The sequence below is a fragment of the Poecilia reticulata genome, chromosome 12 (assembly GCF_904066995.2).
Source record: "Poecilia reticulata chromosome 12, P_reticulata-male-v2, whole genome shotgun sequence".
In the NCBI taxonomy this organism is placed as follows: domain Eukaryota; kingdom Metazoa; phylum Chordata; class Actinopteri; order Cyprinodontiformes; family Poeciliidae; genus Poecilia; species Poecilia reticulata.
In genome coordinates, this window is record NC_088841.1 from 18,193,347 (window position 1) to 18,265,435 (window position 72,089).

At 38.0% G+C, this 72,089-nt stretch overlaps 2 protein-coding genes across 14 annotated transcripts in view; both read left to right on the top strand.

The window, feature by feature from the left end:
• Nucleotides 1-12,953, top strand: part of rimbp2a (RIMS binding protein 2a) — a 67,516-nt gene extending 54,563 nt beyond the window's left edge. For 8 of the 13 annotated variants that reach the window (XM_017307873.2, XM_081613186.1, XM_017307874.2 and 5 more), the window contains 10 exons: nt 47-202; nt 449-595; nt 2,174-2,276; nt 3,530-3,658; nt 5,954-6,123; nt 6,310-6,478; nt 7,039-7,139; nt 7,334-7,405; nt 8,240-8,404; nt 12,104-12,953. In XM_017307873.2, coding sequence (XP_017163362.1) covers nt 47-202; nt 449-595; nt 2,174-2,276; nt 3,530-3,658; nt 5,954-6,123; nt 6,310-6,478; nt 7,039-7,139; nt 7,334-7,405; nt 8,240-8,404; nt 12,104-12,337 — 1,446 coding nt within the window. In that variant the 3' untranslated portion in view covers nt 12,338-12,953. Of the gene's footprint in view, nt 1-46; nt 203-448; nt 596-2,173; nt 2,277-3,529; nt 3,659-5,953; nt 6,124-6,309; nt 6,479-7,038; nt 7,140-7,333; nt 7,406-8,239; nt 8,405-12,103 lie in introns of those variants that run through there. The other 5 variants (XM_017307875.2, XM_017307879.2, XM_017307877.2 and 2 more) reach the window with 5 other exon arrangements.
• Nucleotides 12,954-19,314: 6,361 nt separating this feature from the next.
• On the top strand, nt 19,315-54,408 carry LOC103473594 (transmembrane protein 132D). Its single transcript, XM_008423936.3, has 10 exons — nt 19,315-24,756; nt 26,464-27,370; nt 33,625-33,771; nt 37,395-37,566; nt 41,698-41,841; nt 43,424-43,632; nt 47,202-47,382; nt 47,533-47,646; nt 47,721-47,912; nt 51,781-54,408. Exons 1-10 carry the CDS (start codon nt 24,693-24,695, stop codon nt 53,233-53,235), a joined length of 3,585 nt encoding a protein of 1,194 aa, XP_008422158.2. The 5' UTR covers nt 19,315-24,692; the 3' UTR covers nt 53,236-54,408.
• Nucleotides 54,409-72,089: the final 17,681 nt, after the last annotated feature.

The window sequence follows — 72,089 nt, forward strand, 5'->3', positions numbered from 1 at the left end:
GTTTTTTTTTTTTTACTCACTTTCTTTTTTTCTTCTTTGTTTTTAGGGAGACAGACGGATGGGGAGATTTGGAGAGCAGGGTCATTCATTTCACCAGCATCCCTCTGATGAGGAAGAGGAAGATGAGGAGGGATTTGCACGAGGACGTCGGAGAGGACCCTCGGTTGACGAGTTTCTCAGAGGCTCTGAGTTGGGGAGGCCGGTAAGAACCCACAGAAGGTAGAACCCACCCCTTCTACGAACACAAATGTTTTGTTTTGTTTTGTTTTCTTTTCTTTTCTTTTCGTGGGAAACGTCCTAAATGTGTCAGGATGTGTGTCGTGTGTGCATGTACATCCGAGTGGCTGCATGTCTGCACTCCTCCGCCCATGTCTCTGTGCGTGCTTAGGTACGTCTGTGGACTTAAACAACTGCGTCTGTGTGTTTGTGTCTTTGTGACAACCACAAGCCTCACTATAGTCACAATGAAGATTATCACAGCGAGAGCAGCCGGGGCTCTGACCTGTCTGACATCATGGAGGAGGATGAGGAGGAGCTGTTCTCTGAGATGCAGCTGGAAGAGGGACGACGACGCAACTCGCACAACACGCCCAAGGTGCAGTTCTTTGCACTCACTGCAATCCTAGAGTCAAGCATCCTTGTTCATTATAATGTAGTGAACTGCACAGGCACAGATACTTTAAACGACTGCTGCCTCGGCTTGCATTTTACTTTGTGTTGTTGGTGCGTGTGCTTAAGATGTGTATATGAAGACAAACTTTGAGCCCACTGAACATGTATGCACCAGATGGTTTGTTTTCAAATTGATCTGGGTGGCTCTGTGTGAAAACCTTTTGCAGGAACTTTAAATTTTTCCCTTTGCATTCGGATTAGTAAGGATTGCAAAGAAAACCAACAAGTGAACAGCGGAGACCAAAGAATAAAGCATGTCTAAAAAAAGCACCTTAACTGCAGCACCTTCCATCTTAAAGTCATTCAAGGTGAAGGTAAACTTTCCCCTTAGGCCATTTAATTGATTCAACTGTAGAAATGGGTAAGTTAATTTGCAGTTCCTTTTGCAGCAATTACTTGACTAAGAAAGAACAACACACATTGACCTTACTTGGAATGTTTTATAATATGAAAAAGAAATAACAATTACTATAGAATAACATTTTGTACATTTATAATTAATAATTTTGAAATATCAGTAAATTATAAACATATTTAAAATGAATAAATATTTTTCGGAGGGTGCCACAGCGGTGTATTAAGCTTAGTAGTGTGAACTGAATTTGTAATCATTCCTGGAATTTTGAATCAAGCAGCTGTGCAACATCAGAAGGAGAGAATATTGGTAGTGTAGTCTGTCATTTAGGAAAACTAAGGGAGTTTAAGGACTCTGAGTTCAGTTAACAAAGATAGAGAGAAAGTGATAGTCTGAGGTTTTTGAGTTTCCCCTGCCACACAGAAACCGACTTGCACTCTGACAGTCCGTTCACTCAACTGCTTCAACAACTAACTTTAATAATCCCCTCTATCCTCAGTCCACGTGTTTTATCTTGCTCTTGCAACCTTTGTCAACCAAGGAAATGACACACAGTTGTAGAATCTTATTTTAGATAACTGTTTAGCTGCATGAATTATTTCCCTCATCAGCATTGAGCTCACAGGAAATATAACTGGAGCAGCATAGTCAAAGTTTGTCTGTCCAGGCAGAAAACAGCTTTCTCAAATCACCATGGGAACTTTGAGAGGCCCAAACTCACGAACCACATGCCATGCTCACTAATGTCTTTGCATAATGTTTTATATGTGTGCCAAATCAAAGTTCAGGGCTACTGTTATACCAGTATCGGCTTCCAGTCATTTTTTATTTGACTCGTGATATTCCTCACCTGCTTGTGTGTGTTTGAATGTAAGTCTATGTGTCTTTGTTCCAGTGCCTGTCTGTGAGTTGTGCATGGCTTTGTTGGTATATAATGTGTTCAAATCTGTCATTTAAAACACACACACACGCACACGCACACACACACACACACACACACACACACACACATATATATATATATATATATATATATATATATATATATATATATATATATATATATATCAAATTGGCTCACATTCATGTGAGCTGATCATGAATCTCTGATATCTGTAAATTCTGCTTTGTGCCTGTATATTTCAGACTAACAGTCCTGGTGGAGGCCGCCATGACCGGGACAATGGCAGGCGAATTCAACATGGTGGATCACATCCTAAGAGGCGACCTCTAATGGTCCCATCCATTGGTTAGTATTGAAATACGGCAAGAAAGAAAGACAGTTGTAGTCAGTTTTTTGTGTGTGTGTGGGACATGAAAATGTATTTAATTCTGATTTACTGAAACGTCCTCAGGCTTTGCTCTGTCTCCAGATCATTTCTGTGTCCATGACCCATCTTCACTTGCTTACCTTCTGCAGAGCTTGTTCTTTTTGTGATGCGACTTTACTGCTCTGTTCTGTCACTGCACAGAGTTGTAGGTTTTTCACTGATAAGGAAAATATTTTAGATTTCCAAACAATATCTTGGAAAAGTGACGTGAACAAGTAAATTAAAATGTTCCTCTTTGACATGTTACAAGTACAAATTTCGGTGTATTTTTACAGGGCTTTTCACAATAGACCAGCACAAAGTCATGCATTTGCAAAATGGAACTAAAATGAAAGTAAAACATGTTTTTCTTAATTTCACCCCGTCTTGTTTTATTGATCCCAATATTGTATTGTAAATAATCTCAACTCATAAAAAAAATGTGTTCAGTACTATACTGATTTCTGACCACACATTTTGTTCGGTTTTAGTCTTATTTTGACAAGAGTACCTTCCACATGTTTGCTGTACACCCTCCATATTTTTCATCAAAGTAAGAACAGTACTTCTTGTTGCTTTCTGGAGAAATAGATTTTTCCTTTAAAATCCTTTCCACCAAGTACCAAATTGTGGAGTGCACAACTAATAACTGTCCAGTGAAATGATTGTTCCACCTGAGCTTTAAATCTCAGCAGTTCCTCCAGGATTTCCTTCTTACTTCCGTGGTTAATGCTCTGCTTGTTTTTTTTATAGCCTAACCCTGCTTTAAACTTTTTCATACCTTTATCTCTGATCTTTCTGATGTGTATCTTCATAATGCTGTTTGCTCTGCAACAGAACAGAAATGTTGCCTTTATAATGAAATTAAATTAAACACAAGTACACCTCTACCTTATTTAGGGATACCATATTAAATTTGGCTGAGATTTAACCTGGTATCCCTAAATAACATTTAAAAAATTAAAACCATATTTTCTTTCCTTACTCTGCTCTGCTTTGTGTTGGTCTATTCCAATAAATACTCTAAAGGTGAAATGTGACAAAGGGGTATTAGATGTTCTGCACAAGGCTGTATTTGCTAATTTGTATTTCTTCCAACTTTTAGCGGCAAAGCTGCTGATAACATTTTAGTAGGAGAAAAAGTTTGTAATTGCTTTATAACCACATCGTCTTCAACTGGTATTTCTCATAGAAGTAACCTCTGAGAATAACAATGAGGGAATCCCCTCCCCCACCAACGAAGATGTTAACTATGGCAGAGTAGCTCGACACAAGGCGTGGTCATCCCGCAGGCACACGGGCGGCATCAGGTGTCCCCATGGTATGTGCCTGCAGACCTGTTTCTACCTCCAAAGCATGGCAGCAAAGATGGCCACCAGCACTCTGCAAATAATGAGACGTAGCTGTGGACACTTGCAACTGCCTGTTTGTTTGTCTTAAGGGATTATGGTTATAAAAATGCTTTACATTAGAACCGCATGACTGCACTGCAATGGAATGGAGTGGTGGACACACCAGCAGGACCAAAGGTCTGCAATAGGAGTTTCCACAACTGCAATGATAAATGATTGATTGACTGATTGATTGTTTAGGGAATGTCATGCACACCCTTCCCTTTCTGATACAATCACATCCTGTACACTTGCAATTTGGACCAATCATTCATGTTTATTTGAACTTCCATTGATAATAAAATGGAACATTAACTTGAAATATCACTTTTATTTTTTTTAGTACAAAAATCTGTCACTATTAAGTGAAGAAAATATCAACAAAAAAGATGTGAAGGAATTTCAACTGAAGTCATGTTGAAAGCCATTGTAAAAAAAAAAAGGTTTTAAAGGCTCGGTTCTCTTTGTGTTATCTTTAGTGGCTGGCAATTGACAGATATAAACTGACTATATTGATAAAGTCAGACAATGTGTGGGGCAACCATTTTGTGTTTATTTTTACAAGATAGAGAGGAGAAGCAACCTGTGAACTTGGTTTTGAATATTTAATGCTGGCACCAGATCATATTTGCATTCTTAAACAGTTCTTAAACAGAACTGCAAATACATTTTGTACATTAACATAGTGCTAGTTGAAAGATTTTTGTTGTTGTCGTTTCTTAGTTTATAATTTGTAATGTAGCACAATGCTTAAAGGAATTTTATGTTAAGTTAATGACAATGTTTTGAAAATGCTATGATTTTTTTTCTGTCTAAATCATTTGGTTCTAGTCCAAAAGCATTAAAAAATGAGAAAGTATCCTATGTAAATAAATCTTAAAATCAGTATGAAAATGGACAAGCAGCTATTGTAAATCTGCTGCAATTGGGATGATGTAATATTGTTTTTCTACACAAACTGCGTCATTCTATATTAGAAAGTTAGCAAGTAATAAATAGATGGATGTTCAAAATCAAAATGTAGAGAATTGCAGATTTATATTTTGATTTAAGATCATGTCTAGTTTTTTTTGTGGAAGATTATAGCTTTTCTATATTGCATAAAAAACTGCACCTGCCTCTCTAATCAACACTTTGGTGGAAGAATGGGAAAGCAAAAGAGCCAAGGGTGTCAATAGTATGATCTCCAAACAAAATTAAAAAAAATAAAAATCCACATGAGCAAGTCCTTTGTATCTTGCAGATATTTAAGCTTAAGCAACAATACACACCATGTCATATTCAGTTTAAAATATAAATATCAAGAAAATAGAGAAATGAAAAAGACATTTTCCTGAATATTGATTTCAAAAGAGGCAAACAGAATAAATTAAAAAGAAAAAGCACACTACTGAAATACACCACATCAAATTGAGAATAATATTCTGGTCAATGATTCATAAAAAGACTTCTTTGATAAATAAAATACAAAATCTACCATTTAAATACAGTCTTCCTTTCCACAGTACTAATGCTCTTATTAGCTCAATACTTTTAAAACCAAGTTGTACTTCCAGCTTCTACACTATTTAAGTTAGCATTCATCACCACATTTCACATAATTGCTTTGCTACCTATTTATGTTGATTCATTTAAAAATGCATGTCAAAGTCTTGTGTCTTGCCGTCTCATTTCCACAAATCACATAATATGTTTCATCTGTTTTGCTGCACACTCGATTCCTAGCACACTGAAAGCTGAAAAAAAACAAGACCTATTCTAAACCACAAGCAGTTTTCACGTGTTGTTTGTTTTTGTGAACGCATGTGTGTGTTTGTGCCACAAGAATTTTAATAAATAGTCACAGCTATTTTCCTGCATGTTTACAGGCACAAATATGGCAAGATAAGAGAGAATAAATCTATCATGCAGTGCACGATCTAATGATTAAGAATGATAAGGATGCAGTATTTACTCATCAGTTTCTGTGTACTGGGGCATGGCTTAGATATACCATAAACATGCTCATCTTAACGAATTAAATACGGATAGTAAATCGATTATTACATGTAACCTGTTGCTCAGAAATCTGCTCCATTTGTGGCCAAATCTCACAAACACTCCTTGCACTTGTCTGTATCTATATTTTGGTCACTTTTTTTTTTTTTTTTTTTTTTTAAGTTTGGCTGTGTAAAGATGTTTTTTTTTTTTTTTGACTTGTGCCTTTTTTTTTGTTTGTGTTTAAGACGGCTGCAGGAATCGGGACCGACGCTCTCCAACGTACTATGACGAGTCAGAGCCTGAGGAACCTTTTCGGATATTTGTGGCGCTCTTTGACTACGATCCTCTGTCTATGTCCCCCAACCCAGATGCTGCAGATGAGGAGCTACCATTCAAAGAAGGGCAGATAATTAAGGTGGGGATGTTCACTGCTAGATTGCATTTAGCACCCTGCTTTCCAACTGTCATAATAAAAGCATTTAAAGTGAAGTTCTAATAGCTCACTGTTGTACTCTGTCACAAATTACTCAATGTGCCCCGAACGCACACAAACTGTTCAATGAGGCTTTGAACATTCCTGTTTCCCTCCTGTATCCATCAGGTTTATGGTGATAAGGACACGGATGGGTTTTACAGAGGAGCAATAAAGGGCAGGATGGGGCTTCTCCCCTGTAACATGGTGTCCGAGATACGAGCGGACGATGAGGAGACCATGGATCAGCTCATCAAGCAGGGCTTTCTGCCTCTCAGCACCCCAGTCGACAAAATAGGTACTGCAGAAGCACGCTTACTCTGAGTACAGAGAAAATGCGTACTTTGAAAAGTTGAAAAGACATTTGCTGGTATTGGTGTGCACAAAAAAAATCTAGTTAAGTCATAGAACAAATGTTAGAAACAAAAACACTGCAGAAACTGCAGTATTTCAGCAACAACAAAATAGAGTACGTTATTTTATAAGAATTGTTATAAAATATTTTTAAAACGTGAACACAAGTGGTTTGCAAACGTTTTGTTGTAAATTTCTTTCCGTTTATTTTATTATTTTAGTGTTAAGCTATTGCTTTTGTAAAAAAAAAAAAAATTGGTTATTTATTTATTTTCCCACAGATATTTATTCATTTCAGACTTATGGTTATTTAGATCTTTATTTATTTCTATTACTTAACATGTTTTCTTTAACTTCTTAATTCTTACATTATCATATTTATCAATATATGTATCACATAAGAATGCGTTCTGTTGTGCCTCTGTGGGGAAGAGTTAAAAGGTTTAATGCAATCCGCAGGATGACATTATTGTTTTCTGAGTTGTTCCATGTTGCCGCCTGCAGAGCAGAACAGACGAGGTCTCCGCCGAGATCAGGCCTCCCGGAGGATGGTGGCGCTCTACGACTACGACCCCAGAGAGAGCTCCCCTAACGTTGACGTTGAGGTAAAGCCATAAGTGTTAACCACAACCGTTATTATCTACATTAATGTTTTTATCTTTTTAAAACGGTTTAGGAGGCAAATCCGGGGTTTGACCTAAATCAAATATATTTAAGTTAAATTATAATGTTCACTAACTGATAAAAATGGTTTTGCACATTATGCAAAATTTCCTGTTTTGTATCTGTCTCCTGATAGGCTGAGCTGACCTTCTGTGCTGGTGACATCATTGCTGTTTTTGGAGACATTGATGAAGATGGGTTTTACTATGTGAGTGCCACTTAGCCATGCTGAAGCCACTTAGTGATCAGTTGATCTGATTGATCTTTGGGGCATGGTGCGTTAGTTTACTGGAATTAGCCGTTAGAAAACGGCTGTGTGGTCAAAAATGGATGGGCTCGGTAACCCACATGTCATCATCACCACGTTATGGACTCATTTCCAGAGTCTTGGAATGGAAATCTTTTTTTAAACTAATTTATTATGTAAGCAGATTTTTTTTTACGCTTTGTGGCTTTATTGTCTGAGCTAATTCCTCTAAATTACATAATTCATGACAGCTGAATAAGTGCAGCTTCTTCAGGTAGATCTCATCTTGTACAAATTATCTGAGGATTTTTGTCAATCAATATTGTTTGAAATCTTAAACTAGATTTCTTGACATGTTTGTGATAGAAGTATTTGCTTGGAAAAGTCTAACATAAATCAAGACTAAAAATTGGGTGCTTACCAGTGAAGTTTAAGTAATAAACATATAATTATCAACACATTTTCAGATAGCACCTGATCAAGAAAATACAATATACGACTCTTAGGTTGATCAATTATAGCAAAAACTGGATTTAAAAAATCTAAAGTCTAATTTCTATTGAGACATTTAAGAAAATTGCTATGATTAAGTTTTTGATAGACTTTACACTCTTAGAAAAGAGATTTGCTAAATGACCAACAACCTTTTAAATGTTTAACAAATGTATGAGAAATACTCTTTCTCTTCAGTGAAGCCCAACGCTTTTGTCTGATAATCTGGATGTTTTTCAGAGGCTCCTCTAACTTCTCTCTCTTGATTCTCTTCTTTTCTGTTCTCACCGTCTTCGCCCCTAGGGTGAGCTCAATGGCCATCGTGGCTTGGTGCCCTCTAACTTCTTGGAAGAAGTGCCTGATGACGTGGAGGTCTATCTGACCGACACCCCGTCCCACTACCCCCAGGAAGAACCCGCCAACCGGCCCCCTGCTAACTCCGCCGCAGCCGTGTCAGAGGGAAAACGGGTACATCATCATCGCCGCTCTCAGCGCTAGGCCCTGTGTTCATCCATCCTCCGTCCCCTCTCCTCTTGATTTCCGTCTCTTGCTTCCTCCACCTGCAGTCTGTGTGCTGTTCATTGTGTGTGTTTGTCCATGTGGTGACAGTGGTGACTCTTTACAGACTAACAACTTCCCTACTCCCTTCACCCTTTGGAAAGGGAGCAAAATCCAGTGTTAACGCCTTTCTTAATCTCAGAGAAAGGAAGAAGCAAAGCCTGTGGACAGAGGGAGGATAGACCGTGGGAACCCTGCGGGTGGCTCATGCATGTAGGACTGGTTGAGGAGGACATGTAAAAAAGAAAGAAAAAAAAAAAGGCTCAACTCATTCCTTACACAAAAAATTTGGTAACTCTTTGCACTAAAACACAAAGTCAAATTGTGGTTATTGTGTACGATTCTATTTAAAAGTGCTTAGCAACACATTGCTACCCAGTTTAAATTATTTAAGATTATTTAAGAGAAGTTTAAAAGGAAAGAAAAAGCATGTTTTTTCAAACTTGATACATTTTCTAACTTTCTTGGCTCAGCTTGTGTATTTCCTCAAAGAGGCTTTGTTTCTCTTACCCACACATCAGATCTATTTTTCAGCCCTGTTGACGGTGGATATGCCATGTTTGCTCTGAGCTCAAGAGAACCGCAGCACTGGGACATCCATTCTGTATTGTTACGATGAAACAATAAAAGGAAAGGACAAAAAAAAAAGATTGGATATTAAAACCATTCTTGTTTGCGCTCTGTGTTCATGTGTGTTGGTGTTGTTGTTGCTTTCAGTTGTCATAGTGATGTGGGTTTTTTCTCGATAGTGACAACGCTGCCACATCTGATTTCTTTCTATATATTTTATTTATTTATTTTTTCCTCACCCGCTTGGCAAAACAAAACAAACAAATAGAGGGAGATTGTTCATTTCACACCATAAATGGCTCTGTCTGCCCTTGTACAGTAAGTTGGCAACTGGAGATGTCAGATTCGCAGCTCTAATGCAAACAGCTTGTGGGCGCAGCGAAGGCTTTATTTGGCGCTACGTCCTGTTGTGACTCAATCAAAATCTGTCTCTTCACTTGGTTTGATTCTCCAAGTTATTGCTGTTGTTCTGTCAAATCCTCTGGGAATATTCAAACTTTATTGTGCAAAAAAAAAAATCAAAACATAAAAAGAAAACAGTTAGAAATGGCAGTTATTGCATTAGAGAGGAAGCTTGGCATCTACAGTTGTGTCCCTGGGTGTTGTAACGTAAATGGTTGTCCCCCGATGGCCGACTAATGGTGGAGTTCCCTGCTTCTGTGGTGTGATGATGTTGTTTAACATTTCCTGGCTTCCTGCTGCGTCTATTCTATGTACCACAAACAAAAACTAACAAACTAACAACGACAACAACAAAGTTGAGCAAACCCAAAACAGATCGAATCTGTTCAGGTCGGTCTTGGAATGAAAAGTCCGAGGCAGAGTCCAAGCCAAGATGTTTATACTTTGAACATGCTGAGAGGTGACTTGAAAGACGTTGGAGATGTAAGAAAACCCTTTAACATCTCTCAGCTAAAAGTGAGCAGTGGGGCAAGCTGTTCTCAGACTCTGCTGGATTGCCACAAGAAGCATCTCACTGAATTTGTTTCAGCCACAGGGAAGTACCGCCACGTTAAAGGAGAGTAGGGCGTCCACATTTTTCCCTCAATTAGATCACACATATTACACATAGTTTTTTAATGTTTACTAGTAAATAAGTCTTTCTCCTACAAGGTTCTATAAGGCTAAACAGAGAAGATGATCACCTCATCAAGCAAGGAGTGTAAAATGAAACGACACCAAGTTGGCCTTAGAGAAAGAACTGCTGCTTAACGGTCTGCAGAGGATTGTAAGGACATTTGTAAAGTTTTTGAAGCTATCTTACGTTTACCCTTTCATGCATAGTGGTCACTACAGTGGACAGCTATCTAAAAGCCATTTCCTTGTGCTTCTTGTGGATTTTTAAGTTATAAATGCACACAGACCACTGAAGTGGACACTAATGCATCATAAAATACACTATCAAGTACTGGCCATCAGCTGCAAATGCAAGAAATAATTTTTGTTAAATCCAATATGGCCGACTGACAAAAAAGCATGCCGACCGACCCGGTCCCTCCTTCTACTGTAGACGACTCTTACGGGTAAAAAAAACTATTGTGACATCTGATAACCCCTAAATAACAAATTGATCACCTAAAATAAAAATAAAAAAATTAAAAAAAAAAAAAAATATATATATATATATATATATATATATATATATATATATATATATATATATATATATATATATATATATATATATGTTCCTTGTATATATATATATATATATATATATATATATATATATATATATATATATTTTTTTTTGCAACTGGCAAGTTTGCCAACTTTTCCTGGGGGTTGACGTGTACATTAGGAAAGACTGAAAAAGTGTTTGCTGGGAAGGATTATTATAAGTTTCCCGTCCATCGCATAACAACCCAAAGACACACAAATGATACACACACTCATTCCAAGGGCGATTTACAGACGCCAATTAACGTAACAGTCATGTTTTCCATCTGTGGGAGGAAGGTGGAGAACTCAGTGATTTGAATCACTCTGGACACATGGTATGGATAGATGTTAACAGGGTCCAAAACCTGAGCCAAGGTGTCTGTTCATACTGCATTTGGTCTCTTGAAAACCAAATATGACATATCACCACAAACGCCAATGGTCAAACATGGTGATAGAAGGGTGACTGATTGAGTCTGTTTTCAGTCGCTGGACCTCGGCACCTTGCAGTCAATGAAGCAAGCACTTACTCACGTATACCTGGTGTACGTGATTTTAAAATTTTAAAGAAAAGTCTGGCCTAGCTTTCTGACCAATTCAATAAATTAGAATTTTTTTTTTTTAAATGGTGAAACAGAATATACATTTCTTACACAGACTTATGTTTTCAAGTCTTTACTTTGGTTAATTGTGAAGATTTTCTGTTTAAGTGAAAATATTAGATATGACCAATAAAACAAAATGTAATTAGAAATTTGGGCTTTAAGAAAATTATGATCAATAGCTGCTAAAAGATTATTATTTTCAAAAGATACTTTTAATAGGACAACAAACCTCATTGAAACACATATTCTAACTTATCAGTTATGACTATATTTACATACTTAACTAGAATTAAAAGTATTGTTCCACAACCCAATGCCTCCTTTGTGTGCATTTATTTTGAAAATTTTGCATTTCATAGTCATTTAACTAATTTGTGACAATATTTTTTATGCACATGAGCAGTAGTGGTGCAAAAGCACTTTAGCAAATCAAACAATTTAAGCTCTGCACATTCTTGAGAAAATTAATTAAAATTTCAAGATGCTCTTTGTTACCAACCAATGGTTTCTTTTTTTTGTTCTGTTTCATTATTTTCACTTAGTGTTTTTATTTCAAGATCCCCTACAATGCTAGATTGTTAGAAATTTTGTTATGATTGGAAACTTCCAATCAAATTTCAAAAAGCAGACAATCCCTTTGTGTGTTTTTTTTTTACAACTTTTCATAGCCTTAATTAAAAAAAAAACCTAAAAAAAGCCCCATAAATAGTTGCTTCATTTGTAATATGCTGCCCCCCATGCCTCCAAACCTCCCCGTCACTTATCTCCTCAGGTCACTGCAGAAAACACAGACACGGCCAACAACATTACAACCCCTGTCCGGGCGCCGTCCCCAATCGTTCGCCCCCTCCTTCCAGGAACCATGAGACCGCTCAGCCCTCTGAGGGGTCATCATGTTCCGCTGGACCCCAGGGACCCTCAAGACCTGGCAAACAAGAAGAAGAAAGGAATACTCTCCAAAGGAAAGAAACTGCTAAAGAGACTGTCTCCTGTGAAGCAACAATAATGACAATATTTAACAGCATAAAAATCCTATACGTGTATCTGCGGGGCTCTGTACATAGCATCCATACAATCAACTGTGATGTGGCAGGACATTACAGAGTGGGCATGTGACTCGCCTCCTTGACTGCGTGAGCCTAGCAAGTGATACAAACACGTTCAGTACTGGATATAAAACACATTAATTTTGTACAGTGGAGTGCCAAAATCAAGAGTGAAGTGACTTTCAAAAACAAACGCATATTACTGTGATATTACTGTATTTCCGATTAAGGGATGCTTCATCTAAAATGAAAAACTAGGATTTTCATGACATGCATTTCTACTGTTTTCTTTACTTTTAACCCCCCATGGTACCGTTGTGCCCTCAAGTAGAAAAAAAATCTTGAATGGTTCAATACTTTAAAAACGAGGGGCATTGTTAAGGAATCGATGACAGTGCTTTAATTTGCCATTTTCCAACCATTTTCATCAGTTTTTAAAAGGAAAGAGTTTCACTATTTTTGCCCCACAAGACAAGAAAAAGGCATAACAGGCATAACATAATGCCTGTTAAAGTCCAGCGTTGCCCACATTCAAAATATTCTTAAATGATTTCAATTATTATTTTAAAAAAAAACAACAAAATATATATATATATATATATACACACATACATACATACAACTAGGAGCATAATGTGTACCATAGAGGGTGAATCAAGCCAAACTCTAAATTTTCACCAGGACAGAACATCTGTTCCTTTAGAGGAAATCTTTATTACACTATACTGTTATTATGCGTTCTGTGGAGCAATGCTGACTGCAAAATGTAATCTTTTTTTAGTGCAATATTTTAGAGATGTGGTAGCATATATTGGGAGAGGAGACACTTTTATTTGAACGGAGCTTGCATTCAGAAGAAAGCCTGTTCAAACAATGAAGGAGACAGCGGATTGGCATCAGGGCATTAAACGCCGGGCGAGTGCAGCCGTCTCAGTGGCCTTTTTGAAACACAACACGAGGACGACGTTCCTTGTTTTATTACAGACTTACGACAGGTTTTTGTTTCACGACTGATCGCCTGTGCTTTGTCACTTCTAGGATAAATAAATTACAGGAGGTTTTTTTTGTCTTTGCTGTCAACCTGTCATGAAACGCCTAGTTCAATAGAAAATTCTGTGTCTATCTTCTTATTGCACAAAGTGGATGTTTTCTCCGATTGGATAAAGACATAGTTCGTGTGCCTGTGGACGTGTGATACATTTTGTGTTTTGCACTTTTACTTTGACCTTTTTTTATTTCTATAGTAATATTCTGCTACTCTCTTTGAATGCACTGTTGTTGATACTGCACAGATATACAGTGAGTGGGACACAGAAACCACGTAAAAAATTATAAATGAACAAAAAAAAAATTAATTCAAGGCATGCATTGCCCTTTGATTTCATCATCATGTCTGAAGAAATATTGACTCATTTACTCTGACTTTTGTATGAGTTAGTTGTTTTACTTGCACTTAACGTACGTTGAAGAGTATACCACACCAAATTACATGTAAGGAAGCTTATAAATGCAATTACTTAGAAATCTGGTACAAAATAACCAGAGATCATTCCTGTGATGTCTGTTCATAAAAAAATGCAGGCCAAAAAACATTTGCAGGCGTACAATGACCTCGAAATTTATAGGCACCCTTGATAAAGATATGTAAAAAGCAAAAAAAAAAAAAACAATAAATGTATTGCATTATTATAGTTTCACACAGACGTTTTCACTGCTCAGAGGTGTGAGATTTTGAGATTTATTTTTTCCACCTCACTGTGCATGTTGGAAATAGAAAAGTATATCCTCGGTTGGAGTTTTTTTTTATTTTATTTTTTTAATCAAAGTCACAGTTGTTATCAACTTTTTTAATTATCACTCTGATTGTAGATAAGGCCAACTTCAGGCACTTTTCTGAAGCCATTTATTTAATGATTTAAATGCATGTCTCCTGAATTGAGTATTTTTTTCTCTTCCCCACTTTGAAGAGTTGCTAATAGAAAGAAATTGAAAATATGACAGAGCTTTCTTAATAAATGTCATAATCATACCCCAGAAATAAATATGAACTCTTGAAATATCCATTTGAAGTTAACTTTCTGATGAAGTGAACAAATAATGCACCAGCAATGAAAGATTATTATTTTATTTTTTTCACTATAAAACAAACATTAAAAACCTTGGTGCCAAAACACATCGAGGGCGCTGTATGAATTCATAACATTTGAGCCCAACATTTAATTTCCTTCTCAGATCACATTTTTAAATTCAAATCCAATAACATCTGATAATCTGACAGCCATGTAAATTAGCATAGATTTGCAGCAACACCAAATCCTGGTTTTTTGTTACTTTTAATGGAAAGACAGCTTAATACAAAACACAGATTAAACCATTGTCCTACCTCAGTTTATGATTTTTATCGAGACATTATGCATTTATTTGTCGAAAATTTAGTGAAAAATTTTCTGTTTTTTGTTTTTTTTTATAATATGGATTGACAGACAGATGAAAAGTGGTTCTCAAAAACTGAACTCCTGATTAAAAAAGGATTGAGTCACATCTATAATTGAAGAAAACTTTACCAACTCCCAGTTGTATTTGTTTTGTATTTGTGGTTGCACTTGAAAGAGCTTATTGTTTTCATCAGGGTTCTGCTTCCCATTCTTTCTCCACATTGTTACTGGAATGCATCGACCACAGAAAGAATTTGACTGGTGGCAAATTTCCATTTTTCTGTTTCTCTTTGTACAGTTTCAAGTCTAATCTGTCAGAAATGCTCAAACAAGACGGTCATAAAAACCAAAATATTCACCTGTGAATGGGTGTAGTGTCTCCAAACGCTGTAGCTCTTTTGTACTTTGATCCATTTGTAGATCATTTCTAAATGTTTTTACTTGATTTTTTTTTCAACAGCCTTTTATTTTTAAATTGCACTGAAAGTTCCTCTCTGTGTAAAAGACTCCAAGCATTCTCCATGGTGTCCTTTGAAATAAAATGTATCAGTCCACCGTACGTGCTTGCTTTGTGAAAAAAGAGAAATCGTTAAAAATGGTATTTATGATAATTATGTCTGAGTGTACATGTGAGAAAATACATCTTTTATAACCAAATTAAATTTGATATTTTTCAAAAAAAAAAAACTTTGTTCATGTCATTTTTATTCAAATATACGGCAATAGAATAATAAATAGCAGTCCTCCTTCTGAGAAACAGTTATTTCCTAATTATTCATCCCCTTGCAAATTTATTTTAATTTAATAATTCAATTTTAGTTCAGTTTACTTAAATGGCCCCAGTGCATTACACTCGGCTTATTTTTCAAATTAGTTCAAAAAAGTTTTCTGTCTAACTAAGAAAACCCAGCGACTTGCAGCATTCACTCCTCCTGAATGAGGATGTGGCGGTAGGCAGCACTGTGTCATCGCGTTGTGTGGTGGATTCACAGCAATCCTTCACACCAAAACACTTAGATTATGTTCAATTATGCCTCAATCTGAAGTTTGGCAGTCGCCTGTGCTTCAAAAGAGCAACAAAGAGCATAAAAGAGGAAAAAAAGAAGAGACAGTGTAACGATTGATGCAAGTCACTTGAACTCTCCCCCTTATTCACCTCTCCTTCTACGGCTCCTACTCGACTCTGTGTCGAGTTCTCACAGCTGCCCTGAGAGAGCGACACAAAACAGCAACACAAATATTTGAGGGAACTCAAAGCAGTGACCAGAGAGGCTGTGAGCGTGGAGAGGGAGAGAAACAAGAAGTTAGTTTACTGTTGTGGATGTGAAAACCCATAATATAGCAAAAGCATAATTTTGCAAGTTAATTAAAAACTTCACCATCTAAACCTCTCCACATCATGACACTATTCAGTAAACATATGTTTGGTTTATTTTGACTGATAAGCAAACAATGTTTTAAAACACCAAAGAATTGAATGGAAGCAAATAATGCATGTCCATCAGATTAGCAATTTGTTGGAAGGAATGATGGACTGGGGCTGCACAGTGGCGCAGTTGGTAGAGCTGTTGCCTTGCAGCAAGAAGGTTCTGGGTTCAATTCCCAGCCCCAGTCTTTCTGCATGGAGTTTGCATGTTCTCCTTGTGCATGAGTGGGTTTTCTCCAGGTACTCTGGTTTCCTCCCAGTCCAAAAACATGACTGTATCTTGTTTTTGACAGAGGTTGATGCCAGACAATCTTGCATTGACTGACTGCAGGACAGAGGCTGATATGGGTCAGGCGCTACAACGGGACATGAAGGGCAAAGTAGCGGTGAAACATGAAGCTTGGCTGAGAACATCATGACAAAAAACAACAACAATAAAGCTAATTCAGAAGTATTTTACTCAATCCAATTATGCATCTAAACTGAGGACCATATCGTTTATTTACCTACATTTATTCCAAGAAAACAGTAACGGAGAAAAAATTGAGTTTTGTGTTGATTTCCTGCATTGACGAGTTTGTCTGTGATTAGAGCTATTTGAAACTGAAATTATTTTGACAGCTGACCCTGAAGATGAGCATTCTTACAAACACATTTTTGGTGATTTGCTCTTCAGGGAAAGAAACAAAATGCTCCCTTTGATTAGCTGATAATGAACACAGGCGGTCGCACTCTTCAGCACAGCAATTTATTCATCCTTTTCACTGATGAAGGACTTGATGGACTGTTTTTAAAAAAAAATTAAACTAAAATAACTTTTTTAAGTTCTTCCAGTCTGTTCCCTTTATGTCTGTTGCACAAATGAACATGTTTTCGTTGTCTTTAAAGGTTTATTTCAGTTTATTGCATAGACATCTTAAATAATAGTGTCTTAATTGTCTGATCACAGCTCTCTCTTCTGCAGGACCTTGAACATAAACCACTGAACTAGTAATAGTATAGTAAGGTAGGACAATCTAAAAACATTTCTAATATAGAAATATGGGCTTTAACCCTACGGTAGACTGTCTGCTGACAGATTTAATGGGATTCAGCCATGCTAGCTCCAAAACCTACACAGGATAAAGAATGAATATAACTGTAATAGTGGCAAATGGCCACCAGGAGGAGCCATTACGAGGATGTGTAAGGTAAACTTCTACTACACGTATAGAGTCGGAGCTCTATGAAGAAGGGAATGTGTCATGAATTAAACACTTCAAATTAACAAACTAGTATTTATATTAAAAAGACGGTCATTTTCTCTTAAAACTTAAAATGCAAACATGCGGATTTCATACATGTGGATGTGGAAAATTAGCAGTGACTCAAAATGAAAAAATGCTTGAATATTCATCTTCCCTGGGAATCACTGAATTAATACGTAGTTTCTGTTTCTCAGAAGTAATTTGCATGTATGTTTGTTGCATTGTAAAATCAACCAACGTCTGGCACCTGTGCATAGCTTTTCCTGCTCACAATGGTTGGATGATATTCCACAGATTATCTGGCATTTCTCGGTTTTGCAGCAGGGACAGCTAGTTTAAAGTTAAGGTGGAGGGCTGGCCACTTTATGACGATCATGTTGGTCTGGAATTAAGAAAGTGTGTGCTTATCTGTGTGTTTGAGGTCAGTAATATGTTGAGAACAAAATCCTTTCAAGAGAATTTCCCATCTAGGATCTCCCGATCCACATATAGGATATTGTCATATATTGGCCCAACAATGGGAGATTGCCAGGGCTTCTTATCAATAACTTACATAGAAACCATCTTAACTGCTTACATTGACTGATTCCCTCTCATTTTGTCATTTTCTTTGACCCACTGAGGTTGTAGTTTTCTGTTTTACTCACCTCTTGTTGTGTTTTCAAGCCTACAAGAACATTTTGATGAACAGCCTATGATTTTTTTTCCTGTATCTGTTTTTTGCATGTCCAGTTTTTAATCTGCTCTTGCGAACACTGTTTGAAATGTACAACCTTTCCAGCCTTCCTGGTTACACAAAACCCAACGGTTTCACAGAATGAATGACCTCACCTCTCAGGTCTTGAAAAAGTACCACAGTCTCACTCTTGTTAACGACCGTCCATCACTTTGAGTTGTAGTTTTAATGATAAGTTGATGCAACAAATATCAAAACATGACACAGACATTTCATTTTCCAATTAAAGGCACAAAATCTGTACTTATCTTCCCGACCCTTATGTTGCTGTTTCTTCCCAATCCTCTGGAGGGCAGCAGTGGTTTTCTTGTCAGGTACTAAAAGAGGTCTACCAGTGAGGTAAAATCACACATGTAGAGACAAACCTACAGGTCTCTAAGTTACAGCAGCATGTATATAATTAGATGTCACAGACAGGAACACCGTGTCAGAAAAAAGACATTTCAAAAGGCCTGAACTTGAAAATAGTCATTCAGGCCCTTCGTTCTTCCTTGTTCACAGTCTCCTCGTCACACTGTGCATGTTTGTTTTTGCCATATGCTCAGTGTGAATGTTGATTCATGCAACCTCAATCACTTCAATACCCCAGACAGTCTCAGCAGGGTTATGCTGAAACAATCATCCTTTTCTCACGGAAGTAAACCAGAAGGGAAATGAAATTGGTAAAACATTGAATGATTTTTGTTTTGTTGCCTTTTTGCTGTCCATCCTTCACTTCCCTCACATTCTCCTTATTTTCTCCCCCTCTTATTTTTTCCTTTCAATCTGCCACCTCCTCCTCTCTTCCTTCTCTGCTCGCCCTCACCCTTATTTTTTCCTCACTATCCAACAGATCTATATTGAGCTGTAAGTCTGGGGCGTCCCTGCGGGCCGATGGATGTTTAAAATTCTTCCTGGTTGTAACCTCTCTATCACTGGCTTTCTTCTTCCCTACCATGTCACCAGAGGGGGGCATAAGGAGACATCCATCTCCTGCTGGCCTTTCACAAAACCTCAGAGTGCCAGTTAAACACTCTTCGTCCATTTGACCCTCATGCTGTCAAAACCACAGCAGGGATCTTCCAGGTAAAATATTTTAATTTGACTTTGATATATGGACAGACCTTTGGAGGATAGAGATTTCTATTCAGGCATGTTGGCTTAAATGAATAGAAAACCTTTCTCATGGATGTACCATGTGCTTCGACATAGCATATTTTTGTGTAATTGCAGTACACTTGGGTGAGAAAAAAGTATGAAAGCAAAAACAAAAAAAACAGACATTCAAGACTACAATATGACCATCATTTAATTTGCCATATACAAAAATAACTTTTCGGTTCCTTCCCACAAGGAACCCACTGGAAGCTTCTGGAAGAGTCTAATGTTTTTAACTTTAGTCCTCCCAGGAAACACAAGTCTGTTGATGTTTGTGTCTGTCATTCATCGTCCCGAGTTGACACTCATACAGTCACCCTTTGTTTGGCCTCAGCCCGCTTCTGTAATTAAAAACAGGGAGACTGAGCAGAAACACACTGCAGCTCGTGCCAATCACCCTTACCTGCTATTGTTCCCATATCCACTTCATAATCTCTCTTCTGCAGCTGAGCTGAAGAAAAAAACGCACCGAAACCACCATACTTATATATGCAGATATGGAATATTCTTCTTCTGGGGCATCTAAACATTATTTGTCCAATATCTCCAGAAAATGCACAGACTGACTAAATCAGTCGATCAGCTGTTTTTTTTTTTTTGAGAAGAGGTTCTAATGTGCAGAGACACACATTCAGTCGTCTAAACTTGTGCTAATAAAAGAAAGTTAAGAACAGGAGGGTCGAGTTTACAGCTAAGCCAGTATGGACCAAATAGTTTTCACAATATATATTTTTGAAGGATTTTGATGTCTATGGTGAAACAGTTTCAAATTGACAATCCAGTTTAGAGAAAGCTGCTGTCTCAATCCAAGCAATTCAAACATTACTGATAACTAATACGGAATATTTAAAACACGTGATTCTCATGGGTATTATTATGTAACATTATTGAGTTAAGCTTAATGTAAAAAAAAAGTACAAATATGTTTCAGTACAAGAATCAAGTAATGGAAATCAAGTTTATACCACTGACTTCAATATCTTCTTGACAAAGTGTTAAAATATTTTCTAAAACAGAGTTGCAGCTAGATGCTTTTTCAAAACCTTTTCTGTGCATATGTTCAAAAACTCATTGAAAAAAGTCAGAACAGTCTTTATATGAAGCTCTAACATGGAGTATCTTGGTTAGAAAAGCAACTTTAATGCTCTGGCAAGCTGCATCTTAAAACTTAATCATTTATTTAAAGTCTGACTTCACTTATGCACCTATCTATCAATCAAATTTATTTGTACAACACATTTCAGCAACAAGGCAGTTTAAAGTGCCTGACACCATAAAACAAAAATACAAAGTCATAAAAGACAGTAAATCAGATCTACAGTCTTCAATAAACACAATGCAACGTTTTAAGGCAGATTAGTTTTTAGAAGTGCTAGGATTGTAGCAACGTTTGCTCTCACTGTTTTGAATAAACGGCAACATATTTAATTGCAGTTAGTCATTTGTGAGGAGAGAAAAAATCATAGCAAAAATTAAAACTTTAGTTTTTATTTTAAAATGATCAATATATATTTTTAGAGTGCTGGTTATTCCGGTCTTTGTAGCTCCTTTCTGTTCAACTCAAGCGTTTCTCTGGAGTTAATTGAGTGCAACATGCTGGTTATGAGATTTCATGCAGACAGAGAGCTGCAGGTGTCGCTTTTCCTTTTTTTTATTATTAAGGATGAAAACAGTGCGATTGCTGAGGAAACTCCAGATGAGTTGGATCAACAGAGTAATCCGAATAGGTAACAACACAGTTTCACATGTCGTACACACAGCAAATTTAAAAATCACAAAATTAGCTGCATTACACTGTTGCAGACTGCACACCGACAACAGGTGTCAGAAATTAACTTTTTTTAGGAGACTCAAATACAAAACATTTAAAGATGCTTTGATCAGGATCCTTATTTGACACTTTAGATCAGATCAAAAATATTCCCGAAACATAACCCATTGCTATCTGAATTTTTGGTGCTATACATATGCCACTATGACCTTTATGTAAACATGATACTAATGCCTCATGTTTATACGCTTGCAGCTAAAACAACATGTCTTCTAAGTTTCCTTTGATTCCATAAGCCCAAATATATAAATAGAATTTTTTTTTTTTCTTTTAAGGCGCTGGAGGAGACTTTACTTTTCCATCGCCTCCATCACTGATGCATTTCCCAGCAGGTAGCAGGAGGCAAACTACCTTTTCAATCCAGTACCCTGAGGGAAGACTGCTGGAGGGATCGAGGACACAGTTTTATTTTTCCCTTTAGAGGTATCCCGCAGGGGTCAAAAAACTGATGTTCAGCCATGATCCGAAAAGAGCATTCATTCATCATCATTGGAGGAGTGTGAACTGAGGAAGTTGGGCCACAGGTCTCGCCTTGGTGATTCATCTTTGGCTGAGACAGCTTGGAGTGGAAGGTGTCTGCAGACTTCGGCTGGAGTGTGTTAAAAGACTGGCCTTTCTCTGGTTTGCTATGGTGTTAAGTCTTATTATAAAGGTGTAGCGACAGCTTTATGTTCAAAGACTAGACTCCAGCACTCCCCTGAGATCAGAGAATACTGAGGCAGTTTGCAATGATTTCCACTCAGAGAGCTTCTTAAATTCTTATGACTGCTATAGACCCGGGTACTTGTTCTGTAATTAATCAGTTCGCATGATGCCCACCATTTGCATGCATCACCATGAGCGGGATGAAACGGAGCCCATCTTTCCTTGATGGATTGATGGAAATTAATTTATCGCCATCTAGCTGATGGGCAGTAATAAGAGGTATTAAGAAATTATTAAGATGGAATATTGCTGTAGTTCACAATCCATCACTGAGCTGGATTACTGTCAGTAAAGGTTAATACATTTACTAATCACATGATGACTTCAGTTGGCAGAAAGGATACAAAGACCATAAATGACTCATGTGGATGTCAACCTTCAGGTAAAACATTCATGAGGTCAAATTTTCAGTGAACAGTAACACATCAGTGTAGCATTTGCTTGCTAGTTTAGTGTTTATCGTTATATTTGCTTTATTTTCCTCTTAGAAAGTACATCTACCCCATTTTGAGTTTTACTGAGCTCCTTCTCTGTACATCTGCACTTCGGAACCAGTGCGTTAGTGTATTCTGTCTTTCCTCTCACCCTAAGCTGACCACACTACTTGGCTGCTCATGCTAAATCTGGACGCGAAAAAGTTTTCCTTCTCAAGTGGAACTTCTTAAGATGAGCCATTCCTGCAACATACATGAGTGCATACAATTGCAGTTAAGGGTTGTACACATTTGTTAGACAAAACAGTAGGAATGTGTTTGTTGGATTTTCTATGCCGGTTTTCCATCTGCACTTTGTGCTGCAATGGATTTTCCTCAGGTTTTTCCTCAAAGTGTGCAGACAAGGTGAATTTGTTCTATAGTCCTTATCTGCTTTGCTTTTTGAAATAGTCCAGTAATAAACTGGTGGTTGGCACCCTGCTTTTCATTTTGTATCAGGTGTGGTTAGCTCTGATATGGATAAGATCAGGTTTGTACTGTACCTAAAAGAAAGTGTCCCCCGCCACATAAGTTATGTATTAGCATGAAATGCAGTATGCAAACTGAATGTGCAGGGAGTTTATTCACTTATATGTAGTAGTTTATTATTTCAATCTATCAAATGAAAGTTTTCCTGGAATAAAGTAATGTGCTCTCAAGCCTTTTCCAGTAATATGCTGCTGTTTAAAACCATGACTTGGCAGAGACACTGCGAATAAATTACTACAAATTTACAAAGGGAATTTCTGTCGTGTATTTCCCAAATCTCTAACTGAGTTTTGGCTTCCACCAGTAGTCACTCAGGTAATTCATTAATCAATTCTAACTGCTCCGTGAGTCACAGCTTTCTACTTAATTTCATAAATATTTACAGGATTTAGGGTCTCGACTTGTGTTATTCCAAACCTCCAAAACCTTCTCAGCCACCTGGCAGCAGCTTTACATCCACTGCTGCGGCCAAACAGAGCACTTCTGACCGCCGTTCTATTATGTCTAATAGTGCCGGCAGCAGGTTGCATGTCTGGAACAACAACTGAGATCTGGAGATATTCCCAGACTCAGTTGTCAGTGGCCTCTGCCACCGTCAGTTTTAATTGTAACTTCAAGCCAAAAACCATGGACAAACTACTCAAATTAAAACTCAATGGCTTCAAAATGCAGCCTATGTATTGCCTTGGCACTGCAAGTGCCACTTGTGCAGTAAAATCCTGTCTTAGCTCCTGACTGTGAGTTTCTCAAAATTTTACAAGCATTTAGAGATCAACTAATGTCTTCCTTAAGTCACATATTTATTCTAATTAGCCTCTCCAGTCAAGTGAGAAAGTGTTTACTCACCTTGTATGTGTGTATCCTTAATGATGACACCTTGGCACTCTTGCCACCTTGTAACGATGCAGGCACAGGGTGCATGAGGTGTAATTGGCACATAATGCATGTAGTTTGTTCAGACAACGGGTGCTTATTGTGGGGGATAGTGGAGAGTGGAAAGGCTAGAAAAAGTCATACCAGGCTTATTAAGCGAGACACTTCTTAGAGTGAAACAAAGCTCAGATCGATGTGCAGAACAAGAGTGACTGGATTCCACTCTTATTAAACTGAATCATACCGAGACTCCCCACAGAATCAACTGTGTGGACACACAAAAAGACAGACAGATGGACAGACAAAATCATGAAATATGTACAGAATGGGAATCAAAATGACTCTCCAGTTTTCCACATTCACCCCCTCTAGGACTGTGTGGATGGAAAGTCTGGAGCCTTTACCAGTCATTAAGGGCGAGTCTGTAAGAGAGAGAGTGAAAAACTTTGATGCTGTAATTTTAGACATATTCATAAAAAATAGGGATTTTGTGTTAATGTTTATTTGTTAAACCCACTGCCATTGAGGAAACCACTCATCCTTCGACCTTGTGCGCATTTCATTTGTTCCTCCCCCCTCAGTCCTCCAACACTCCCACTCATACACCGGCAGATTATACCCACGTGGGTGTGCTTAATCTGACTGACTGTTTACTGATTTTCTATCATGGAAAGTCGTATCTGATGCTGCCCTGCGGTATCAGTCATCAGCCGCATTCCCAAAGGAAGAGCAAGAAACGGGACGCGGCATTTAAAACTGATCCACTTGTGTCTGGGAGGAGATTTAGGTGGATGTGAAAGTGCAACAATTTTTTTATTTCTTCTCGTTTCGTCCTTTGCAATCAGAGCGAGTGACTCGACTGGACACCAGACGATGTTATGACTTCCACCCTGCACTTTCTTTTAAGCGCGTGCACACTGGAGCTCAGAGCAGAGAGTAACGAGAACTTGCAATTTTTTTAAAATGATGTTCAACTTTTCCCTCAGGTCACTTTTTACAATTGTGGGAGTTCTTACAGCTATTAAAGGTGAGACCTTTATGAGATAAAACAAGGCATTATTTTGTGTCTACTTGTTTTCACAGATGCCCTTATTTTGAAGACAACCTGAGATGAAAGAGTTTACTTATTGTAAAAACGGGTTGAAAGTGAAGACTTCAGAAATGTTCAATACTGTTGTACATGCAAAGCAGTGTTGTTGAAAGTGTTTGTTTCCTAAACGAAAACACCCAAAGACAAGGGAACATGCATTACATAGATTTTAGATTTTTTTTTGATGACCGCTCAAAGCATTTTTGCTGAAAATCCCAGATCTGTGTCCTTATTTTATTGATTTATGCAGCTGTCAGGTTATGAATTCCTACTTTGCGTGGGTTTGTGGTTACAACCCATGGCCTCATCCCATTTTGTTATCCCTCTGTCTAAATGAAAGTGACAGCAGGCTCTCCAGTGTGCATCAGGAGGCTTCATCTGCGGGATTAAAGAGGCCTGGAGCTGAGGTTGCACAGCTGTTTCTCTGCTTGTTTAAAGATAACCTGCATCAATAGCTGTGAGGAAGCAGCAAGCTGGCGATCTCCATCTTCTAATGCTGATATATCTTGCGAAAAGACTGATATTTGATTATCGTTATGTGTGACATGTGTGTGCAATGTGTTCACAGTGTGTGTTTAAGTAATAAGGAGCCCTTTGTGCATATTAAACTCACTAACTTTTAATGTAAATCACTTCCATGCTTTCCAACTAAAGCTCAGTAAGATATCAGATCAATAAATGGTGCATCTATTGATTAGTAGCACTGTTTGTTGTCACTATCATCATCATCTAGAGTTACAACTCAAAAGCTAAAACGAATGCTTTAAACTACACTCATCTTTGCTAGTTTTATTCTGTCAGTCTGGACTTTAAACTACTGTGTAAGGATGTAATAAGCCATGAGTTATGCATTCAAACAGCTGGGTTTACAAGGCTGTAAACTCAGACACAACTCTCATGCTTTTTGGGGTGGAATAATGAGGGACCAGGCGACATTTTTATTAAACTAGATAGCGCGAACATCTGGCGACAAAGAGTAGCTCTCAAATGCTTAATACAGCATTTGTTAAACTTTTTCTCTAAACACATTTGCTTTTTGATGCCCCAGTTGGTTTTACTGTTTATTAATGCAAGTTAATAACAACACAAACAACGACAAATTGGCTAAATTCACCTTCTATTTACTGTATTTAAAAGCCAGAAAATTTACAATGTGTAAAATCTCTTGAGGAAAAAGAGATTTTGGTCATTTGTTTTCATTGTTGTAAAGGTTCTGTAATTTTCTTGCCAATCTATTTTTTCAGTTGTTGTAGGGAAGGATACCACATTGGGAAACTGTTCGAGAATCTTTGCCACTGAAGTTTGCTCCCATTTTTTTATTTTTGTTTTCTATTCGGGAAACCATTGCTTTAACTATTTCAAACATATTTCAGTGAATTTCAAACTCAACCCCTCGAGTCTTGCCTCACCACACACAATTATTGGATAATCAATTATTAGCTAAAAATATTTTGTTGTGAAATAATTTTAAGAAATTCTCTGTCCAGGATTCCGGCCATGATACTTTCTCAACACATTTCATAACTAAAATCAATTGAAAAAAACTTGCGATTGAAATCAGTTGACACCTTCACAAAATGATAGTGTATACTGTGATTTTTCCAATCCTTTTCTAATTAATCCATGTAAATTCTTCCATTTCAGCTGCAGGAAGTCAGAAAGCTGAAGATGCTGGAGTACTCCCCACTCCTTCACCTATTTACCCGTCCATCAAATTTCAAATCTTCAATGCAGACCATGTGTTTCTTGGTCAAGGTACGGGGACCCCAAGCAACTCAAGCATCAAAGTTCAGGCTCAGACTTTTTTCATAAGCAGTCTGGGTGCCGGGTTCCTCCAGCCAGCTATCAAGGCTTCTTTTGGCCCCCTAGCTGTAGATGCCACCATTCCTCCTGATCTGCTCCTTAGCGGACGAAAAATCCTTGCGGTTCTTTTGGTCCGTCAGGTTCGATCCTCATACCCGTTTGTCAAGATTCTTTTCCACATGCCCACAGAAAGCAACATCACTTTCAGGCAAGAAATGATGGACTCTAATGGCGACAACGAGGCTAAGGCCAAGGATGACGCTCACTGTGTGACAGCCTATGCCTTCTGGGAGACAAAGGAAGTCAGAGGAGCTTGTCTGGTTTCAGCAGGTGGATTCTGTGTGGCTCAGCTAAAGCCGGAACCATCTTGGTTCAGCTCAGGAAGCAGATCTGGAAGCTCAAGTCGGGAAACAGAAAAAACCGAAGCAATGAAGGGCCTTCGGGGAAATCTTGTGGAGATCTACTTCCAGAGCAGAAGGGACCAGACTGGCCAGTGCGCTCCACAAGACAGCCTGCAACGAGTGGGAGTGGGAAGAGGGAGAGACTCTGGGGGATCCGGAACGCCTCTGCGAAGGATTGGAAGTGTCTCTCTTATCAAAACTCAATCAGGCAACCCTACTTTCCTCAGGCTTCGGCTGGGAGGTGCTGTGATGATCCAAACGTCTTCCAAGCCCTTAAAGAGTCAAGATGTGGGAACTTTTTACATCTTTTTGGCTAGTACATCTACGCTGGAAAATTTCACTTTGAGGTGAGAGACTGTCTGTGGTGTTCCTTTGTTGAGATGCTTTTTATGAATCATACTGATATTGGCCCAACTGGAGAGCTGTTATGTTGAATATAGAACAGGGGTCTGCAGTTCCAGACCAGTTCTGCGCCAACACACCTGAATCAAAAGGCTGAGTTGTTTGCTTGGCAAGCCAGTGCGTTTTGCAATGGCCTTGTCATAAATCAGTCAGGTGTATTGGAGCAAGTATGCGTCCAAAAATTGCAGGACAATGGCACTCGATAATTAGAGCTGCATACCCTCGGCATAAATGGACTGAACTTTACAGATTTTCCAAGCATTTTAACCACTCAAAGCACTTTATACTAAAGTCACATTCACCAATTTGCACTCACACATGCACACACATTTATACACAGACAGGCAACTTGGGGTTAAGTGCCTTTCTCAGGGGCACTTACTGACAAATCAAACCTAAAGTCTTCTGATCACAAGACGACTGCTTTACCCACAGAGCCACAGTTGCTCTGTGGGTGTCTGACAATTAGAGGTTGTTGTTAAGAGTTGGACTTTCCAAGTTGTAACATCAAAGTATTCGTTGGATAGAGGACAAACAACATTTTTATGGTGTATGCATTTACACATGACTTTGGGCTGTGCAATGACAGAAAAAGACACATCAATAATACTGTTGAGTGTCTCGATATTATCATTTGTGGTTAAGAAGCCTTTCTTGATGATTGCCTGCCCCTTCTCTACTCACCCATCCTCTGAATTGTAGCTTGTTAATAACTGGTTTTCATATTCCAATTTTGTGGGCAAGGTGGAATGGAGGGTTGTTGACAGTATCTTGGAGAAGCTTACATTATATGGGGTTGAAATTTAACATAACTATTTGTCTCTTATTTAACTCTAAGGATGGTCCTTAGTGTATTTATCCACAGTGCTAGTGAGTAGAATAAGCTCTTACAGTACATAATGTGCTAAAGGTGAGTTTGGGACAGGTACACAGAACTTTTTTCAGTGTTATTTACAGTAAAGATCAAAGTTATATTTTACTTTTTTATTATATGAATGCCAGTATTGAGTGTGCTGGTAATATCGAAAAAGTCTCCATAGATGATCCATTTGTTTACTGTCTTAATCAAAGTTAAATAAATGTGTTAGATATATTTTATTACTACTTGCACAATTTTAAATATTGCTGTGGTCGTTTTGGATCAAAATGTCAACACAAGTCCCCTTTTGATTAAAGTAAAGCTCTAAGATCAAGAAGTCGAAGACTCTTGAAGAAAAGCCTTTATGTAGTGATCAGCAAGCAAATCTGATGTGCAGACTGCAACATTGTGTCATTGATAGCAGATAATTAAATGGGACATTTATTTACTTTTCATTTGAAGGTACATAAATTACATAGTCACAGTTGAGATGAGGCCAAATAAGCAATGATCTGGCCTTTTAAAGGCTACTCACAAGTGGTTAGAATTAAGTATCATTGATGGAAATCATAATAATCACTGTTCTGTAAATCCAGCTGTACTGAGACAAGAGCTTAGAGGGAATTACATGGAAATTTATTGTTTATGAAATACATAAAATAGCAGAAACCAAGCAAGTGTAAGGAGGATGTATAGTACATTCGAGCATATTCATGAGGGATAAGCTCCATGCATTTAAACGATTACTTAAGGCACTTAAATACTTATGAAGCCCACCATCAAGGCCATGCGGTAATATGCATGAATGCCAGAGTGACTTGTGTTGTCTGCCATTTACTGGCTGCATAAATTGTCTAACATATCCTTGCTTCTGCACCGTCACACTTAGTGGGGGAGTTATGAAGATCACTCTTCCATAAACAGCAAAATAATTGGCAAATGATTCACTGGTTTTCATATCTCAACATCCCACGAACATTTCAACAAGGTTTTGTGGTTATTTGACTTCATAAATAATGCATTTGTTTAATGGAGCAGCAAAACAAATAACTAATCTCCCTAACTCCTCTGGGTAGAATTGAGCTTCATATAAAAGCAGCCCTGTCACCGAGGGAAAAACACACAGTTCAATCTGGTCCCAAACTTTTTCTGAGCATTTTTTCTAAGTTGTAAATCACCAGGCAGGTTGGGCTACCATCCTGCTCATCAAAGAGGCAAATGATAAATAAAATGCTCTATCCAGTTTCATAAACATTTGAGTGGCGAATAAAGTCTAAGGGAAAAAGCTGCGATAATTTAAAATTAATTCCATTAATCAGCTTAAAATGAGGCCTGCAGTGATAGATATTAAAAGACACACAGGTGTGGAGACTATGCTGCTGGTTGTTTGCATACTTGACTGTTAGGCTTTAATGAGTTTGTTTTGAGGTCCACAAATTTTTCAAAACTATAGGAAATAATATAAAAATGAGGAGGCGTTAGTGTTCCATCTTCTCCACTGCACCATGATGGAAAAGCTTGAACTTATATCTTTTATTTATTTCTAACTTTTAACTGCTCTACTTTCTTGATGCTTCATTTCAAATGAGCAATTTGTCTTGGCATTTGTAGAAGCAAGAAGTCTGAAGACATGACTCACTGAATTGGCTTTTCCCACAAATGTACTAAATTTTCCAGGATAATAAATCTGACCCAAAGCTGTTGGGAATCTTAAGAGGATAGCCATGGTTGTTTGAAAACATAAAGGCTGTTATTGGTTCTGCAGAATTTATTGCAATCATAAATGAAGTGTAAATCCTTAAGGTAAACATCACCTCATGCCTTAATTAACAGATGGACACGAATGATATTGATGGATATCATTTCAAATCTGTGATATCTTCACTTCCAAGAAGTAGAGTCACTCTCAGCAGTTGTCTTTGACTTGTTATTTCGGTCTTGAACACAACTTAACACAATGCAGACGCTAGCTCATTTTGCTTAACTCTGCTTCTATCTTGCCACTGCTCCCTCTAGTGGTCTGGGATGTAATCCAACTAAACGTAAATGAGGAACTAACTCAGTACACTACATCTTCTATTAAAAAAATGCTTTATTTTTGCATTGCTGATTTGGTCAGAAATGTTAACACTTTCAGGATTTTTTTTCCCCTATTTCTCTTCTCAAAGTTTTCTTTATTTGTTATCACACCACCAAATTTATATTGCTGTGCTCACTGTAAACACATGGTGGAATAATAATTGTCTTTGTAAAACACTGTATTCACTGAGCAACACATATTTGATTGAAATAAAAATAAAGCATGAAAGCACAAAACTTCAAAAATTATTTCTGAACACATAGCTGCTTTCCATGCTGAACAATGGCCTATTTTATTGTAATCGATCATTTTATGTGTCCTGTTGATTTTTATAGTCTTTTTCTTTGCTTCAACATGAGACATTTTTCTTTTTTTCTAAAAAAAAAAAATAGTCTTACAAATTACAGTGCTTTTTGTGTTCTCATTCTGTCCGCATTTTACAACTCTCCAAGTTTTAAAGTGAAGTTGCAATGCCTTTACAGCGAGCTTCGTGTTTTCCGTCTCCACTCTGCTTAATTGTTTTCTCTGAAAACAATTTCCAGTCTAATCCTACAGTTTAGTGATATCATGCATCAGTCCTCGGTACAACACAGTATTCTCCTGCAGAATCCAGGCGAACATAGAAAAAAAAGAATGTTAAGATCTGTGGACCGTAATCTAGAATTCACATGCATACAAGCTTTTCTACAGCTCTTCTTGAATATTCTGCTCATATGGTAAACAGATACATTCATCATACAAATGCAGATTGAGTGACGTAAATGCAGCTCTGTTTGCCTTGTCGAAAATAACCGAATGAGATTCTCTTCCTTAGGAGTCAACATCTGCCGTTGCGTTGGCTATTTGCAAGGCTTTGCAGCCTCTTCACCTGAAATTCCCCAAATTTGTCTTGCACGACTAAAATGCTGAAAATCCTCCAGTTGGGTCAGTAATTTCAGTCTGCGTTTCTGGCGCCCTGCCACATGCAGCATGCATCGGGACAAGACGAGCCTGCTGAGCTCTGCAACTAAGTCCGAGTGAAGGTTAGCTCTGAGGAGCTTGGCAGTGATTGATTCCTCCTACGAGAAATCCCTGCCTTACTTCACTCTTTGGGCCAAGATTGAGTCCACTCCAGCAGGGTTAGGCCAGATAAGCTGTGGCCCTGATTGAAAAGGAATGAAGAGGTTAACCCTTTAGAGTAAAGATGATCTGGGCTGCTTGCCAGGATTAACTGTGTACATTCATGAGTTAGACACACGCACCACAATAAAACTGGACAAAACGTACATTTCCTGGTGATTGGCAACACGTGTAGCCCACAGTTTGAACAGCTAGACACATTTTTCCAAAGGAATAAAGACTTTAATAGTTTAGATTCTTTCTACTTCTCTCCTCCTTGGACATAGTGACTGACAGTGACAAAGAATAAAAACCCAAACTAAGTTTCCCTGCAGGGAAGCTTATGTCACAGTATATTGGACAAGAAGCTCCAAGAGGTTCCCTGTATTGATTTACTTTGTCACCCCTTTCAGTATGACTCTGCAGAAATGGTTTGGCTTTACTGGGAAGGATGGTCATCAGGTGACCCTTCACTGCTCTGATGCCCTGAAAAAAACGGACAGAAAGTCAAAGATACAAGAAAAATAAACCACAAAAAGAAATATAAGAATATTTAACCAAGAAGCCTTTTCCTGAGGTTAGTTACTTCACAAAGTGCAGTTTATTGAACTAAATTGTGATTTTTTTTTAAAGCTTGTACAGTAGCTATATTTAATGTCAAATGTGAAGCTTCTTTTTTTGACCTCATTTAGGTTTTACTAGGTGTCTTAAAATTATCTCAGTGGCACTGGCTATTATTTTATTTTGTTTATTTTGTTTTCCCCAACCAGTTTTGTTTTCCTATTGTCCTGCTGCTTGTCACAGTCTAGAGACACTTGTGTTTCTATGAGTATTATTGCAGCACGTCCTTCTTTCTTCACTTACAGCCACCAAACTGTTATTCATATGGAGAATGTTGCGGACGCAGCGTTTTGTCACGTTAAGTGACAGAGTTCAGCTGGTGTGGGTTGAAAACTCTATGCTGCATTTTTTTTTTCCAGTGTGAAAGTTTTTGACATGAAGAGACTGGCCTCTGTTACAAACCTATATGATGCTCCCACTCAGTAGTCAGGCAGCCATAAGTGAGGAACATTTGTATTACTTGTATCACTTTTTAGGCGTTTGACTCAAATAATTGCTTTCTGATCCTGTCCAGTGATGTAAGACTCCCCTTGATGCAGGAGATTAAGTGAGGAACAAAAAAAGCCCTGGTTGGATTTGTACGACTGTCTGGTCCAATTACATCGTCTCTAATTAGCGATCTATCTCCCCCATCAGAGATGTGTCTGAATACGAGATCTGATTAACTGACTCCCAGTTTTCCCCAGGGCTGATGGGAATTAAATACCCCTGCTGGTTCTCAGTGGGCAAGCAGCTTGTGACACATTTGACTGTTTGTGACCTACCTTGTTAGACACAAACAGCCAAACTGAATAGAACTGCAGTCAAAACACAGCTACAATTAAAGTACAATAAAAAGTTAATACATACAGTGCCAATTCTATTTTAAATAAATGCACAGACATCAGATTCGAAACTGATCAAACTTTTCAGATGTTCTTCTCTTTTAGTTTTTTTTCCCCTCAAGGGTTGCCACAGTGGCTCATCTGTCACTGTGTTTATGTGTCCTCTGACACCAACTAACATCATGTCCACTTTCACCATGTTCATAAATCTCCTTTTTGGACTTCCTCTCAGCTTTTCACAGATGTAATCCGTCCACCCATAAAATCACTGTGACTCCTCTTAACATGTCCAAGCTATCTCGGACGGGCCTCTCTGACTTTATCTGCCAGACGTCTAACATGAGTTGTCCCTCTGATGTTCCCATTATGATCACATCCATCCCAAAGAGTCAATGATTCGATGTAATCTGCTGGGTTTCCTCAAATAGAACTTTAACAACTAATTTGAGTAACAAATCGAACTCGGAGCGCTGTTTGATAACTAGGATCATTTCAAATATGACAGGATTTAAATGATAATTTTTGGGTAAAGTGCTTTGAGACGAAATGCGTTGAACTGAACTTTCTTTTAGTTTGCGGTCAGGGCCGGTCAAGCTAAAAATGAGCTGATTCTACTCAGTTGATTTCTCATCGGACCTACAATTTGTACTTCTCAGTGTATTAAACCACAATATTATCATGGTTTAATAGAATGTATTTTAATACTTTTTCACACAGGGCTGCTGTAAAATCAGGCTTGTCCTTCAGTGCTGCTCGGCCTAGTGACCCATTACTGTGGGATATCATTGTGGAGCCTGGGAGAGGAGCAACTCCCAATGCTGTTTCTGTCGTCTGCCGAAGGAAGGCTTCCATCGCCTCAAAACGGTCAGTCCACAGCTTATGAAAATGTGCAGTTTTGTGCAGTGTGTTAGATGTGTGTAAGTTCTCAACAACCCATTTTAAAAAGCTGCTCTTTCTAAGCAACAAAAATAGTCTGTTTTTCTACTTCTAATTAGGGTTCTGTTTGGCCTTGTTTCAGTAAGACACCCATTTTCTCTACAACAATTTCAAAGGAAAAGCAAGAGATACCTGTGAAAGAAAAATCTTGTTCAATTTTACATTTGGTTTGCCAATGACTGCACCTTGAAAACGTGTTGTTTGCATAGATAGTCTAGAAAAAACAACATGTAGCCTGTTCAGTTATTCACATGCTATTGGCAGCAAAAGGGATGTAATGCCGTATATGCAAGTTATTTCTTTCTCCACTATGGTGCAGCTTGAGGACAATGAAGCAACTCAAACATGAATTTTGTTCTAGATATTCATCTTAAAGTTATCCAGATTCTAAAATGCAAACATTTCAGTATATTGAGTAGCTATAGTGTTGGACCTATCAGCTCTGTTGTGCCACTGGACTCTATTTGGTAAGCATACTCTGGTACGATAATGCATGCCAGATTTATTGAGGTTTTAATTGGGACAATTTGGGTAAATTAAGGCTGGAGAAACGCCCCATTTATTATCCTTTTTTGTTAATATTAAACACTGTATAAAGATCTCAATTTGGACAATATTCAGACTTGTTACTGGGCCTTTGGCCAGCTTATTTCTTTTTGACTTTTTAGTCATCTTAAAGCCAAACGATCCTGGCACTCTTACAAATCAGTTCTAAGAAATATTTTTCAAGGCATGCAATTGCTGTGTAGCCTGATCTAACAGGGTGTGACTTTCATGAAAAAAAAAAAAAGCCACAATTATCCTCAACTTTTTAGTGAAGGAAGAAAAGAAATCCATCTATCTATTTTAAATTCTAGTTTTATTCTGGTCGCTGTTAGAGGTGTGAGGGAGCATTTAGTCTTTGTAACCTTTAGAACAGCACGGGTCAGTTCCTGAGTGAAACACAATCATGCCTAAACCTTTGGTTAGTTTAGTGCCACCACTTGACCTAACATGAGCAAACATGCTTTAGGATCTAAAATTATTCCTGCTTCAAGCTTCATGTTTACCTAAAGCCTTTGACCCAAAAGTCACAGCTTGGTTTAAAAGATCTGCCCCTCAGCTACCCACCAATATTCAAAGTTTATCATGACTGAAGATTTTATTTGATGTATTTTTCTTCCATTTTCTCTTTTGTCGAAGTCATAATTATTGACATAGTCTGGCTAAGCATCATCGAGCCTTTTAAACTAAAAGTGATTTGTATTAATTGCTACTATAAGCTCTAACTCTGCTGAATCCAGGAACATCTGGGGGGCTCAGGGCTGAATATCAAATCACCTACCTAGTGTCTGCATCTGGGCTACAGGGGATAATAAAATAATCCTGTCAGTGTCACTAATTGATGGTTATTTATTGAAGCGTGTAACAACATAACAACCAAAGTCAGCAATGCGTCTCTCGTGCGTAACAGCATGGCGTCCGATCCACCGATCCAATTTAGGAACGACCTTTTAATCCTCTGTGCATTGAAGTTATTCATCTGGTTGAAAATTAATTTTTGTTCTGCATAATTTTTTTTGTGATCAGACACGAGACATTGAACATAGAATATCTCTTTTTAAAAAGGATAAAAGATAAAGGTTATTGGATAATAAAAGATGAAAAGGGGATTTAAATGTGTGGAGGGAGGTAAAACATGGATTTACCTGAGATTTTAGTGCCCTTTTTTTATGCAGATTGTTTTTTACATTAAAAAGGGCCAAAGTTGAGTCAAAATAAAAGCAAAATTAATAAATGATATGGAGTGCGATTGAATATTTACTTTATTGAATATCTATTTTCTTCATCTTTCTCAGGTCTTCCTACTTCATCATTAAAGCCTAATGCTGATGGTGTATATCCACCAAGCTCTCACTCACTCAGGCGCTCACAACCGCCCTCCATCCATCCGACCCACATTTCTGCAGTCATCCATAATCACGGCTACGTTATCCCGGCTTAAGTGCTTGCACGTTTTAGAAACGCAGATTAGGACGCGAAGATATCCTAAGTTCTGTCCTCTACTTCAACCAAAACTCACACAAATAAAAACACAGACAAGTAAGCGCATAAACGGACACAAATACTTACAACCCAGGAGCTTCGAGGTGATGATAGATGGATTACCAATAAATAGGAGCATTAAATGTCCCATGTTCTGTCTTTAGTCTTAGGTTTAGACTTGTCTTATGTCATCATGCATATTTTCTATTAACAGAAAAAAGAGCCAAACTTGTTTTTAATATTTATGGCTTTTTACGGTGCTTACCAACTATAGACATGGTTAAAAATTTTAAAACATGGATTATTTACTTTAATACTTACTTTATCATTATTCACATTATTAAGTAAGAAAATAACTTAAACCAAACATTGTTCTTTTCACAGTTGCCAGCTATTTTTATTCAGTAAATTTATGACCTGTACAAAATTCATCTATGCATATCCTAAAAATCTGACCTTTAATTTTAGAAATAATTAGTTTTTGATAAGAATGCTTTTTAACCATTTCGGTAGTGCCTCACTTAATAGCAGCTTTGCTATTAATAAAATTCCTTTTTTCTAGACACAAAGCTCTTTGCCCAGGCATTTATAATAGTTTCTGAATGAGGTTCAAGAATGATACAATTGAACTTTTTCAAATGTTTTAAGGCCAGACTTTCCCTGACCAATTAAAGTCATCATAAAATAGAAAATGTTGGATATATCACACGGCATTTGTCTTTGACCAACCAAGCCTTAGCTTTCATTTTTAATTTAGTTGTATTTTGAACCATAACCATATAGTCACCTCGGCTATATGGTTATGGTTGTATATATGGTTGTATTCTCTGCGGTTGTGTTTACCTGAGTTTAAGATCTATTAACAACCTAATGTTCACACTTTCTTGATAAATAACATCTAAATTTTTTCAACTTATAGCCATCACTGTAAAGTTCACCTATGCATATTAGATTTTGCTCATTTATGTATGCTTTCCAACGACACTGAGTTATTGTCTAGCTCCGTGCAAAGTTTTGGTCCACTTCAAAGCGTCTTCAGATTCATTCACTTTCTACTCTATTTTCCTTTTGATCTTTTCTTACTGGCAGGTATGCCTACACACTCTCAAGCATCAAATAACATCAAACGCAATTTCCCTGACAGTCCTTTGACCAGGATTGCTGGATGAAGCTTCTGACAGCTCACCTTATCTTCCCTTCACACTCTTACACCCGAGTTCTCCATCTGTTTATTATAAACGAGCCCCCCTGTGTCTTTGCTTATGTGAAAGTTCAACAGGTGGTTTTCCCACAAAGTTAAGGGCATCTCTTTGTTTCTCTTATTGTCATGATTTAAAGGGTTGTTGCTGTTTTTTAATTTTTTTTATTTAATTTCTTGATCTTTTTATGCTATTGTTTCAGAGTCTGGCTTTGAAGCTAGACTGCATAACATCCGCTACTAAATGCACAAACTCAGAAGCATTAAAACTCAATCATGCCATATCTAGTCATACATCTTTGTATTTGCCATTTCATGTCCGAAACAGGGGTCTTCTGGAGATTTTGCAGCTAGACTTTGTGCCAAAAGATGTCTCCGAGCAGATTGAGAGCCAGGCTATCTCTTGGCGTCTGGACCTGCCAGGGAATGTCAAAGATGTTGGCTTAATGCGGATCTTCACCGCCCCACGAGACTTCATTGGACTGGCACCTCTGGTGATGGTGAGAGCTGCACTTGCATCATTCAGCGGAAAGCTTAAGTGCAATACTTTTACAGATGAGTGTATCCGTTAGACCAAAGATGGTAAAACTGAGAAAGCGTACAAGTGGGAAAACCTCTGATGCTTTAGATAAAAAAGAAAACTCCTAAGAGAAGGGATTACTGTCTTAAAAAGATTGGGAGCACACTCCGATTGTTTTGCGTCTTACCTTACCTCGTTACAGACACAAGTGTACAGAGAGAAAAATGTACACTGAAGGCTTAAATTTCCTTTGAATGTCTGTGGTAAATAAATAAAACAGGATTATTTCACTTTAAACAGGATTATTTCACTTTATATCTTAAGCAGATACGCAATGATTTGAGTTTAGTGGTTAATTTATGCTTTCCAACTTCATAGAGTTTTGACTAGGTACAAAACAAGTAACAAGTTTTATCTCAGCATCTCTCTAAATATTTAAGTTTTAGCTTTACCTGCAGTGAGTAATATTTTACCAACACGCAGGCCCTGTGTGTGTTCTTTAGAGAAACAACTTTTACAATCCAAATCTTTGATTGATTTAATTAGGATTATGGGTGGATTATAAAAATTAATTTCAATTGTCTAAGTGCCAAACTTCAATAAGGCTAGCATGAAACAAACTGAGTTATGGTCAATAGAAAGCATCTTTTGACAGGTACCTCCTTACAAAAAGAAAACAGAAAACAAACATGTACAAAATTGCAAAATCTACATACCTCCTAAAAATAGATATGAAGTTTGATGTGTATCTCTTTGTATATAAAAATAGCTTTTTTTATTGTTAAGTGAAAGAACCATATATATTTTAGAACAAAAAAAGACATTGCTTTTACAGAAAGAGATTGAATCGACTTTAATTTACTGCTATCCTTTCCGGCTGAAGCTTTTCATAGCCACTGTGGAAAGTCTAAAAGGCCACTCATTCGCTCCTGAGCTCCCAGTTTCAGACCCAGCATTAGAGAGTTAGGGCCTTAATGCCGATAACTATATTTAGTGTTTAGTTATCAGCATTAAGAACAAAGTTAGCTGTGACTCCAACTGAGACTCCAAGTGTTTTTCTGCTTGTCTTTCGGAATTACATCCTTGTCTAGCTTATTAGAAAGAAAACAAACAAATCCCCACATATTACGAGGTTGGATCTATGTTTGTCCTTGAGAGAAGTCTATTCAGCCGGTGCAACAGTCAAAATAAATCAAACATCCATCTGTGTAGAAATCCGCTTAATCTCAGTCAACTAAAGGATTCACATAAAGAAAAAACTACTTTTTATTTTCCGTAACATTGATCAAAACTCAAAGAGAAACAAATGGTACAGTCATCTTTGGGATTTAGCTGTCACAGCAACTACTGGAAGGCTTATTTGGTGTTTTTGTCCTTAGGTTCTGCTGGAGTACTTCCATGTCTTACAACTGTAAGACATGCTTTTAGGCCATGCTTTTGAAACCCTGAGCTTTTTCTTAGACATTTACCCTTACTCTGTTACAAGAGCACCAATCTCACTTACCTGTACAGTAATAATTTTTTTGCCTCATCCCTTTTTGCTGAACAAGTAACTCTAAAAATTAACACTGAAATTCCAAACTATTCCACAGAATTAAAATCAAACGCTCTTTTAGGGAATTAAAAGTGAATTGGACGTCAGAAACTCGAGTTGCTGATTTACTGCAGAACTTGCAGAAAACAGCATTTGAGTTTCTCCCAGCATGTTACTGGCATCCCCACAGAGTCCAGCGATTACTTTCTGATTTTTTTGCTCTCCCTGATCCCCTGGCTTATGTTTGGGTCAGTGTCGTTGTTCTGAACTAGAACATGTCCTTTTGGAATTGCGGACAGCAGCTGTCAAGCCGGCAGGGTTCAAAATGTGACACTGCCCGTGAAACATCTGCTGAGCACTGCTTTCATACCAGGGAGGAGGTATAATAAAAAATAAAACAGCTTCTGGTCACCCAAGCAATAATATCATTTTTTTCAAATTACATTTTCAAAAATCTGGGAAATAAGAGTTGGAAGTTAAAATGTGGCTTAGACGTTTCAAGACAACTTACAGATAATATGAGCTTCTGAATTATGCATTGGATGAGTAGAAAGAAACAAGAGCGTGTTTACTATAGATGGTAAAGGGACACGATTTTACAGATAATAGTTTTCAAATGAGCTCTCTAATAAAATAACTTGTAAGTTAAAAAAAATAGCAGAGTAGAAGTGAAACCAAATATATGATATATGCAATCTAATATATTCTCAATTCATTAAGTCTACCTTGTAATATTTGAATCCATAACATTGTAAACAATGTTATATAGCACTTACACACCTGCTCTTTTTTTTTTTTATAAATGCTGGGAGGGAAAGCATTAAAAAATTGTTGTGGGTCTTGCTAACTCCCCCTCCTGCCTTTTATACCTGCTAAAATAGGACAATACCTGCAGCATCTCGTGTTGATTTTCAGAGCAGAGCGAATCATATTAAGTCTCCTGTCACCTGGCCTGCCCGGAAAGACAAACGAAGAACAAAATAAGATAGCTAAAACAGAAGCTTAGAGAAATATTCAGAAATATACAATTACATTCGCTCACTAATTAGCATTTTAATTAGTTTTCATATCTTACTTTAAAAAAAAGGGCAAAAGAGGCTAAAGGCAATTATTACCAATATCCAGTTTTGGAGATTTTGTTTTTTTTTTTGCTATTCTTGAATGTCTTTTTCTAATAAGTAGAAAAGTAAACATTAAGAAATGAACAAAGTCAAAAGGTTATCAAGTGATTTTCTTTTGAGTCTAATAAGTCTTTGATAAATATAATTGTCTCAGTGTACTTTTTTTTTCTTTACTTTATGATTCTTCCATACATTAGACAGTTTTATCGCTGCTTAGCTACAGAGGCTTGGAAACGTGCAAACTATTTTGTTTCCATGTTCGTCCTGTGATTACCTGAGAGCCTGTAAGAAGTGTACACTGCCTCTGCCTGTTGTAAGAAAGCGGAAATCGTCTCAGGCCCCCTGAGCAGAATAAAGCAGATACAAATGATGATTTATTTTTCTTATTGTGGAAGGCAGTTTTTGTCAGATACAAAATCCCCCATTGACATGTTGTTCTTGATTTAGGTTCTGCCTACAGGAGGAATTTGCTTGTAAAATAACAAAGGTCTATTCGTCACCTCAGGCTTAATTTACAAAGACAGGCACGGATGCTCTCTCTCTGCCTTATACCCGCATGACACATCAAACCTCTGTAACAATCTATCACAATCCAACTTTAGCACGAACACATGTGAAATATGGGTTATTAAATCAAACAATTGTAACTTCTAAAAGTGCATAGTGAAAACATTGTTGATGTTCAGCACAGTAATTATTTTATTCAGCAAGAAATGTGTTATTTCAAATTTATTTAAAAATTACATAACTCAAAATAGGGGTTTCTTTTGTCTGAAATATGTTGACAGATGAATAGTAAATGCCACTTTACTTCTACTTGTCTAAGATACAGAAATTCAACATTAGCAATGAAATGCAGTGTTTAAGGTAAATGTGACCCAAGTCACATTTTTTGGCCATGTGTACAATAATACTTTAAAAAGTCTCCGCATAAAAACCTAATTCATTTTTATGGTTAGACTAGCAATGTTTCCATTCAATTGTCCTGCAAACGTTGAGCAAACTTTTAAAAAGTTGCAATGAAAATAAAGGAAATGCCAGTTAAGCAAGTTTCCATTTACTGGTTTTTAGCGAATCAACCAGACTATGCAAAGCGTAATTTTGTCAGATGTAGATGCTACGGATGGTTGGTATTAAGCTAATTATTTTAAAATTATATATATATATATATATTATTAAAAATTGTTTATGCACCAGCTCTTGACCCAAACACAAATTAGAGACGACTAAATATTGAGTCAAAATGGGTGCAAAAAATTCAAAGGGCCTGTAACAGACAAACCATGTTTCATGTTAATATTTGATTAATGCTGGCTCATGGTCTCCAAATCTTGCTTAATAACAATAAAATATATAAGGTAGTTTTCTTAGATAGACACTGATTCATCGGTTTTCATGTACATAACAAGTAAATGCAGCATCTCCAAGAACTTAATTCACTCTTCTTTTTACCCAGACTACAGATATTTTGAATGCTGCTGTGTTGACGGGTAAAATGGTTTCAGTTCCTGTGAAAACTCTTGCTGTTGAGGCCAACGGCACTGTTACAGATGTGACAAACTTCACCAACTGCAAATCAGCAGAGATGGATGTGCTCAAGGTAAGTTCAAAACAGCACAACTCAGTACAACTAGAATTAAGCTTTTGTTAAGCAATTTATTTTTTGTATAGTTTTTCTCTCCTTTAGAAAAGTTTATAACAAGCATTCTAACCTTAAAACTACTTTCACATGATTGGAGAATTGATGTCTCTGGTTAAGGAACTTTCTTACTACAAGGAATGCAACAAAGGTCCATGACATGTCTGTGTGAAGGCTCTTAAAGCTCTTTTTCCAGCAGTAGTCTGTCCTAAATTATTCAATGGGCTTTGCTTTATAATCCTTTCAAGGCAGCAGTTGTTCCTGTTGGTTATGTATTGTCTCAGTTTTTATTTCTACTCAGTAATACTATGCAAATAACTTCTTATTTAAATAACAGCTTCTTAAACGATGGGCTTGGATGGCTTAACTTTTTTGTAGAGTGTGCCAGCTAACTGTCATTTCAAGTCTTGCCCATAAATATGCAGGCCATAACATTTCTGAATCAAGTAAAGAACCAATGAAATATTCTTTATTGGTTTAGTGTAAAATAAAGGTTTTCTTTGAAGAACTAATGAGTTTCCATTACCTGTAAACCATAATCATCAAAAGTAACTGAAAACAAAAAACTGTGTAATATGGACTACAAGTTTTACTTCATGCTACTTGAGGATAAACATTTGTCAAGGATAATACAATTAAATGTTGGTTTTCAAACTTATGAAAGTAACTCCAGCGAAGCCACCATTGAATATAGCAATAATTATTCTGGAAGGTATTACAGAATAAAAATGCATTTAAAAATAAACAGTATACAGTTACTTTAGAGAGCTCCAGGACATTAAACACTGTTGATCAATGAGTTTAATAGGAAATTGTCTTAAGATAATGACCTCAGTCTGTATCTAAACAAAGTTCAATTTGACTTGTCCTAAGCAGTCAGTCACTACCCCCCTGGCTTTTTTCTCCCTTTTTCCTCCCCCCACACTCATCCCTCTTCTTCCTTGTTCCACCCTTTTCCATTGCTTCACTCTATTCTCCAGTCTAGTGCTCTCCAATTACCCCAGTGGAGCCACTGGTTTGTTAAGATAAGTGAGGCGGCAGTAGAGATAGGCCTCCAATCTGAAATAAAACACACCAACTGCTGCGTTTCAGCTCATTGCTCTTGCTGGTGGGGACTGCCTGGCTCCTACCTCCAAAACAACATCACAGGAACAGCTGTAAACCAGGGCTTATTTACATTCTGAAGCAGTGGTGGCTTTAGATGACAAACACAAGCACTCTCAGATCCTTTGTCCACACTTTGGAGGTGGTATGAAATTCAAGAGACTTTTTTGTTTTCTGTACTGTTCTCTTTTTTTTTTTCCTTCTTGAATTTTAAATTGCTCCTCGCCATCCTGTTTCAGCTAACCAGGCATCACAAAAACAATTTTTGTCCTGTTTATTTGAACTCTCGCATGAAAAAAGAAAAAAAAAACAAAACAATAATGCCGTCAACCTAGAAAAGATCTAAAGGAAAAGAAGCAGAGGCACGTTTTAAATCAAGTGTGTGCTGTGAGCTTTTCTGTAACTTTTTAACCACCGTTCTCTCTTCTCCTTAATCCAGGTGTCAGAACGCTGTAACTATGTTTTTGTAAACGGAAAAGAGACAAAAGGCAAAAGCAGCGTGATGATCAATTTCACGTACGGTTTCCTGAGTGCGCAGCTGGAGATGAGCGTGTGGATGCCCCGCCTGCCCCTGCTCATCGACATCGCCGACCCTGAGCTTAGCCAGATTAAAGGTTGGAGGGTCCCCGTCACAACAGGCAATAGGAGGTAAGGCAGAGCCGGCCCAAGGCATAACCAAAGTAAGCTGATGCTGAGGGACTGATGGAGCTTTTCTGGGTCGCCAAGATCACTTGATTTTCTACCGAGAATGCATATTTTTGCTATTTCCAAGTTGAAATTTGGAGCAAAAACGGGACTCAAAATTAAAATGCATCCTTCAACCAGTCAGGCCACAATATGCTGTGCTCAAACTTACAAATCTTATGTTGTTAATGTTGCTTACTTTTTCTTGGTGTATTAAAAGCAAAAATATTGGTTAAGAAAAATTAATCTTAAAGTTGTTGAAATAGTGTTAGGGGATGCGTTTAAAGCCATTGCGCAATGCAATCTTTCAAGGGTACTTTGCATTGATTCTGATTCCTTAAAAAAATATTGAAAAATATTTTTAACATATATGTAACATATTTTAATATACAATTTTGCATTGTTGTTTAAGAATAATTGTGGCTTCAAAGAGAATCTTCTGTAAAATTCATAAATTTACAAGAATGTTGGAGGTTTTGGACACAACTGCGTGTCGTCAGCCAGGATAAGAGCAACTACCACATTTGTGTTTAGCGCGTTGGCGAGTGAGTGAGCTTTGGACACAGCACTGATGTCCTGGAAATAAAGGTTAGTAGGGTTTCAATCAATAAGTACAGTAAAGTCATTACTTTCCCCACTCGATACTCTTTGATAATGGATGCCATTCCCCTGCCCAAAGTTCAATACCAGGCTCCAGATACAAACAAATAGTAGGTCAGAAATCTCATATTTCAATAGCGAATAGGAAGTGGGACAGAACCTTCGAAAAGCATTCAACTTGAATGTGTTTACGCTTAGTCCTGTTAGAGCCACAAACATTTTTGGAATTTATTCTGATTTTATGCATATATTATTCCACTGTAGCTCAGATTTTTTGTGTAGCTTTCTAGTCCTGTTGCAAAGTGAATCTTAGTCTCACTCTAATGCAAGAAGTTCAAAAGTGCTGATCGATTGAACAGTGCTTTGCTTCTTGAGATTTTCAAAGTTTGGAAACTCGGTGCATAACCTAACCATGAACTAGACCCTTCTATACCTGATATGTGTCTTCGTCCTTTTTGTTGTTTGTCTACTAACCTTGGAGGCCTTCATAGATATGTGGAACTAGATATCAGGTAAAGGAGGCTACATACAAATATATGCCACAGTATTTTAATCGTAAATGGCTCATAAAATCCCTCCAAAATAGAGGAATGCACAGGTTTTGCATAAAAAAATTTGGATACTTTTAAAAAAATTTGGAGATTTTACAAGTCTCTTTATGTGTGTGTGAATACAGAGAGAGAAAATTACTTGCTGAATATCCTGAAGATTCATTGTCATTTATTAAGTTTGTCACCTCTCATGTGTTTTCTGAAGTGTCTTTTTAATTCATTACTTACCTAACAGAAGCGCAGAAAATTTTTTGCAGTAAAAAGATCGCTGTGGTGTCTCTAAGCTTCACAAGTTGGACGACAGAACTTAGTCAAGACTTACTTTTTGGTGCCTTGTTGTTGAGTCACAACGATTTAATTCAAGTAGCATTCCCATCGCATGGTAAGCTGTGACCTCAGGCTAAATAGTAATGATGTTTATTTGGACTTTATCTCTTAACGGGAGCTTTCAGCCTGCAGTGTAAAAACATTTCAACCAACCCTGCAGCACACCTGAGGTGCACCATGTGGCAGGACCAGCTGAGTGTATGATAATTATATGATCATTGCAGAGGTTCACAGCTTAACCTCTACCACATAAAAACAAACCACTCAACCGTGGGATCTTGGTTAATTTAAGTTAAATTGATTTTGAGGAAAAAGGTCACTCCACATGGGCTTCGCCTCTAAAGCAACCACAACAATGCTGATGGGCATCACTATTTTTCTTTCAGAAGTTCACAGATTAGCAGCATGTTTTTGTTGTGCTGCAGTTGTCTTAGAAATGCTGGAAGCAAATTGAAACAGCCAGTCTGGGTTTGCTCCTACGGGAGAACACATCAGTTTAGTGCTGGAATATGCTTTAGAATAGGTAATATATTGTAATATATTTCAAGTGTTTATCTCAGTTTTGTGGATTGTGGTTTGCAGCTAATGAAAACTCTAAACATAGATTAACATAAAATCTTAACTTAATAATATGAACAAAATAAAGTTTCCATACAGGAAGCCACTGACATCCTCCACAGAAAAGGCAAGCCACAAAAAGGTATTGTCAAAGAATTCACAGAGGGAAAGTGTTGGTGACCCAGAACAAGCAACCGGGATAGCTAATAAGATATTGAAAGATTTAGAGGAGAAATGCTAAGCACACGTGAAAATAGACTTTAATAGGCAAATCAATTTCCAAGTGTAGAAGAAGTCTTCAGAGGCAAAGAATCCATGTTGATTGAAGTCCAGCGTGAAGCTTTAACAGTAAGAGATGACTTGGAAAGCCATGCTGTTGTTTCTCTACTGGCTTATATCAAGTTCAATTAATTCAAAAGCTTCTGTTTTTTGACAATCTTCATGGAAATGTAGATTTTATTTTCCAGCAGAACTTTGCAGGTACTCACATTGCCAAAAGGTCCAAGTGCTAATTTAATGAGAACAGTATCACTGTGCTTGATTGGTCAACAGCGCCGCAGTGAGTCTAGAGGCAGATGACACCAGACAAAACAATGCAAACAAACTGCAAGTAGCTGCTAAACTTGCTTAAAATCTCAGCAGAGACACAGGCTGATCCGCTCCAGGCCACACCTCACCAATAAAATATTTTCTTTATAGTACATCTCTACATTATAAAATCTGTTATTACTAACCTGCAATATTGACAGTTGTAAAGTTACAGAATTGAGTTTTAATCCATTGTGAACCAAAACCACCAAAATAACCGTTCACACTGCAGGCTGAAGTGACCCAATTTTATTTGGAGGTCATGCAACCCGTACCTGATCTTTTCATGACAGTCTGAACATCACAGGTCGGATTCTTTTTCGAATGTGACCCATATCCGATACGTATCTGATTCAAATGCGACCTAACGTTCAGGTCGCATTCATCCGAACTGAACGTCACTGATTCTCAACAAATCTCACTATTCTGCGTCCTGATGCGCACAAGCGGGAAGAAAAACAACAACCATGACGGAGTATAATGAGGATTAAGTTGTTAATATGCTTCTCCGGCCGGACAACAACTTCAAATATGTAAGCTAAGCTCCACTGTTAGCCTCCATGTTTACTTCCGCAAACACTGAGCACTTCTTCTTTTTATGGCGGTTGGCAGAACACTGAGAACGCTGACGCTATTGCGCCCTCTAGTGCGCATGCGGGACACATTCAGGTCGTTTGCCCGTTCAGACTACAGAACGCATATGCATATGTGTAGCAATGTGAACGGCCCGACAAAAAGAAATAAAAATCCGATTTGACAAAAAATTGGAATTGGGTCATGTCAGGCTGCAGTGTGAATGCAGCCGAATAATAATCTCATCTGCTAAAATTCACCTATGCTTTTCACAGCATTCTTTATATCTATGTCCCTACAGGTATATGACTGATTATTTAATGTTTTGTGTGTCAGATCTACATGGGACAGTGAAGAAGATGAGGACATGAGGAAGGGAAGAGGATGCATGTTACAGTACCAACTCTCGCCAGTGAGGGTGCTCACACCTTTTGTGGCCCAGCCTGATTCTGAGGTTCTGCCTGGCCCACTTACTGGAGAAGAGCCCGTTGAATACTTTTTAGGTTCTGATTGGCAGGTAGAGCGCTCCTTCATTACCAGTATACAGACATACTATTATTGAAGTATTTTGAATGTAAAAGCTTTATATGCAGATGACACCCCAAAGTGTGCTGCTACAAGCATTTGCAGTGATTGAGTCTTTAATTTTGCATTTTTACATGTACAGGTTGATGTGACTGACCTCGTGCGCTACGCTCTAAAAGTAGCAGATCCTGAAGTAGCCAGAGTGCAAGACGGTGTTGTACTGCAAGGACGGGCTGTTGGGACCACTGTTGTGCAGGTGAGGCATCAGCAGACCTGTGTGTGTATCTCAGCTATTGCAACCTGAATGTGTGCCTGTGATTGCGGTTGCAGGTGTTGTCCCCGGTGACGTCATTGGTCCTGGCTGAGAGGAGCATCAGGGTGGTGGATGATAAAGTGAGCGTGACAGAACTGGGAGTGCAGTTAGTTTCCGGACTTTCTCTGTCTCTTCAGCTCAGCCCTGGGAGCAACAGGGCTATTGTTGCCACAACGACCACAAGGGAGACAATCACAGAGCTCAAACAGGTAAACAACTGGGAAACTGTCGTAAACAGAGTTGTCTGATGGATTTTTGTAAATGTTTTTATTTGTTCCCATCTTATTTCAAAACAGTTTTTATATATGCATATTTTTCCCCCACATTTTCTCATGTTAATTTGATTTCTCAAAGCTAAAAAAAAAAAAGCTAGACTAAACCTGAAAAAGTAATTACCTCCTAAATATAATGACTAGTATTGCCATTAATTGGCAGCGTGAGCCTTAAATTACCGTGTTAGAAATTCTGCTCTCTTCTCTTTATAGCATTGTGTTATTCAGCCACATTGAAAGGTTCTCAAAAATCAAATATTATTTGGATTTAACTCCAACCTTAACTGAACCACGCAAAAACCCTACATGTCATGTGGCATTGATATTCAATAAAATGGAAATTATGCATATGCTCGTCAGCAGCTTTAATTCATAACACGTAAAATAACTCTACACATTATGGTCCTGCTTATCACACTCACCAATAACATTATGGATGTTACAGTATTTGTTAGTCTTGACAATGATGAACAACTGGAGCTTCACATGGACATCCTCTTGTTATTCAGAGCAGTTAATCAAGTGCAAGGTTACTATTTGATTATGCTTCCATTTTGTTGTAACTCGTTATAACTGAGTTTGAGGTTTCAAAAATCTGTGTGAAGAAAACAAAGTCGTCCTCTTGCTTCATATACTTATCATATTTGCTTTATTGGACAATTTTAAATTAACTTTTTGGTGCATTATTTTGGGTTCAAGATTTTGCTCCTGTGGTGCAACACCAACTTTTCTGAAGTCACACCATTCATGTATTCACCATTTTTTTTACTCGAGGCATTGCTATGATGACATTTTCCTCTTTTTAATTAATTGCATCAGCTGTGAAACACTCACTTGGTTGCATGCATAAAAAGGCAACAGAATCGACATCAGCATCATTAGATACTCAAAAAATAAATATATTGCTGCTTGCAGAGGGGTCCTACTGAACTAAAATGTTGTGCAGAGGTTAAAAACATGCCTTTTAGTTTATAGACCAGACTTTAAAAAAAAATAGAAAAAATATGTGTAAAATATCTAGTGTTGGCAGATACCTCTTAATAAGAATGATTTTTTTCAAAAAAGTCATTTTAACTGAATAAAAATGTAAATAAATTTATAGCTTGTGATTTCTGACTTAAACTCTGACTACACGGAGAGAACAAACATAAGGATTTAACACAGCCTTTATATATTGTTCAGACAGCTGGACATTACTTTATCAAGCTTAACATTGAATTTCATTGTCGGTGACATTACTCAGAAATGTTATTTGCTCCATTATGAAGCTTCTCCAAAAGCAAAAGTAAAACAGACTCAGGGTCTCTTGTACATTTATGCTTTCCATGGTTCCAAAGCAGTTTTAGTAAATGGTAAATCACAAGCACTTATGTACCATTTTAGTGCCAGTCTTACTGACCTTTCGAAGTGCTTTGGCACTAGAAGCCATATTTGCTGGAAAAAACTCCCAAAACTTGTAGAGCACTTAAAGGTTATACCAGGGGTCTACAAACTATGTTTCTTTTTCAGATTCCACTCCAAAATAAATGTCTTAAGCCATAAAATATTCTTGAATATTCTGCAGTATGGGCTTGAATAAAATATTAAGTCATTTTATATTGTATTCCTGCATGAACATGATTACTACTTTGACATAAGATTAAAAAAAATAAAACGTGAAGGGGTTAAGATTCTTGTATTTGCATTTTTTTTCATCTTTGCTGAAAAAAATACAATGCATGAGGAATAATAACAAAGGTATTTTAGGAGAATCACATTTAAATATGTTTTGTATTCCTACACTCCTAGAGAAGAAGCAGGGCTTTGTTTTGTATTTCATTAAAACTTACCTGGCAGACTTTAGTTGTGATGTTTTAAAATTTGGACAGATGCAACAAGTTTGTAAAACCTACCTCACTTTGATTTTTCCCATACATCAATTCTGAACAAGTATGTTGCAAAAAAAAAAATCATAAAATATTTTAAGTGATTTTGAGGAAGAGAGATAGAGCGGTGTAACTAAAGATATGTTAATTTGCAGAGGCAAAGTTATCCTCTAGCTCCTACTAAAATAGTGAGTCTTTTTTCATGACACACACACAAGTTCACTGATGTAATAATTCTTTTTAACATGGCTAATACGGCTCATTACCAGGGTGCCATTCTATCATCCTTAGCAGGAGAATAACAAAAACTAACTAACAAACAAAAAATAACTTGTTACTCCCATTGTGCCTTTTGCTTACTTTCTCATGCTTTGGGAGTTGGCAAAATCATTTATTGTAGCTAATGAACGTGTGCAAATATTATCAACAAAACATTGCACAATTTGCTCTTATTCTCAATTTCTTTCCATTATAAAAACATCAAACACATATTGCACAAGAGCAGAGAACAAAATTTAAACCTGTTGTGATTGCAGCAGTTACTTGATTTCCTTTCAGTTTAGGTCAAAGTCAGAAAAAACTGCAGATGGACTTTTGAGCGATGGATGGTTTCAAAGTCTATGCTTTATGTTGCATTCATTCATGTGAATCCAAACCAAATGACCAAATGACAAATTAATGTTTTCCTCCAGTAAACATTAACCAATGAGCGAAAACAAAGACTAAAAATCTTAATACAATTATAGTATTTTTCCTCTGAAAACATTGGGAGTAAAGTAAATAACCTAACTAGCTTTTTAATGACAATTTCAACTGTCAATAAGGTCTGGGTTATTTTTGAACCCTACATGCTTTTGGTTATATAAATGAGCTCTACCAAATATGGAACATACATCACTCTTACGAAAGCAAAATAACATTTTGGCTTTCTTTTTATTTCTTCAGTGTGAGTATTCTCTCACTCAGCTGCAGAGCTCTGCGAGAGCCCAAGATGAGGCAGACAGATGATCATGTCAAAAGCTCACTCACACATTTAGCTGTGGCAGTCTGCCCGTTTTAAACCAGCTCCCTTTCACAGACATGCTCTCTTTTACATTCAGTGCACTGCCATTGCTGTTCTGCCCCAGTCAATAAACCTGCCACTGCGGATGACCAGCCAATTGTGTCTGTGATAGCAAGCTGTTATGCTCAGGGCCATTCACAATGTATTCAGATCTAAAATATAGGTTAGGTTTGTGGCGACCCAGTAGCTCACATTAGCCACAGGAAATGGGTCATTTTGTTGTAATGTCATTTGATTAGCTAATTCTGTTTGTAAGGTGACCCTAAGTGCTACGTTTTTTTTGTCGCGTTGAAGGACATATGTATTGCTATTGCATGAATTATTGCCATAGATTTAAACGAAAAGCCATACTTATAAATGTGTTATTTTTTTGTTTTTGAAGAGATGAATGAAGCTGATTTGCAAAATTCCTATGTAGTTGGGAAAAATAGGAAAAATAATTTAAGGATTTTGCAAGTCTGAGTAAGGATACAAATATGGAACTTACTGAACTTCCTATGCTTTCCTCAGTCCTTACATATGTCCTCCCTTCTATATTTTTACCTTTCCTTCTCCTTCCTTTGATGCTACCTCTTTCCTCTTTACTTCCTCCTGTGTGCCCTACAAACTTTGTCCTTCCATTGTGTCCTGTCTCCTTCCCTTCCTTTTGATCCCTTGTAGCAGACTTCTTTCATAATCCCTTTTAATTTCAGTTTTTGATGCATCATACCTGAAATCTGCCTACTGTAAAAATATCTGCCATAAATTCATTGTGAGCTTCAATATTTGTATTTTGTCCTGAATATAGAGTAGTAAAAACAAGTAAGCTGATGGTCTCAAAACATGCAATATTTACATGAATATGTATGGACTTTCTCTCCCTCTTGTTTTGCTACAGGAAGCAGTGGTCAGCTGCTGGGTTCAATTCAGTGATGGGGCGGTTGCTCCACTGGAGCTTTTTGACCGCGGTGTCTACTCTCTCAGTGTTTCCACCAATGATGAGAGGGTGGCCACTGTGCGGCGTACACCACTGTCCACATTCGTGGTTGCACAAGGTGAAGGCGAAGGCCGTGGGAGGCAGGTGAAGGTGGAGCTGAGGATCTGTGAGGAATGCCAGAAGTCCAAGAGGAAGAGCAAGCTGGCGGTGGGAGCAGGGATTCTCAAGACTAACTTTCAGAGCGGACGAGTCGTAGCAGGAGGAGCAAGTAAAAATGTGGTAGCAGTGGGTGGCATTAAAACAGCAGGGACTTCGCAAAAAACGGTCACTTTTATGGATAAAAGGCCATCCACTGGCACAATGACCAACCAGCAGGCTGTTTTAGCAGAAAGCACTATCACAACAACCCTTCCCAACAGATATGCACAAACACCTGCAGTATGGGCTGGAAGAACAAAACCTACAGGGGGTGCTGCAACTAGCATCATTAGCACGGCCACTCCTACAGCTATCAAGAACTTATGGTCCGATGCACAGCTGAACACTGCCAAACCAACAGTGAGTTTTATTAGTAAAGGAGATGGGAAAAAGAAAAGATATGGAAACATGCTTGACAACTCTAATTCATCTTCTAACAATGCCAATCCGGAAGGTGACAAACCTGAGAACGAGTCTCCGAAAACTAAAGCCCCTAAAGTAATTGAGAGCGACCTCATCAGAACTTTCAAAGCCTTGTCCGACTTGGAGATTGGCATGTATTCTTTGATAGGCGTCTCTTGTCTCGCCATCGTGGCATTTTTGCTCAACTGTGCATCGTACAAGCTGTGTTTTCGGAAACAGAAGACCCCCATACAGACAGCCCCAGCACCCACTGCAGACCCGAAGGATCACAAACATGACTGGGTGTGGATGGGGAGCAACAGTGACAGCACACCTCCACCAGGTGCTCCAGCTGCCCCGGCTCAGGCCGCAACACTGAAACGTGAGCCTCACCGCCCTCTTGAGTCCCATAATTCAATAGATCCAATGGTTCCCAGTGGCCTGCAGGGGTCTTTGCAAACTGTGAGTGCCCCTGCTGTCCCAGAGAGAACGGCTACATTGGGACGCTGCAGGAGCAGCTCCCAGCAACACCAGTTTCAAGTGAAGGGCATCGACCCCATGGCAAACCGGTCAGCCACTTTGCTGGTGAGGCCACACCGCAGCGAGCCTCTGCATTCTCCCACCAGCAAGAGGAATCAAGTCCAGTTTACCACTTTCACGACACTGGACATCAAGCACTTGGCTGCACTGAAGAAGAATGGTGTGGACTTAAACTGGGCTAACCAGAAAACGCAGCAGCAGCCCCTTCCTCAGCCCCAGGCACCTTTACCTGACATGCCATGGCCTGTTGTCACACCATTAGGAGAGCCCCAGTGAGTTTGCTGAGCCGTACATATATGTTGACATAGGTAGTAAGGAGGAATATAGTGCCATTTAAACATATTCATACCACTTGATTGGTCCACATTTTGTTACACTACAATCATAGCCCCCATGTATTTTTTCAGATTTGATGCAAAAAAAAAAAAATTACACACTTAAGTAGTTCATAATTGTGAAATGAAAGGGAAAGGAGCCATGCCTTTTTTTTTACACAATGTTTTTGACTCATGGAAGCTTTGTTGTATTGTTCCTGCAGTGCACCTGCAAGTCTGTTGCTCTACTTTGGTTTATTGTGTTGAATACCAATAAAACACGTTAATGCTTGTGGTTGTAACATCAGGAAATGTGTTTGATTGGTATGAATACGTTTACAAGGTGCTATATTTCTAAATAAGATGCATATTCTGGGAATGTTTAAAAAATGGTTAGCTTTTTAAATAAAAGCAATTTAAATAACCTTTAAGGATTTATATAGATAAATTATATAAGGGATATATTATGTGTAAAGATTTGCTTCAATGCAGATTTGCAAGTAAAGCACAAAATAAATAAATAAATGTTATTTGGTACTTAGAAAAATTGTCAAAATGTTCTGTGTTTAGATAAAAAAAATTGTTATGTAAATATAGATATGTATTGTATGCTATTTAACATATTTATACATTTCTTAGCAAAAACACCCACTATCTACTTTGGTACAATTCTGAACTTTCTGTTGTAGTTTAGTCATCAGACTGCAATATGAGAGGTTTCCTTTCTTGTAAATAAGCTTTTTCAGCTAACAAAACCTGTAACATGTCAGAAAATATACAATGGTTATTGTTTTACTTCAAGCAATCGATCAACAGTCTTCGTGAGAAACTAATCCATGCTGTTGTCTGGGCAGAGAGTGTGATGAGGAATATTTCTTAACATTTTGTACACACGTAGTTCAGGCCACAGGTCCGTCCTGATCAGATGCTGTTCCGACATCAAGAGAAAACAAAACTATGGGGAAAAAAACGGTCACCGTGCAACACATATTCATTTGAAATATTTCTCGTGTGGTTGCAAAAAAATATATATGATGCCTTTTTTTATGTAACATTTTCATGTTTTTAAACAAAAATGATGTGTGGATTTCCTGACAAAGTTCTAAAAATAAAACATTACGATGGTTTTCTTATATCTCATTCGAAGCTTTATTGAATCACTGATTTCAGATCACATAGGAATTCCAAGAAGTACACAGCAAATTGCTAGGATTATATCGTCAAAGCTTTGCCAGGAATCAAGGGGATTTAATTGTCTTAATCACTCCTGAATGTGATTTACGTCTGATGTCATCATTCTAAAAAATGCCTTGGATGGGCCTGCCAGGATTCAGTGCTGCTGCACTATAAACAAAAAACAAGCAAAAAAAAAAAACGAGGACAGATGTTGTCCCTCATTTCTTGTATTCATGGTTCCGTCCCTAAAGAATTACAGGTATTTTATCAAAGATGGAGGCCTACATGCGATAACTCGTGGCTCATTTTTTTCCATTGCCACTCCTCCCCGTGTCTCCGAGGTGAGCACAGCTCAAAATTACTTTCTACAAGCTGTGATGAATAAACACTGTCTGCAGCTTAAAGACCAGATAATCTGATGCCATGCACAACATGAATTTGCCTCTGCGGATGTGACGTCGCACAAGAAACTCTTTGCAAACAGCTGCAGTTCTAGAGTGACGATAAAAAGCAATTTTGATATAATCTCATTGAATCAGACTGTTGTGTGTAATTTCCTTTTTTGCTACCAGTTTTCTTTTCCATATTCAACTTGGTATATTCCATTGTTAAAATAATTGAATTTCAAGTGCAGAATTAATTTGGTTAGTAAATGCATATTTTCTGGACAGAAGTAATAATACTACATGCTTTATTTTGTCTTTTATTCCAATGTTTTATCATATTGCTGTTTTTTTTTCTCTTTGTTAATCCTTTCTTGCCATATTATCCAAACATTTGATATCTGCTTGTGAAGGTTGGCTTGACCACATTTATGCTGACTTTGTCACATCAAGAAAGATTTCACCTCAAAAACTTTAATCACTTTCAGCTGCATTTCATTTTAGACCTAATAAAAGCCCCGAGGAGAGCCTTACACATTATAGGAAATTTAAACTATAAATAACAGAGTTTATGGACAAGAAAAGAGTAGAGTCCCCTGGTATCATTGCAGCTGGATCTCTAATCTGGAGCATCAGCTTCCCTGTTGACAGATTTAAAGGATTGGGGTCATTGTGTTGGAGGATTACTGTGCATTAGTGAAGTGTCTCCGCGGCAGAGGACCATTAATGTGGGCCAAAAGAGACAAGGTCACTTTTTTCTAAAGTCTTTTTATTTTATTTTATTTTTTATGTTAGATATGTGGTCCAACATGTGGTTAGACACCAGAAAGCACAGATGCAATGCTCACAAGAAAAAAATATTTATCTGAAGTAGAATTTATGCTATACACTAGGTGGAAATAACTGCATTAGCAAAAAAAAAAAAAAAAAACAGGCGTCTATGGCTCTCCCTGTATGTCATGAAATGTCTGTTATTAATTATGAATACAGAAGTAATGTTGGGGACCAGGCTGGGGTAGTTGTGTTTTTTCCAGGTTTATCCACCAGAGGGCTCCTTGTGGCTACATCTTTTCAGAAGGTGGGCCAACGGGTCTCAGTTGACGCACCTGCAAGAAATGATCATCACCGTGAGGAGTATATGAGCAGCAGGCGGCCAGTTCCTCCTCGCCAGAGTGTTTGCCAGCATTGGTACACAGAGCTCTCATAGAGTTGCTTAGCAGCCTGTTTTTTGATTCATAGCCTCTTTGCGACCTAACCTGTCTTTGTGGATCCTCCCTAGGTCGTTGCAAGTTTCATTGGAACCTTTCGTGTTACCCGAGTTCGGAGGAATCCTCTCCTGCCGCCCCTGCACCATTCCCTCTCGGTCTAGCGGGAAAGACCAACCTGTCCGCCCTTCAGCCCTGCGAACCACCTGGTCAGCCTACAACCTGGAAATAGCCTCGCCTACCCGGATCCGCTTGCCTCTCCCCGCTCGCTCTCCAGTCACCACTATATCCCCGGACCCTGGACCGAAGTAGATCTCCCTTTGACTGTGATATCTTGTGTTCTTTTTGTCAGAGCTGTAAATAAACCTTTAACTAGACCCATTTGCCTCTGAATGTTTCTGCATGTGGGTCAAGAACCTCAGACCCATCATGACAAGTAAGAGACACCATATCTGAAAACAGATGGTTTAGAGGACTACTTAGAAGTGATTTTTTTTATATACAGGAGTGCCATGATGTTTTTTTTCAAAATTATCTTTGGAAAATGAAAAAAAATAAATAAAATTGTTGAATCCTATCCCTGCTGCTCAAAACAAGATACTTTGCATATCGGGTGATACAGCCTGAGTAAAACTCCAGAGTCCCTGCCAGATAGACTGAGATAGTGCCTTTGCCATGTTCCAATCATGTCAGCATTAGTAGTCAGAACATAATGGCATTAGAAAATAGTTATCACATTTGCAGCACCATGTAGATTAAGTACTTTCAGGAGTTTCTATACTTGTATCATCTTTTCTCTCTCTCTGTTTTCTTTAGAACTGGCGGTTCTTTGTCAATTTAATCTAGTTCGTAGAAACATCCTCTTATGTCCTTAGGGAAAAAAACAGCAAGTCATCTGCACTCTCTTAATCAGTCATCTTACTGTCTGATAGCTGCTTTGAAATTATATCAGCAAAGTAATGAGTTGGTGCTTATCGGTTCCATTGAATGGAAGGCTCAGTACACCTACTGTTCTTTTTTTAGTGGTATTTTATGCATGAATAGTAACCATGGCAAACTCCTCTTTGGTGTCCAACACCCATTTTTTTCACAATTAGCAAAAAAGGTTTTGTATGTGAAAAATGTGTTCTAAGGACTATAATCAGTGTAGAATAATTCAGTCCATAACTGACCAGTTTAAGTAATGTGGCTGTCACCCTTGTAATCTAACGTGTCTCTACTGCCAAAAATCTGTTTTTGTGTAGTTAAAATGAAATTGCCATATAAATACTATTCAGTATAGAATACACAAACTAGCACCACCTAAATATGTTATTTTTGCATTTGAGATGCTTAAATATAGTCCAGATTCTACAAAAAAAAAAAAAAAATGGAATGACTTTTTCATTTAGCAGGATTTTATTATTTATTTTATTTAACCAGTAATGTTCCATTTAGATACATCATCTTTTATACTAGAAGTATTGGTCATTTCAGGTAGTGAAAAGTTCATACATACATTCAGGTAAGGGGGGGAAAAAAAGCAAAACGTAAATCATAAATACTCTCTCTTAACACAAAGTAATAAGGAGATTAATTTTATAGGTCTTATGCTTACCCCCGATGTGCTGTAATAATGCCCATGATGAGTCATATCATCCATATCAAAAATTCTCTCTTCTTTCATGAGAAAGTTTTGAGTTCTTCTACCTTTCTAAAGCTAAAAACTTTTTAGAAGACTTTGCAGCTTGAGAAAATAGAGACAACTACATTGCAGAACCCCACATATTTAAATCTGAACTCCAACCAGTTTAAGATGTCTTTGAACGACACACATGAGATTTTCTTGATTGGTCTGGGCACCAATTTATTTGTAAACATTGAATTTACTCACAAAAAAAAAAAAAAAAAAAACTTGTTTGTGTAGTAAAGATAATCTAAACAGTTTCTCTTTGTTTTACTAAGTGAATATAAATGGTGGCATGTTTTCTTGGCTCTTTGTCTCTAGAAACATAAAAGAAGACAGTTGGATGCAGAAACCTGTCCCAGGAAGCATAAAGAGAGATAACTTGTATAACAGGTGGGGAACTCAAACTGTATGGCAGCTCATTAAGACAAAGTACCTTGTGCTTCTCTGCGACACTCATTGCTGTCGTTGCTTGTCAGCAGAGTGTCAGCACTCACTGTGCATTGTCAGATAGTGTCACCATTCTCACAAAGACGAGCAGCAAAGAAAAAAAAACAACCTTTTTGTTAATGAGACAGATTGTGGAAAAACAGCTTTGTCTGAAGGCAAGTTACAAAAGGAGCAACAAAATGAAGCCGTGGACATAAAACATCAAATTGAATTTGGGCAAAATAGAGATTTCTGTATTTTCTTCAGAAAGAAAGCATTATCTAGCACACACATTTAAAAATTAACTGTGGACAAGTATAAAATGTATGAATAGATGGGACTGGGTGAGGGGGGGAAAAAAGAGTGACTAGAAAAATACACAGGCACAAAGAGAATAAGGATGACACATCACTGCTGCTCTGAAGAATAGCTGCATTTGAATAATCCTGTCTATAATCTGTTCTTCATGAAAGTAGGATTTTGGTTTTGTGCTTCCGTTCAGACTTTCTGAACCAGATTCTAATAGTTTGCTGTATCATTAAGAAACGGGGAAGCTTGGCTATGTAAGCATTATGAAACTTAAAATGTGTTAAGATTTTTTTTCAGCCCGTGTGGAGTAAAAGCCGGATGCTGCAGTATGCTTATTAAAAGGGAAACAAGTTCTACTTTACTTTCAAAACAACTGCAGCTAAAACACAAAAACATAATATTGGTGTTACTTCAAAATGAAGCCACCATGAATATTGCTATATTTGTGTAAAGCTTACTAGCAATTTATGACCTGAACACACAGTGGAAAAATTTGTATATTTGGATATATAATATCAATGAATAAAAATCAAAGATTTTTGCACGCTTAATGCATACAAGGCAGAGTTTGTGCATCCTTCTGATTCTGAAAGTATCAACAAAGAAACGACTGTGGTTTGTAGGAATAAGATTTAGCAATCCTGCCATGTGACAGATGTCAGGCACCTTTCACGCCTCACAGAGTTTTGTTTCTTTTACCTGCAGCATTTTGCTTCTTTATTCCAAATTTCCTTTCTGTTGTTGCCAACATGTTGCAGAAAACTAAGCCCAGCTTGACAAATCCAGGAAAGGATTTTTAAAGCTTTTTCATTTGGAATAAATTTTCCTCGCTTGCTGTATATACTCTTTTTTATGTAAGCTGTGTTGCAAAGTCTGAACCAGATATAATGGCATTCCAGCCCTCGAGATAAATGAAATTACGAGCACAGCAAGTCAGATGTACCATGACAACATTAAAAGGTGTCTGTAATGGAAGAGTTGTATTCATCCCTAGGCACCCGACTGGTTCATAGTTGATTTTGCAATTCATTTTAGACATGAAAAACAGTAGTGTGTGTGTGCATGTGTGTGTGTGTTGGTATATATGGTTTAGCCTGTCTTTTGACCTGAATACGTACTTACGTTACAGGGACTTAGGGGTAATACAAGGACAGTGCAAATGTCCTCATAAATCAAGGAATGTATTTTAAGTTTTGAGTATCTAAACAACACTTTTTCTCATAAATCTAAAGTTTTATAGAAACTATACCAGCGATTGCATGATGTGGACCCTGTATTTGTACTTCTCAGTGAATAAATAGCGTGATATCTCACTTTCTTTAATTGTTCTTGTTAGAGATGTGCCGATCAGGTTTTTTCCTGCCTATTCCGATCACACATGAAGGCCGATTACGGCCAATCACCGATACCGATCACATAATTATTATTTTTTTTAATCATAAACACTACCGGTTACATTATGTGGAAAAAGGAACCATGAATTCACCTTAATTTAGACAAAAACTTGTTTTTAATAACTTTTTTCCAAGAAGAAAACAAAACAAAACAGGCATTGTGCAAATTGTACTATTTGCACAATAGTACAATTTCATATGTTAACAGACTGATAACATATGAAGGCTCTGAAGCGGCTAAATAATGCAAAAAGTCAAAATAAAACCTCTCAACATTGCTGAAAAATTTAAGTATAAAACCTGACATTCAAAGGCAAATACAGGTTCCATTACAATAAACAATCATGAGTTACTGAATGAAAACTTCCTGATAGCATGGCGGCTGGCTGATTACTGCTAGTTCTGAGTGACTGTTTCTAAGTAATTATGCAAAACAGGGAGGAGATGGATAATTTTTTCAGAGATTATTTGTCTCACGTTCGGACAGCGAAAGTTTTAATGTAATGTAAAATACATTTTTAAGTTAGATGCTGCAGCTTCTATTGTGAGAGTCACTACCAGGTGGAGCAGAAGCGGCGCTCCGGCTGTGAAATATTACTACCTGTAGCTTAGCAGCGGTTCAACAGGAGAGCACAACCAGCGTCTTACATCGCAGCTCGAAGACTTAAATTATTTTGTGGGTTGTTTGTTTAGCCTTCTAACCGTCATGCTAATCCGAGTGAGTGTTTGTAGCTGTGCGTTGCTTTACCTGCTATCTGATCCTCCATATGTCTCTTTTACTGCAGTGAGCCTCGATGTAGCCAAACTCCGTCAAGTATGGCTTTGTATTTATGCCATATTAGATTCGTCGTGTTGATGCATTTTGACGTGCTTCAATTTTCTGCCGCAACACGCAAACTTCCCCATTCACTCAGTGCGTTATAGTTACACATCGCTTAGGATTTGTTGCTGCGCGTTTGTGCAGTGTGAAGGAAAGAGGAGACCAGCTGCACAGACAGGCTGCGAAATGAGATGCAGGTGATCGGTTTGTGCGATCGGCAACAAGAGACCGTGATCGGCGATCACCTTTCATACAGTTTTTCACGGAAATTGGCCGATTGTGATTGGTGGCCGATCGATTGGCACACCTTTAACTTTAAACTTTTGAAACAACTTACTTATGTTTTGAAATCTGATGACTCTATATATGTCTCACGTAGAAATAAAAGAAGCTTTAAATTCAGATTGTTTTTAATCCTGTTTTTATATAGTGAAATAATTTATATATATATATATATATATATATATATATATATATATATATATATATATATATATATATATATATATATATATATATATACGTATATTTTACCCAACTATAGTGATATAATAACCCATGTGTTCGGTTATGAGTTTCAACCCAATTTTGGGTCAATTTACCCTTGTGCGTGCGAGGACTGAGGCAAACGTAGAGGTCTATGGAAAATGATAGAGGTTTTACGTGTGTGGGGTCGGTTGGACCCCATTTCGACATACAAGGGTTAAACAAGTCAATTTAGCCCAACCTTTGGCTAGTTGCCATAACCCAATGTGCTGGGTCAAACCATCAACCCAACTGAGTTAAAACAACCCAGCATTGGGTTGTTTTAACACAACAATTCGTAACCTAGCAATGGGTTACGAATTGGGTTATTTTTAACCCAGTAGTTTTTACTGTGCAGCAATTCAAGAACCACCAGTTAAACCAGAACAACCAGTAATTCAAGAACCAACAGTTAGAACAAGGCACCAGTTTTACAGACCAACCAGTGGAACTAGAAAATCCATGATGGCACCCAATATCTGAGTGTTCCAGTCTGTTACATTGTCTTTAAAACATTCCCTGCCTACGTACTGACTTTTCTCAAACCTGATTGTGGATCCTGGTTCTCTTGCTTCTCCTGGTTCTTTTATTCTGATTCAGCCAGCCTTTCTCTAAGAACAGAATTTTCTTTCATCAACTTCTTGTTCCTGCACAGGTTCTCAATTCTTTGACGATCTCTCTCCTGTTGGCTACGCAGATGGTGCAGTTCTTTCCTAAGATCGTCCCGCTGTCTAGACTGATGATCCATCGTCTCCTGTGCTGTTTTTAGATCTGTCTGAAGCTACTGGACTTCTCCTCTGAGAAATTCTTGGACGTCTTCTGAAGATTGCACTTCATCTCTCACTTCCTTGTATTTGGGCTCTCTTTCATCGATTTCTGCACGTACCGACATGAGCTGCACACGGAGTGCATTGTTTTGACTTTGCAGTATATCATATTGTGCTTTCAGGCAACCAGGCCTGCAAGCACTTGCACAAGACTTGAAGTGCTCGAATTTACATCGGAGATATTCAACGGTCTTTTTAAGTTCAATATTTTCCTTCTCCAGTGTCCTGTCCATCCTGTTAACAAAAGTTTTTTCATGTGAAATGCTGTCAAATTCTTTAGTCACAGGTGCGTCACTCCTTTTTTGAGCCATTGGTTTTATCCGTGTTGTTGAAAAGTCAAAATTTTTGGTATGTGATCAGGTGTTGTTCTTCTGACATGTAGAGAATCTGACATGTACAGCAAATGAGTTGGGATTAAAGGGAGATGGTCCTCTATCTGTTTCTATGTTGGTGTACAGGCTTTCAACATCCATGGTAAAGAGAAGGCTGTGTTCCGTGATCATGTGTGTGCCTCATTTCTGTAAAAAATCTGCAGTGTTCTATAACTTGGGTGTTTGCTGGAGACGAGATGGATCACAGTCATCAGCGATGTCATAGAACATGAGTGACATCACTGTTTCATCAAAGCCACGAGAAACCTGTTGTGTGTGGGTGTGTACACTGTATTTGATGCCTTGTGGGGACCATTTTACTGGCACACAGGGTCGCGGATTCCACCTTATTCCTTAGCCCCATAATGCTTTGCGTGAATTATAGGGTCAACTTACGCCGCAAGCCGGAACTCCCATTTGTTTACATGTTACCATAATGGCCGCATTTCTTCAAGTCGCACTAGCATATATAGCTACTTCACTGACTCAGTTTGCTTCAGATGCAGATGTTGGCTGTCATGAACTTGCTGCAGCCACAAACTAAATGTGGTCTGTTTATTAGAATACAGCCACGAACAGCACAACAGTTACCCGAGCTACACAAGGGCATGTTAAGACACTTTACAGTGGCAAATTGCTCTCAATAATAGGTTAATGTGTGATTCGAATCAGTTTTAGTCCAGTGGGGAGATTCAGCTGTTGTGCACGATCCGGAGCGCAGCAGCTGCGATTATTTCTTTGCTGAACAGCAATTCAGGAAAACCAGCAATTCAGGAAAAACCAGCAATTCAGGAACAACCAGCAATTCAGGAAAAAACAGCAATTCAAGAACAACCAGCAATTCAGGAAAAACCAGCAATTCAAGAACCACCAGCAATTCAGGAAAAACCAGTAATTCATGAAAAACCAGCAATTCAGGAAAAACCAGCAATTCAAGAACCACCAGCAATACAAGAACCACCAGCAATTCAAGAACCACCAGCAATTTAGGAAAACCAGCAATTCAGGAACCACTACCAATTCAGGAAAAACCAGCAATTCAAAAACAACCAGCAATTCAAGAACCACTAGCAATTCAGGAAAAACCAGCAATTCAAAAACAACCAGCAATTCAAGAACCACCAGCAATTCAGGAAAAACCAGCAATTCAAGAAAAAACATTAATTCAAGAACCACCAGCAATTCAGGAAAAACCAGCAATTCAGGAACAACCAGCAATTCAAGAAACACCAGCAATTCAAGAATCACCAGCAATTCAGGAAAAACAAGCAATTCAAGAACAACCAGCAATTCAGGAACAACCAGCAATTCAAAAACCACCAGCAATTCAAGAAACACCAGCAATTCAGGAAAAACAAGAAATTCAGGAACAACCAGCAATTCAGGAAAAACCAGTAATTCAATGACCACCAGCAATTCAGGAAAAAACCAGTAATTCAGGAACAACCAGCAATTCAAGAACAACCAGCAATTCAAGAACCACCAGCAATTCAGGAAAAACAAGCAATTCAAGAACAACCAGCAATTCAAGAACAACCAGCAATTCAGGACCAACCAGCAATTAAAGAACAACCAGCAATTAAGGAACAACCATCAATTCAGGAAAACCAGCAATAAAGGAAAAACCAACAATTCAAGGACAACCAGCAATTCAAGAACCACCAGCAATTCAGGAAAAACAAGCAATTCAAGAACAACCAGCAATTCAAGAACCACCAGCAATTCAGGAAAAACAAGCAATTCAAGAACAACCAGCAATTCAAGAACAACCAGCAATTCAGGAACAACCAGCAATTCAAGAACAACCAGCAATTCAAGAACAACCAGCAATTCAAGAACCACCAGCAATTCAGGAAAAACAAGCAATTCAAGAACAACCAGCAATTCAAGAACAACCAGCAATTCAAGAACAACCAGCAATTCAGGAAAAACAAGCAATTCAAGTACAACCAGCAATTCAAGAACAACCAGTATTCCGGAAAAAAACAGCAAATCAAGAACAACCAGCAATTCAGGAAAAACCAGCAATTCAGGAAAAACCAGCAATTCAAGAACCACCATCAATTAAGGAAAAACCAGCAATTTAAGAACCACCAGCAATTAAGGAAAAACTAGTAATTCAAGAACCACCAGCAATTCAGGGAAAACAAGCAATTCAAGAAAAACCAGCAATTCAAGAACAACCAGCAATTCAAGAACAACCAGCAATTCAGGAACAACCAGCAATTCAAGAACAACCAGCAATTCAGGAAAACCAGCAATTCAGGACCAACCAGCAATTCAGGAAAAACCAGCAATTCAAGAACAACCAGCAATTCAGGAACAACCAGCAATTCAAGAACAACCAGTATTCCGGAAAAAAACAGCAAATCAAGAACAACCAGCAATTCAGGAAAAACCAGCAATTCAAGAACCACCAGCAATTAAGGAAAAACCAGTAATTCAAGAACCACCAGCAATTCAGGAAAAACCAGCAATTCAAGAACCACCAGCAATTCAGGAAAAACCAGCAATTCAGGAAAAACCAGCAATTCAAGAACCACCAGCAATTCAGGAAAAACCAGCAATTCAAGAACCACCAGCAATTCAGGAAAAACCAGCAATTCAGGAACAACCAGCAATTCAAGAACAACCAGCAATTCAAGAACCACCAGCAATTCAGGAAAAACAAGCAATTCAAGAACAACCAGCAATTCAGGAACAACCAGCAATTCAAGAACAACCAGCAATTAAAGAACCACAAGCAATTAAGGAACACCAGCAATTCAAAAACCACCAGCAAATCAGGAAACACCAGCAATTCAGGAAAAACCAGCAATTCAGGAAAAACCAGTAATTCAAGATCCACCAGCAATTCAGGAAAAACAAGCAATTCAAGAACAACCAGCAATTCCGGAAAAAACAGCAAATCAAGAACAACTAGCAATTAAGGAAAAACCAGTAATTCAAGAACAACCAGCAATTTCAAGAACAACCAGCAATTCAAGAACCACCAGCAATTCAGGAAAAACAAGCAATTCAAGAACAACCAGCAATTCATGACCAAACAGCAATTAAAGAACAACCAGCAATTCAGGGAAAACAAGCAATTCAAGAACAACCAGCAATTCAAGAACAACCAGCAATTCAGGACCAACCAGCAAATCAAGAACATCCAGCAATTCAGGAAAAACCAGCAATTCAGGTAAAAACAGCAATTCAAGAACCACCAGCAATTAAGGAAAAACCAGCAATTCAACAACAACCAGCAATTCAACAACAACCAGCAATTCAAGAACCACCAGCAATTCAGGAACAACCAGCAATTCAAGAACCACCAGCAATTCAGGAAAAACAAGCAATTCAAGAACAACCAGCAATTGTAGAACAACCAGCAATTCAGGAACAACCAGCAATTCAAAAACCACCAGCAATTCAGGAACAACCAGCAATTCAGGAAAAACCAGCAATTCAAGAACCACCAGCAATTAAGGAAAAACCAGCAAATCAAGAACCACCAGCAATAAAGGAAAAACCAGCAATTCAAGAACCACCAGCAATTCAGGAAAAACAAGCAATTCAAATACAACCAGCAATTCAAGAACAACCAGCAATTCAAGAACAACCAGCAATTCAAGTACAACCAGCAATTCAAGAACAAGCAGCAATTAAAGAACAACCAGCAATTCAAGAACCACCAGCAATTCAGGAACAACCAGCAATTCAAAAACAACCAGCAATTCAAGAAAAAAAAGTAATTCAAGAACCACCAGCAATTCAGGAAAAACCAGCAATTCAAGAACAACCAGCAATTCAGGTACAACCAGAAATTCAAGAACAACCAGCAATTAAAGAACCACAAGCAATTAAGGAACACCAGCAATTCAAAAACCACCAGCAAATCAGGAAACACCAGCAATTCAGGAAAAACCAGCAATTCAGGAAAAACCAGTAATTCAAGATCCACCAGCAATTCAGGAAAAACAAGCAATTCAAGAACAACCAGCAATTCCGGAAAAAACAGCAAATCAAGAACAACTAGCAATTAAGGAAAAACCAGTAATTCAAGAACAACCAGCAATTTCAAGAACAACCAGCAATTCAAGAACCACCAGCAATTCAGGAAAAACAAGCAATTCAAGAACAACCAGCAATTCATGACCAAACAGCAATTAAAGAACAACCAGCAATTCAGGGAAAACAAGCAATTCAAGAACAACCAGCAATTCAGGACCAACCAGCAAATCAAGAACATCCAGCAATTCAGGAAAACCAGCAATTCAGGAAAAACCAGCAATTCAAGAACATCCAGCAATTCAGGAAAAACCAGCAATTCAGGAAAAACCAGCAATTCAAGAACAACCAGCAATTCAGGACCAACCAGCAAATCAAGAACATCCAGCAATTCAGGAAAACCAGCAATTCAAGAACATCCAGCAATTCAGGAAAACCAGCAATTCAGGAAAAACCAGCAATTCAAGAACAACCAGCAATTCAAGAACAACCAGCAATTCAGGAACAACCAGCAATTCAAGAACAACCAGTATTCCGGAATAAAACAGCAATTCAAGAACAACCAGTATTCCGGAATAAAACAGCAAATCAAGAACAACCAGTGTTACGGCCAGTGGCCTTGTGTATGTTTTCTTTTCCTTTTTTTTTGTACCATCAGCAGCTTCTAATCAAGTTGACTCCACTTGGAAGTGGATGCAGCCCTGCCTTCCAGTGCCACTCCCTGAGGCCTACAGCGATTGGCTCATCAATTGCCAGCTCCACCAATCCCTGAAGAGGCCTCCCCTTTAAAAACCAAGGACTTCCTGGGAGAAGGTGCGGCTGATTCTTTGCTTAGACAGCTTGCCACTTTGGGTGTTTGTTTGTTTAGTTGACTGCTGTCAACTGACTTTGTAAACTTTGATAGCCCTGATCGCTTTTGTTAGTTTTTGCCAGCTCTGGCTAGCTCGTCTTGTCCCTGTGAGGGATCTTAGAATCTCTGTTAGACATTTGTAGTTTGTTTTTGTTAAATCTGTATGGAAAGTCCATTTTTGTTTGGTTAAGATATTGTTTTGTGGATTTTCTTATTTAGTACATTTTTGTTGTAAGTCCCTACCTGTTGATTATTAAGTTTTACCCTTTTATTTATTTATTTATTTTTGTTTGTCAAAACCCACAGTAAATTCCTAAATTGTAAAACCTTACCACCTAGGTTTCTTTAATGTTACTTCCCTTTCCCCTGGCCGAGCCGGGTCGTAACAACCAGCAATTCAGGAAAAACCAGCAATTCAAGAACCACCAGCAATTAAGGAAAAACCAGCAATTTAAGAACCACCAGCAATTAAGGAAAAACCAGTAATTCAAGAACCACCATCAATTCAGGAACAACCAGGAATTCAAGAACAACCAGCAATTCAAGAACCACCAGCAATTCAGGAACAACCAGCAATTTCAGGAACAACCAGCAATTTCAAGAACAACAAGCAATTTCAAGAACAACCAGCAAAATAGCAATTCAGGAAAAACAAGCAATTCAAGAACAACCAGCAATTCAAGAACAACCAGTAATTCAGGACCAACCACCAATTCAAGAACCACCAGCAATTAAGGAAAAACAAGCAATTCAAGAACACCCAGCAATTCAGGAAAAACCAGCAATTCAGGAAAAACCAGTAATTCAAGAACCACCAGCAATTCAGGAAAAACCAGCAATTCAGGAACCACCAGCAATTTCAAGAACCACCAGCAATTCAGGAAAAACCAGCAATTTCAAGAACAACAAGCAATTTCAAGAACAACCAGCAAAATAGCAATTCAGGAAAAACAATCAATTCAAGAACAACCAGCAATTCAAGAACAACCAGCAATTCAAGAAAAACCAGTAATTCAAGAACCACCAGCAATTCAGGAAAAAAACGCAATTCAGGAACAACCAGCAATTCAAGAACCACGAGCAATTCAGGAAAAACAAGCAATTCAAGAACCACCAGCAATCCAGGAACAACCAGCAATTCAGGAACAACCAGCAATTCAGGAACAACCAGCAATTCAGGAACCACAAGCAATTCAGGAACAACCAGCAATTCAGGAACCACCAGCAATTCAAGAACCACTAGCAATTCAGGAACAACCAGCAATTCAGGAACCACCAGCAATTCAAGAACAACCAGCAATTCAAGAACCACCAGCAATTCAGGAAAAACAAGCAATTCAAGAACAACCAGCAATTCAGGACCAACCAGCAATTCAAGAACAACCAGCAATTCAGGACCAACCAGCAATTTAGAAAAACCAGCAATTAAAGAACCACTAGCAATTCAGGAAAAACCAGCAATTCAAGAAAAACCAGTAATTCAAGAACCACCAGCAATAATGGAAAAACCAGAAATTCAAGAACAACCAGCAATTCAGGAACCACCAGCAATTCAGGAACAACCAGCAATTCAAGAACAACCAGTATTCCGGAAAAAAACAGCAAATCAAGAACAACCAGCAATTCAGGAGAAGTCAGCAATTCAGGAAAAACCAGCAATTAAGAAAAAGCCAGCAATTCAAGAAAAAACCAGCAATTCAAGAACCACCAGCTATTCAGCAAAAACCAGTAATTCAAGAACCACCATCAATTCAGGAACAACCAGGAATTCAAGAACAACCAGCAATTCAAGAACCACCAGCAATTCAGGAAAAAACAGTAATTCAAGAACCACCAGCAATTCAGGAAAAACAAGCAATTCAAGAACACCCAGCAATTCAGAAAAAACCAGCAATTCAGGAAAAACCAGTAATTCAAGAACCACCAGCAATTCAGGAAAAACCAGCAATTCAGGAACCACCAGCAATTTCAAGAACCACCAGCAATTCAGGAAAAACCAGCAATTCAGGAACAACCAGCAATTTCAGGAACAACCAGCAATTTCAAGAACAAGCAATTTCAAGAACAACCAGCAAAATAGCAATTCAGGAAAAACAATCAATTCAAGAACAACCAGCAATTCAAGAACAACCAGCAATTCAAGAAAAACCAGTAATTCAAGAACCACCAGCAATTCAGGAAAAAAACGCAATTCAGGAACAACCAGCAATTCAAGAACCACCAGCAATTCAGGAAAAACAAGCAATTCAAGAACCACCAGCAATCCAGGAACAACCAGCAATTCAGGAACAACCAGCAATTCAGGAAAAACAAGCAATTCAAGAACCACCAGCAATCCAGGAACAACCAGCAATTCAGGAACAACCAGCAATTCAGGAACAACCAGCAATTCAAGAAAAACCAGCAATTCAAGAACCACCAGCAATTCAGGAACAACCAGCATTTCAAGAACAACCAGCAATTCAAGAACCACAAGCAATTCAGGAAAAACCAGCAATTCAGGAACCACCAGCAATTCAGGAAAAACCAGCAATTCAGGAACAACCAGCAATTCAAGAACAACCAGCAATTCAAGAAAAACAAGCAATTCAAGTACAACCAGCAATTCAAGAACAACCAGCAATTCAGGACCAACCAGCAATTCAAGAACAACCAGCAATTCAAGAACAACCAGTATTCCGGAAGAAAACAGCAAATCAAGAACAACCAACAATTCAGGAAAATCAGCAAATCAGGAAAAACCAGCAATTCATGTAAATCTAGCAATTCAAGAACCACCAGCAATTAAGTAAAAACCAGAAATTCAACAACAACCAGCAATTCAAGAACCACCAGCAATTCAGGAAAAACCAGCAATTCAGGAACAACCAGCAATTCAAGTACAACCAGCAATTCAAGAGCCAACAGCAATTCAGGAAAAACAAGCAATTCAAGAACAACCACCAATTCAAGAACCACCTGCAATTCAGGAACAACCAGCAATTCAGGAAAAACCAGCAATTCAAGAACCACCAGCAATTCAGGAAAAACCAGCAATTCAAGAACCACCAGCAATTAAGGAAAAACCAGCAATTCAAGAAAAACCAGTAATTCAAGAACCACCAGCAATTCAGGAACAACCAGCAATTCAAGAACAACCAGCAATTCAAGAACCACCAGCAATTCAGGAAAAACAAGCAATTCAAGAACAACCAGCAATTCAAGAACAACCAGCAATTCAGGAACAACCAGCAATTCAAGAACCACCAGCAATTCAGGAACAACCAGCAATTCAGGAACAACCAGCAATTCAAGAACAACCAGCAATTCAAGAACCACCAGCAATTCAGGAACAACCAGCAATTCAAGAACAACCAGCAATTCAGGAACAACCAGCAATTCAAGAACAACCAGTATTCCAGAAAAAAACAGCAAATCAAGAACAACCAGCAATTCAGGAGAAATCAGCAATTCAGGAAAAACCAGTAATTAAGAAAAAGCCAGGAATTCAAGAAAAACCAGTAATTCAAGAACCACCAGCCATTCAGGAAAAACCTGCAATTCAGGAACAACCAGCAATTCAAGAACCACCAGTAATTCAGGAAAAACCAGTAATTCAAGAACAACTAGCAATTTAGGAACAACCAGCAATTCAAAAACCTCCAGCACTACAGGAAAAACCAGTAATTCAAGAACCACCAGCAATTAAGGAAAAAACAGTAATTCAAGAACAACCAGCAATTGAAGGACCACCAGCAATTCAGGAAAAACCAGCAATTCAGGAACAACCAGCAATTGTTCCTGAAATGCTGGTTACTCCTGCAACCAGCAATTCAGGAAAAAAACAGCAATTTAGGAAAAACCAGTAATTCAAGAACAACCAGCAATTCAAGAACCACCAGTTAACTAGAACCACCTGTAATTCAAGAACCAGCAGTTAGTACAAGGCACCAGTTTTACAGACCAACCATTGGAACTAGAAGATCCATGATGGCACCCAATAACTGAGTGTTCCAGTCTGTTACATTGTCTTTAAAACGGTACCTGCCCACGTACTGACTTTTCTCAAACCTTATTTTGTCTCCTGGTTCTCCTGGTCCTTCTATTCAAATTCAGCCAGCCTTTCTCTAAGAACAGCATTTTCATTCATCAACTCCGTGTTCTGCCTGCACAGGTTCTTGATTTTTTGATGATCTATCCACTGTTGACTACGCAGATGGTCCCGTTTTTTCCTAGGATTGTCCCGCTCTCTAGACTGATGATTGATTGTCTCCTGTGCCTTTTTCAGGTCTGTCTGAAATTCCTGGACTTCTCCTCTGAGAAATTCTTGGACGTCTTCTAAATATTGCACTTCATCTCTCACTTCCTTGTATTTAGGCTCTCTCCCATCGAGCTCTTCACGAACCGACATGAGCTGCACACGGAGTGAAGTTTGGACTTTCCAGGTTATCACATTGTGCTTCCAGGCAACCAGGCCTGCAAGCACTTGCACGAGACTTGAAGTGTTCGAATTTACATCGGAGATTTTCTACAGTCTGTTTAAGTTCTTGATTTCCCTTCTCCAGTGTCCTGTCCATCCTGTTATCAAAAGTTTGTTCATGTCACATGTTGTCAAACTCTTCAGTCACATGTGCGTCACTCCTTTTTTGAGCCATTGGTTTTATCCGTGTTGCTGAAAAGTTAAAATTGTTGGTATGTGATCAAGTGTTGTTCTTCTGACATGTAGAGAATCTGACATGTACAGCAAATGAGTTGGGATTAAAGGGAGATGGATCAAAGTCATCAGTGATGTCATAGAGCATGAGTGACATCACTGGTTCATCAAAGCCACTACAAGCCTGTTGTGTGTGGGTGTGTATTCTGTATTTGATGTCTTGTGGGGACCATTT

Bases quoted from the DNA above. Each gene is read 5' to 3' on its own strand.
- LOC103473594 (XM_008423936.3), top strand. From the start codon at position 24,693: ATGATGTTCAACTTTTCCCTCAGGTCACTTTTTACAATTGTGGGAGTT. The intron at 33,772-37,394 runs GTCAGTCCACAG...TGTCCGAAACAG, and splicing joins GCTTCCATCGCCTCAAAACG to GGGTCTTCTGGAGATTTTGC. The intron at 41,842-43,423 runs GTAAGTTCAAAA...TCCTTAATCCAG, and splicing joins CAGAGATGGATGTGCTCAAG to GTGTCAGAACGCTGTAACTA.